Below are 72,089 nucleotides of genomic sequence, written 5' to 3'. Positions count from 1 at the left end.
TATTGTGCTAGTTTGAAGCAGAGTAGAATGTTTTGGCGAGAGGAACTAGATCATAGGCTGTGAAAGGAAAACAATGGTGATGTCTGCTTCCCTCAGAGTCTTGCTGAAGAAGAAAGGAAAACATTAGATAACACTCTCACCATTTTGTCTCACTCTGCCTTGGGCTGCTGGCTGAGAAACATCTTACTCCCTAACCTCACTTTCCATTTGGCCTAACCCACCTTTGCTTCATAACCTCTTGGCTCAACCTCTATTCTTCTTTAGGGCTGGGGTAAGGTTGAGAGGGGCAGGGGGAAGGTGCAGGGGTGGGTGAGAGCCCCTCCTGGGGACTCAGGTTTCTGGGAGGGGAGTTGTGTTTCTGTATTACCTTTTACCTTGTATATTTCTGTCTATAACTGTATATACTGTAAATATCTGCTTGTATATTGTGCTAGCTGTAAATAAATAGCTTCATTTATATTCCCAGAGCTGGCTGAGACTAGTCTGGGTGATTTCTAAAGTGTGGGGGGTGGGGAACACCCAAACCATCACAAGTGTAAAGGAGGAAGTTTATTTAGCTTCTTGATAGAGCTTCATGATTGTTCTCCTCCTTGTTCGCCACTCCCCCGCTTTTGAGATTGCCTTCCCTGACACTGTGACTGCTGCAGTGTAGCTTTATATGCTCTGTATTTACATTTAGCTATTTAATTGACTCTCTTTCCATTTCAAACTATGGGTTTGCTTTTCCTGATGCTCCTTCTTTGCTGGGAAGAGGTCACTGGGTGATAGACTAACTGCTATACTTCAACCCCAGATATGGGCTAAGTGTAGACAGGCAACTTGGTACAGATACCACCCAAATTCTCTATCATATTTGTTTGTATATTTTTCTTTAGATTACATATACTGAGACTTCAAAATGTTTTTTTATCTATACACTGTGCACAGCATAAATACTGATATGTAGGTGATTCAGCTGCTGATTTGGGCATTGGAAAAAAAAAATCTTTTCTACATTTAAGCTTGACAAAGGTACAGTGCAATTTATCCTGGCATTATGGTGCTCTCCATATGTACTTTGAAAAATAGATATCTTAAATTTATTTGAGCTTCTGTGTCTGAAGCTCAGCAGGTCACAACATCAGAGAGAGAGATCTCAATGGCTCAATGCAGTGAGATTTTGAGGACTCAGCTATGTTTTCAGATGCATTTATGATTGCATTTGACTAGATATTATAGGTCTCAGTAGGTTGTTCTTCTGAAGCATTTCTAGGCAGCAACAGACATAAAGCAAAAGGCACTTGAGACTGTTTATGTGCAACCCTACAGGTACTTTGAGAAGGATGGGTTGCTTTTTTGGTGCTTTATTTTTTTGTTTCTTTGTATTTTTGTTGTTGTTTTAACAGATGGTGTAATTTACCTCCTGTTGCTTTTAAGAGTTGTCTTCTTCATCCTGAGGCATTCTAGTGTACTCTTGTGCAAATCCTGATTGCCCAATAAAACTAGTTGTTGTTTTTTTCCCCTTCATGTCAATTGTTTCTGATTATGCTCTGACTTAGGATCATAGAATCAGTTAGGGTTGGAAAGGAACACAAGGATCAGCTAGTTCCAACCCCCCTGCCATGGGTAGGGACACCTTACCTTAGTTCAAGTCTGGCCAGAGCCTCATCCAGCCTGGCCTTAAACACTTCCAGGCATGGGGCCTCAACCACCTCCCTGGGCAACCCATTCCAGCCTCTCACCACTCTCACGCTGAACAACTTCCTCCTCACATCTGCTCTGAACCTACCCACCTCCAGCTTTGCTCCATTCCCCCTACTCCTGTCACTCCCTGATAGCCTAAAAAGTCCCTCCACAGCTTTTTTTTAGGCCCCCTTTATATACTGGAAGGTCACAATATCTTATCTTGACTTATCTTTCATTCCTATTGTGTGGTAATTTTTCAGAGGATTATTGGCCTAATAAGCTTGATAATGCCTTACATACACACCCTTGGATAGTAAAAAGTTCTTCCCTCTCTTTTATCATTCTGAAATTATATATTTTAAAAATATTTCTCCAAAACTACAAAAATAATTGGCAATATGGCAATACAAAAATAATATTGGTTATGATGAATTTGTTACATCATATTACCAGAGCCTTCTTTGGCAAAGATAATGCAAAATCAGCCCAAAACTTAGGCTAATCTTAAAAAATGACATTTATTACAGGTCTTTTATTCTATAAGACATGGGGTTTGTTCTCAGGAAAGCAGTTCAGTGACATCCCTGAAGAATAAAACCCTTTCCTCTAAAATCCCAAGATGTAGAGGTAGGGATAAGTCTTTAATTCCTTCATTTCACAGCTATGGTGCTACTCTGAAAAAGAACAGCACTCAGAAGTAACCATTGTGCTTATTATAGATGTGGACCAATGGGTGGCGATTTTATGCTGGAGACCATCAAAGCCAGTCAGAGACACCACCTGTTAAATTTTCATATTCATAGAATCTTAGACTCATAGAATCAACCAGGTTGGAAGAGACCTCCAAGATCATCCGGTCCAACCTAGCACCCAGCCTTACCCAGTCAACTAGACCATGGCACTGAGTGCCTCAGCCAGGCTTTCCTTGAACACCTCCAGGGATGGTGACTCCACCATCTCCCTGGGCAGCCCATTCCAATGGCAAATGTCTCACCATCACATCAGTGGTAGATTTCAAAGGATGATAGAAAGATAGTTAGGGAACCCCATGAGAAGAATGAGTTTTCTCAAGCAAATATCTTTCTTTATTCTTCAGAGTGATTACTGAAATGCTATTTCTGAAATGAAGAAACAAGGTCAGAAATAGCAGTACATAAACTATTTTACCATGTTTGATGGTTGCTGCTAGGCCTATTCTAAGAAAGAGATGAAGTTTGTTACGTGTTAGCAGATGCTAGCTTCCCATGATATCTCTCTTTCCTTTGTCTTCTACATTTCTGAGAGAGAAGTTGCACATAAGGAGGCTGACTCTGTGTGTCTTTGGGGATATTTGCCATAGGGTAGGGGTACCTAACTATTTAAACATGTCTGTATACACAGACACAGGCAGTTGTTAACTGGGTCTTCCCCCCAGACACAGCCCGGGAGCTACCAAACTTAATTTGTGTGATGCTGTGTCTAATCCAGAGCATTCCACTTCTACAAGTCTAGAAGATGTGCCATTATTTCCTGGTATTCTTCTAAGGTAATCCTGCTTTATGGATGGCAGTCAAAATCATAGAATCACATTCCAGTCACATGCCCCCCCATGTCTCTGTAATTGCCAGCAGGTCATAATCTCGTGACCTCACATGGATTTCTAACTCCTCCTGTTTATTCCCCGTGCTGCCTGCATTGGTGAATACACATTTCAGGGCTGGAGTCGAGTATGTAGTTTTCAGCCTTGAAGGGAGGTAGATCCTTTGGTTATCTAAAATGTCATCATCCTGCTGCTCAAGTGCTGGGCCATTACACCCAGGATTCTCACTACAAGGCCAGCCACATCCCCACCCCTGTCATAGCTAGTTTAAAGCCTTGTCAATGAGCCCAGCCAACTCATTCACAAAGAATCTTTTCCCCTTATGGGACAGATAAACTCCATCTGCCACCAATAGACTTGGTGCAGAAAAAACTTCCCCATGGTCAAAACCCCCCAAGTTCTGTTGGCAGCACCAACCTCTAAGCCATGTGTTAATCAGATGGAACTTTCTCCTTCCTCCAATACCTCTACCTGCCACTGAAAGGAGTGAGGAGAAGACCACTTGCACTCCCGAGCCCTCAAGTAACCTCCAGAATGCCCTGAAATATTTTAAATTTGCTTTTATATTCCTCTCCATTGCTTCATCACTCCCAGCCTGAAAAACTGGTACTGGGTAGTAGTCCAATGGCCACACCAGACTAGGAAGTCTCTTTACAAATGTCCCTAACCCGTGCCCCAGGTACGCAGCAGACTGCCCTGTGGGATGGATCTGGCCTGCAAATAGGGCCCTCAGTTTCTCTGAGAATTGAATCACAGTATCACAGTATCACAGTATCACAGTATCATCAGGGTTGGAAGAGACCTCACAGATCATCAAGTCCAACCCTTTACCACAGAGCCCAAGGCTAGACCATGGCACCAAGTGCCACGTCCAATCCTGCCTTGAACAGCCCCAGGGACGGCGACTCCACCACCTCCCCGGGCAGCCCATTCCAGTGCCCAATGACTCTCTCAGGGAAGAACTTTCTCCTCACCTCCAGCCTAAATCTCCCCTGGCGCAGCCTGAGGCTGTGTCCTCTCGTTCTGGTGCTGGCCACCTGAGAGAAGAGAGCAACCTCCTCCTGGCCACAACCACCCCTCAGGTAGTTGTAGACAGCAATAAGGTCCCCCCTGAGCCTCCTCTTCTCCAGGCTAACCAATCCCAGCTCCCTCAGCCTCTCCTCGTAGGGCTGTGCTCAAGGCCTCTCCCCAGCCTCGTCGCCCTTCTCTGGACACACTCAAGCATCTCAATGTCCCTCCTAAACTGGGGGGCCCAGAACTGAACACAGTACTCAAGGTGTGGTCTAACCAGTGCAGAGTACAGGGGCAGAATGACCTCCCTGCTCCTGCTGACCACACCATTCCTGATGCAGGCCAGGATGCCACTGGCTCTCTTGGCCACCTGGGCACACTGCTGGCTCATGTTCAGGTGGGTATCAATCAGCACCTCCAGATCCCTCTCTGTCTGGCTGCTCTCCAGCCACTCCGACCCCAGCCTGTATCTCTGCATGGGGTTGTTGTGGCCAAATTGCAGCACCCTGCACTTGGAGCTATTGAATGCCATCCCATTGGCCTCTGCCCATCTGTCCAGGTGGTCAAGGTCCTGCTGCAGAGCCCTTCTGCCCTCCAACCCAGTCACATCTGCCCCCAGCTTAGTGTCATCTGCAAACTTGCTGATGACTGACTCGATGCCCTCATCCAGATCATCTATGAAGATGTTAAAGAGGATGGGAATCCCCTATTATTATTACTTTTACTTCTTTCTTTTTTGGCACTAGTCCTGTGTCTCAGGACTGGCTGGCAAGTCCTGCAGAGCCCAGTGCATGGACACTCGTTTCCATCCCCATTCATCTGGCCCTCTGATTCAAGGGCACTGTACCTGTTATGTGTGGACAACTGGGAAGACTGGGGGTACTGAGAGGGAACTTTCCTGCCTCACTGGGGAGGTACCTGTCTCCAACCCTCCTCATCACTTCTAACAGGCTCCTGAATTTCTTCCACCCTGTTTTTTGGGTCTGCAGAGCCTGGTACTACATGTCCAATCCCTCTTTCCCTTAAGGTTACTGGCCTCAGTCTGGCAGGGAGGGAGCTACAGGGGGGTACCTGTTCCTTAATATCTTTTAATGAGTAATCCTGTTTCTCCATTGGGGCAGTCAGAACAGCAGATAGGACTTGTTTAGAGGCCATATATAAAATCTATAAGGTATGATATATAATCACCTAACTTCCAAGCTAGCACAATGGCTATTAAACAACTATGCACTTTCTTTACTTGAAGGTATCCACTCCAATACTCATGTCCCATTAAGCTGTCATTTTGTCTGCCATTACTGAAACAGTGACAAAACGTGTTGGTGAATCTGACCTTTCTTTCAAGAAGGTAAAGGAGTTAAATTAATCTAAGTTATGACTTTTTAATGTATGAAACTACAGAAAATAGAGTAAAATTCCTCTGGTTTCTAAACATCTGCTTAGGCTCCTTTTTTTTTTTTTAAATCTTTATGGTGAGAGATGTAAATGGAATTAGGGTCATGAGAACTTGTGATCATTAAAAACTATTCAGCAGGTTATACTCATAAATAGAGTTATTTATTGGTGTCCTTCATGATGAAAAGAAATTAGTGTTACTCATTCCACATGTTGTTTACTGACATTTGTGACTGAAATTGTAGCCTTCAATAACCTGCATTGGAAGCTGCTGTCACCCACGATGGAACACTCAGAACCTCCTCACTTCAGTATCACTATGGCTTTCCCATAGAGTATTCATTTTTATTTGCTCTTAATCCACCAAGGTTACTCCTAAACTAGTGGAGATATTTGTTCAGAAGTGTAGCTGTGGAGTGATGTACAACTCTTCTTAATATGTACCAAGCAGAACAAACACACAGCTTTGTTATGAAAGTTAGGCACTTAACTTCAAATGACAGAACAAGAAAGGGAGAAGCAGCTGAAGTTATTTCACATCATAGTACAAATATTGATAAAAGGAATAAATGTCAAACCAACTTAAATGCAGTTGAATCTAACTGATGCAACTCAATACTTGACAGAAGGGCAAGTCAAGGGCATACTGTATTCATTATTAGTACTTAAGGTCCGAGATCTGTTAAGTGGCTTCACTAGCTCCTCAAACAATAATAAATAAATAAATAAATGTGTAATATCAAAGTTCTCAGGAAGACCAAAGCAATCTAAAAATAATTTTGAAGTGTTCCAAATGTGTATCAGTTCAAACACTATAGATTATTTTAATGAAAAAACACTTATAAATTAAACTTTAATGAATAAAAATCACTTTAAAAAAAAAAATCTTTGCACTTCAAAGGCTTGCAAAATGCAACGTTGCCCTACTTGAGAAGGTTCTTTTAAAGCACATTCTATTAAGCATAGCACCCACCTGGGAAGCACTTGGAACAAAACTGAACTGATCTCAAAGCCTTTGAAAGGTATTTTTCTGAAGTTTAATACAGAACTTTTTACAAAACAAAATTAAACCTGAGTTACATAATTTTCCTTTCATACCCACAGGCCAATAACTTCTGTCAAATGTATGCTAAAGAAAATGCATGGTAGATTATGGACCTTATTACTAAATATTCCTTGAAAATAAAGATTCTGAATACGATATAGATCTCTTTTTTTTTTTTTTCTTCTTCTTGCTCCTCGTGTGTGAGGTAATCTCATATACAAAGGAACATGAGCCAGCAGTGTGCCCAGGTGGCCAAGAGAGCCAGTGGCATCCTGGCCTGCATCAGGAATGGTGTGGTCAGCAGGAGCAGGGAGGTCATTCTGCCCCTGTACTCTGCACTGGTTAGACCACACCTTGAGTACTGTGTTCAGTTCTGGGCCCCCCAGTTTAGGAGGGACATTGAGATGCTTGAGCGTGTCCAGAGAAGGGCGACGAGGCTGGGGAGAGGCCTTGAGCACAGCCCTACGAGGAGAGGCTGAGGGAGCTGGGATTGGTTAGCCTGGAGAAGAAGAGGCTCAGGGGTGACCTTATTGTTGTCTACAACTACCTGAAGGGAGGTTGTGGCCAGGGGGAGGTTGCTCTCTTCTCTCAGGTGGCCAGCACCAGAATGAGAGGACACAGCCTCAGGCTGCGCCAGGGGAAATTTAGGCTGGAGGTGAGGAGAAAGTTCTTCACTGAGAGAGACATTGGACACTGGAATGGGCTGCCCGGGGAGGTGGTGGAGTCGTCGTCCCTGGGGCAGTTCAAGGCAGGATTGGACGTGGCACTTGGTGCCATGGTCTAGCCTTGAGCTCTGTGGTAAAGGGTTGGACTTGATGATCTGTGAGGTCTCTTCCAACCTTGGTGATACTGTGATACTGTGATCGTGTGATACTGTGAACCCTGGTGTAGCTGGGAGAGAGGGAGTTCCATTTAAATGAGTGCTCTGAATTGCTCTGCAAACGTTTCTACTGGTGACCTTGGCAACAAAGGGTGATTTCAATCACTCGTTGTAAATGTCTATTTGTCTCTGATAATAAGAACTGCTCAGAATTAAACATTTTTTTTTTCATGTCTCAAATAGGGTAGATACATCCCTCACTGTACAGAGTCATCATTCACTGCACGTTAGACAGGCATGAGTGAAACAGCTATTGCCTGCCCTCTCCTGATTTTGCTCCCCCAGATGCATGGATGGGTTATCATGCAGAAACTTCTGAATGACCATTGTGCCCTCGCTTGGCATATCAGAAAGAGCAGGAGCTGACTTCTGTTTACTTAGTTTGACTAAGTAATAAGCTGTAGCAGTCTGGGAGCTTGCAGAGGATCAGTGTGAACAAGTCAGGGTGATACATGCTTTAGCAATCCCAGCTTCCGATGCTGCCTAATACAACGTTACAGGCTTGTAGTAGTGGACAATGCTGACTGTCCATGTGATGCCTCACACTTATGTGGATTAGCTCTGCATAAAATAGAGAGTTACCTGTTAAACTATTTTATTTTTTCACTCTTCTACTGTAAGCAGAGGCATTCTTGGACATCCTGCTGACAATGTGTTAATAGTGACAGATGAGCCACCTAAGATCACATCAAGATCAACTATTACCCGCTGCTGGTTATGCAGATTGGGAGTGATGAAGCAATGCGCAGGGCAACTACAATATAGCAGCCAAGAAGGCAAATAGCATCCTGGCTTGCTTTAAAATCTGTGGCCAACAGGAGAAGGGAGGTGATTGTCCCCTTGTACTCAGCCTTGGTGAGGCCACACCTCAATTATTTGGTTCAATTTTGGGCAGCGCAATACCAAAGAGATGTGGACGTGCTGGAGCAGGTCCAGAGGAGGGCAATGAAGCTGGTGAAGAGTCTCCAGAATAAATCTTATGAGGAGTGACTGAAGGAGCTGGGGCTGGTTAGTCTGCAAAAGAGAAGGCTGAGGGGAGATCTCATTGCTGGCTACAACTACCTTAAGGGCCATTGTGGAGAGTCTGTTGCTGGTCTCTTCTCACAGGTAATTGCAGACAGAACAAGGGGGAATGGCCTCAAGCTGAGACTGGATAGGTTTAGACTGCTTAGGAGTTGTTTGGATGTGGTGCTTAGGGATACAGTTTAAGGTGAATCTTGTAGAGTAGGGTTCTAGGTTGGACTTGATGATCCTGAGGGTCTTTACCAACCTGGATGTTTCTGTGATTCTGTGATTTAAGTAATCCTTCAAAGTAGATACAGCAGCCTTCACTGGAGTTACCCAGGATATCCTTGCACAAATTCTGTCGGTCATTTGAGTACCCTGTGGATCACTTGGAAAGTTGGTCTTTGTTCACTGAAGAAGAGAAAACCAGATCTTCTGTTAGGCTTGGAAAGCTAGCCCCTTCAAGCAGTTCTGGATCAAGAGGTGAACCAGAACATTCAGTCCTGCTTTATCTGTCAATCTACAGAACTGCACAAGTGGACAGACTATGCCCTTTAGAAAATCAAGTTATTTAAAGAGGGAAAGATACATCAAGCAAGAGACAAGCTGTACCACAAGCGGACTAGCTGTTACCCAGTGCTAATGAGAGGAGCTTTGCTACATCTTAAGAAATCCTGGCCTCTATATACCTCAGAGGGAAAGAAAAGAGGAGAAAGATTTGCTGTGGTCACGTTTTGAGGAGTACCATGTGATAGAAGTTCACTGTTCCTTTTCTGCTACATGATATTATTCTTATACATACTTTTTTGGTGTTAGAGTTAACCTTATTTTCTTTTGACATTATTTTAATTCTTCATATTTCATGCCTTCTTATTTGGGCATACTTGATTCCCCTCTTCTCTCTTCACTTATGTAAGTTCAGGTATCCCCTGTCAGTGAGACTTGCATCAGTACTAAGAACACATAAAGCTATCTGCTGAATAAATCTTAGTATAGCTTATCTTGACTTTACTGAGGGAACTGATTTAAAAATAGCAAGCATATACCACTGGAGTGGTAGAGCTTAAATAGCACTTGGCAGGAGGTAAATCTGTATGTCTGAGTTTGGTTTTACCAGCCCTCTTGGCCACTGTGATAATTACTAGGCACACATGGTTTAAGTTACTCAGAGAGAAGGATAATGGAGAAAAAGGGAAATTCATTGCTCAGTTGTCTTTTTTATCCCAGTTAAAAGCTGTCCATTATAGAAAAGAATGTGGAGAAGTAAGATGAGAAAAGTCAAATAGAGGCACACTTTCTTATCTTTTGAATTTTTTCCTTTCCTTTTTTCCCCCCTCTAAATACTATTCTCTTGTCCAAAAACTGAAATACTCCACAGTTTAGTGGAGAAGTAGATAGGTGGCCTGAGAGAACAGGTGAAGTTGAGGCTTCTCTGCTTCTCTGCTCCTGGTGAATAGAGAAAGGTAATTGGACAGCTGTCAAAAGCTGTGCCTCAGGATCTGCATTTCTAAGAGAGACAGAAAATGTGTGCTGTCAAAACAATGTTGAGCACAAGGGAAGAAGTGAATAAGAAGTTTTGAGTTGCCGTTCATCTTGTCTAACAGCAGCTACCTAAAAGCAGGTATCTAGTCTAACCAAATGCTTCCACAACTAACAGGGGGAGACAAGGGTACATGCCAAAGGCCAAGCCATCCTATTCAAGGGCATTAACACATGGTAATAAATTGTTGTCTGGAATTGCCTCTCTCTACTAACTGAAGAAAGAATCTAATGAAAGCATACAAAATATTCACTTCTTAGGTGGTTATTTTAAAGTAATATTAATGTCTTTTCTCAGTATTCCTTCATATTATTTAATTTCACTCTCTTAATTAGGCATTAATAGTAAATTGCTTAGTCTCTCAAAAAGTTCTAAATTAGCATTACAAACTTATATCTGTGTTATCATACTGATAAGGGTGACAATTCTGGGCAAAATAAATCTCAGACTATAAACGTAGAAGAATATCTATCTGGGAATGTTCAGTTGAATGGTTGTGGCCAGCAGGAGGTTGCTCTCTTCCCTCAGGTGGCCAGCACCAGAACGAGAGGACACAGCCTCAAGCTGTGCCAGGGGAGATTTAGGCTCAAGGTGAGGAGAAAGTTCTTCACTGAGAGAGTCATTGGACACTGGAATGGGCTGCCCGGGGAGGTGGTGGAGTCGCCGTCCCTGGAGCTGTTCAAGGCAGGATTGGACGTGGCACTTGGTGCCATGGTCTAGCCTTGAGCTCTGTGGTAAAGGGTTGGACTTGATGATCTGTGAGGTCTCTTCCAATCCTAATAATACTGTGATACTGTGATAAGTGTGGTTATCTCGATCCAGGAGCTGGGAAAGAGAAGCCATTCTTTTAAACATTCACATGAGTGAAATAAAGACACAAACGAGGTCATCTATCAAGATGAGACTATTTACTGAAGCAAGAGAGAATGGAGCAAACAAAAAGGAGAAAGAAAAGGGAGAGACTGGGAGAGAATGGAGAAAGAGAGCAGGAGAGGTAACTACCACCCCATGGTCCTTCTTTGGAGGTGGGGGAGGGGAGAGATGTTCCTGGGCTGCTGCCTCCAGCCTGAGACTTTCCCCCCCACTAAGATGGCATAGCTCAGGGTTTTTTACACTGTTCCCAGTTCACTCACTGTAGATCCATCTGGCCCACACCTTTGTCACATTCCAGGGGTGACTCCCAGGGCACCTTCCCACAGAATCATAGAAATAACCAGGTTGGAAAAGACCTCTAGGACCACCGAGTCCAACCTATCATCTAACTCTTCTAACTCTTCTAATTAACCAGACCATGGCACTAAGTGCCTCATCCAGCCTCCTCTTAAACACCTCCAGGGATAGTGACTCCATCAGCTCCCTGGGCAACCCGTTCCAATGCCAATCACTCTTACCGTGTGCCTGCAGGTGTCGGCACAGACTGGCCTCTGCCTCTCGTTGCAGTACACTGTCCACCACACCCCCAGGTGGGTTATTCAGGATGATCATGCCTTTGTTGAGAGACTTCTCAGTTCTTAATGTAATCATCACAAGGTGTTCAAGAGAGGATTCCTTCAGTGGTCATAAAAGCATTTCTTTTGACATGGTTTCAATTGCAATGCTTTGAAAAGTAGGGAAGCTCTGAAATGTGATAGCTGTGGTTATGAAAGGCAGAATTAAAGTAGAAAGTCTTTTAAATAAACATAACCTTCTGCAAAGTAGGGAAGATTCTTCTGACAAATTGCTCATCACTTTCAAGATACTCACAGAAGTGACCAAAAGATGTTTAGAAGGATGTTTAAAGGTTAACATCAGAATTGACCACTAAATTATCCAACCTGACCTTAATATACCAAATGTCCTGCAAGCATCTTTTTCCTAGCTGTTTTTTCATTAAAACATAACCTCCCAAAAAAAGGCACTTTCTGAAGATTCCAAGTCAAGTGATGACAAAGCCACTGCTTTAGTTTTTTCCATTTGTTAATCACTCTCAATCTTTAAAAAGCCAACACAATCTCTGTTTTCTCTGTCTATAGCATCAATATCTTATCTATTGGATCATTTTATGATTATCTTTTAAAATGCCAGTTTAAAGAGCCCATCCATATTCACTATTTCACCTATTCAGAGATATTCTATTTCCTATGATCAAGACATTTCTCTTTAATCACTTAAAAGGAACAAATTCTTTAACTTTTTCACTGCACAGAATAGTTCTCCACCTCATGAATCATTTTAACACTCTGTTCTTCCTTCTCTGCAGCCTCTGACATTTTTCTTTTTTCTCAGATGCACTTTCCCCCCAGCTTATCAGCTGAGAGCAGAATTTTTGATTCATCCTGTCAAGTGAATTAATCTCCTCAAGCACTTTCTGATGATAATTTATAAGCATTGCCGTGTGAACTGCAAGTCGCTAAAGCATGCATGAGCAATTAATGCCAATTTCATCTGAAATGTGTAAACATCATTAATTTGCTCTTTAAAAAGCAGGATACGTATTTAATACTTTTTCAGGGAGATATTTCTCTAAGCTTCTCAGCTCTCCATATATCCCTTCTATTAACTTTCCTATCTATATTCTATTGTGATGGTTTGGGAGTTAACCACCACCCCCTACTCTGATGAAATCACCCAGAGGAGACTCATCCAAGCTGGGAATTAGAATGAAGCTTAGCACAATATACAAGCAGGTATTTACAATATATACAGCTATAGACAGAAATAGACAAGTTAAAAAAGTAATACAGAAACACAACAGCCCTCCCAGAAACCAGAGTCCCCAGGAGGGGCTCCCAACCACCGTTCTACCTCCTTTCCACCCCTCTACCTTATCCCAGACCTTGCTTTATGTTCAATGTGAGTTTGAAGAATTGGCCAGGACAGTTAGGAGGCAGAGGGATTAGTTACTCAGACAGCAGGTTAGGGAGAGAAGTGCAGGCAGCCAGAGCAAGAGAGCAACTCTGTTATCTATATTTATGTTCTTATTTTTTATACATCTCAGCAAGCCTATGAGTGCAGTAGACATCACCATTGTTTCCTTTTCACAGCCTATAATCTAATTCCTCTCACCCAAATATCCCAGGTGAGCTCAAACTAGCACACCAAGTACAAGGAGGGCTGAGACAATCAGTTCTGCACCTTTTGAAAACTGAAGATTGTTCAGGACCCTTGGCTACATGGTTCCTTTTCTGCCTACCAGATTTGGTAGATATACCATATGCTTGAAATGCCAGTACTTCAAGCCATTTTAACTTGACTTCAGCAAACCTTTTGTTAGTGTATGATAAAGAAATCACAGAAGACTTAGACTTTGGTACCATTTCAGCTGTATAAACAGAAGTCTAGGCTAACAGTGGATTCCATGTGCGGACTGTTAAACTGAAAATGGGTGGAAAAGGAAAATAACAACAAAGATGAAAAAATAGCTTGAAGACAGAGAGTATTTCCTAACCAAAATACTAAAAAATGCTTTCAGTTTCAGCTGTATTTTGCAGGAGTCTTTGCCTCTGGCTTTTTCTCAGCTACAGGCAGTAGTTCACCAGAGGTGTAGATCTGGATCCTTATAGCTACAATATGTAAATGTATTAGCTTGGAACTTAATTGAAACTCACCCAGAACAAAGGCAAAAGTTATTATTATTCAGGGCTTTATAAAGGTGTGATAATCTCAATCTAATTTCCATTGCAGCTAAACCTATCTTTGCCTCACTTGGTATGTGCAAGGAGACCCAGTCCTAAGGAAATAAATAAACCATCATATTTATTTAAATGTATGTATTTATTTAAACATGTGTATGCTTGCTTATGTTGGTAGAAGCCATCAGTGTTATTGCCTGCTATGGTGTGCTAGTTTGAGCCTAGCTGGGATATTTTGGTGAGAGGAATTAGATTACAGGCTGTGAAGGGGAAACAATGGTGATTGTTACTTCACTCATAGGATTGCTGAGATGGATAAAAACATGAACACAAACATAGATAAAAGAGTTGCCCTCTGGCTCTGGCTGCATGCCCCTCTCTTTCTAACCTGCTGTCTGTTAACTAATCCATTTGCTTCCTAACTGTCCTGGGTGATTCTCCAAACTTGAATATAAGGCAAAGTCTGGGATAAGGCAGAGGGGTGGAAAAGAGGTGGGTGTTTGGGAGCCCCTCCTGGGGACTCAGGTTTCTGGGAGGGCTGTTGTGTTTCTGTATTACTTTTTAAACTTGTGTATTTCTGTCTACAGCTGTATCTATTGTAAATACCTGCTTGTATCTTGTGCTAATCTGTAAATATAAAGCTTCATTCTAATTCCCAGCTTGGCTGAGTCTAGTCTGGGTGATTTTACTTAACTGTGTGTGTGGATGGGTAACATCCAAACCATCACATATGGGATATGGACTGCCCAGGGAGGTGGTGGAGTCACCGTCCCTGGAGGTGTTCAAGAAAAGCCTGGCTGAGGCACTTAGTGCCATGGTCTAGTTGATTGGACAGGGCTGGGATAGGTTGTGCTGGATGTTCTTGGAGGTCTCTTCCAACCTGGTTGATTCTATGATTCTATGATTCTATTGTGACATGAGGATGTTTATCTTTGGATCAGGTAAGTATTTTCATTATATTATAAATAGCAAGAAAAGGCTTTACAGTAGATGCCCATCTATATTTCAGTCTCTGAATTCTGCCCCATTTCAGAAATGGTTCAGCCTTTTGAATTCTAGTTTATGAAGTCTGCTGCATTCCTTCAGTGAATTACAACCTTGTATTCATATGGTAGTTCTCTGTTATTGCAAATATTTCATTTTTCTATTGCAGATCATGAATCAAAATTTTGAAATAATAAGCTTAAGTATAGGTAATTTTAGTCCAAAATATAAGAAAGCTGTAAGTAGTGGCTAATATATACACATAAGTGTTGTGGGTTAAAGGTTAACTGATGGACCCTACAGTGGAACTCAATCCTGGTGGGTGTCACTCAACCCCAGGGGGGGCACTGGATCATGTCATTCCCTTCCCTTTCCTGCCTACCCTCTATTTAAGGGGCAGGAGCCACCACAGAGCTCTTTATTTTTTGCTTTCCTGCCTGGTGGGGAGGGAGCTTTCTGGCAACTGGGAGCTGTTTGCTGCATAGTCCAGCCTAATCCATTGCCATCCAGTCAATCTGGTTTTGTATAGAGATAGATCTATACCAAGGGGAAATTATGCTTGACTACACCTGATAGCATTCTATGATGCCATAACAGAATGGGTAGATCTGGGGAGAGCAGTGGATGTAGTCTACCTTGACCTTAGCAAGGCCTTTGACACTGTCTCCCATGACATCCTAGTGGGCACACTTAGGTAGTGTGGGATGGAAGAGCAGACAGTGAGGTGGATTAGGAACTGGTTACAAGACAGAGTTCAAAGAGTGGCAATCAATGGTGCTAAGTCCAGCTGGAGAGCAGTAACTAGTGGAGTCCCCCAGATATCAGTGCTGGGCCAGTGCTGTTCAATATCTTCATCAATGACATTGACAAGTGGACTGCCTTATGAGGAGAGGCTAGGGAACCTGGGGCTTTTTAGTCTGGAGAAGACTGAGAGGGGATTTGATAAATGTTTATAAATATCTGAGGGCTGGGTGTCAGGAGAGATGGGACAGGCTCTTCTCACTCGCTCCTTGTGATAGGACAAGGAGCAATGGATGTAAGCTGCAGCATAGGAGGTTCCACCTCAGCACAAGGGGAAACTTCTTTAAGAGTTATATATCACTGGAACAGGCTCCCCAGAGAGATTGTGGAGTCTCCTTCTCTGAAGACTTTCAAGGCCTGTCTGGATGTGTTCCTCTGTGACCTGAGCTAGATTGTGTGGTCCTGCTCTGGCGTGGGAGTTAGACTCGATGATCTCCTTGGGTCCCTTCCAACACCTGATATCCTGTGGTCCTGTGATCTGTATCCATCCCTTTCCCAATATCTCTGTTAATCCCTTGTCCCTAAAAACCTTTTCTTTTTTGTTAAAATGACTTTTCTTAACTTCCAATTCTATGCAAGTCTTTTTGTTTACTCCTTTACTTCCCCTGCCTATCAATTCCCTATAAGGGAAGGAGGAGGTGGAAGAGGGGAGGTAACCTACATTCTGTCCCATGGAGTTTTGGCCCTGAAAACTTAAACAGCAACAATAAGCATTTCTAATTGTGTAATGTGCATAAAAACTCTTAAAATATTTATTTCATAGTTCATAGATGTCATCAGTCTGTCATGGTCAGTATACAATAGAAACCACCCTAGCTTCACAGAGAGGGCTCTTTACTTCACCCCTTCAACTCTAATTTCATGCATTTTGTTTGTGAGTTATTTTTTCAGTCCTTTGAAACATCTGGTGTAAAAAGTTGTTTGAGAAAGTATCCTGGCTTTGCTAGAACTTTCATCTGTTCTGTTATGACTCATTTTATGCTCCACCTGCTCTGTCATACTGAATCACATTTAGAATCTCTTTGAAATGTTGCTTGGGAAAAAAAAAAAAAGGCATCTAAATGTTAATCAAAATGTGTATAATAAAGGTGCTTTCTTCACATAAAATAAAGTCAAACCTTCAAAAAACGTTGTCGTGCAAGTTCCGGATGCTCCACTATTAGAACTGAAGGTGATATTTTTCTCTATGGTTGACATATCCTACAGAGACTATGTGTTTTTCAAAATAGATGTAGCCAGTCTAAGTGGTGCATGGGGACATATGTCAGTGTTTTTATCCTGGAATAAGCAGAACCATAGAATCAACCATGTTGGAAGAGACATCCAAGATCATCCAGGCCAACCTAGCACCCAGCCCTACCCAGTCAACTACACCATGGCACTAAGAGCCTCAGCCAGGCTTTCTTGAGCACCTCCAGGGATGCTGACTCCACCATCTCCCTGGGCAGCCCATTCCAATGCCAATCACTCTCTCTGGCAACAACTTCCTCCTAACATCCAGCCTAGACTTCCCCTGGCGCAATTTGAGACTGTGTCCCCTTGCTCTGTTGCTGGTTGCCTGGGAGAAGAGACCAACCCCCACCTGGCTGCAGCCTCCCTTCAGGTAGTTGTAGACAGCAATGAGGTCCCCCCTGAGCCTCCTCTTCTCCAGGCTAAACACCCCCAGCTCCCTCAGCCTCTCCTCATAGGGTTTGTGTTTCAGGCCCTTCACCAGCTTTGTTGCCCTTCTCTGGACACATTCCAGTACCTCAACATCTCTCTTGAATTGAGGAGCCCAGAACTGGACACAGTACTCAAGTAGAAAATAGTTGTTAAAACCAGACAGATATTTTTTTAAAAGTTAGAATAAGACTTCTGTGTTTCACAGGATCACAGAATGTTAGAGGTTGGGAGAGACCTCCAGAGATCATCGACTGCAACGCCCCTGCCAAAGCAGGATCTCCTAGGGTAGTCTGCACATGAATGCATCCAGGCAGGTTTTGAAGGTCTCCAGAGAAGGAGACTGAACAATCTCTCTGGGCAGCCTGTTCCACTGCTCTGTCACCCTCACTGTAAAGAAGTGTCTCCTCATGTTGAGTTGAAGCCGTCTGTGTTCAATCATAGAATCATGGAATCATGGAATCAACCAGACTGGAAGAGACCTCCAAGATCATCCAGTCCAACCTATCACTCAGCCCTGGCCAATCAATTAGACCATGGCACTAAGTGCCTCATCCAATTTCTTTTTTAACACCTCCAGGGACAGTGACTCCATCACCTCCCTGGGGAGCCCATTCCAATGTCAAATCAAGTTTATATTCATTGTTCTTTGTCTTATTACTGCATACTACCAAAAAGAGATTAACCTCATTCACATGACAACCACCCCTCAGATATTTATAGATACTGATGAGATCTCCTTTCAGTCTTCTCTTCCCAGGACTAAACAGCCCCAGGTATCAGTCTCTCTCCATAAGGCAGATGCTCAGGTCCCCCAGTCATCCTTATTGCTCTCTGTTGGACTCTCTCCAGCAGGTCCCTGTCTCTCTTAAATTGGGAATTTCAATTTATTTCCATTTATTCTGAAGAATTACTAGCTCCTCAGGTTGTTCTAAGTCAATGAGTGTCTTGTCTTTTGAAAGTAGACTTCCACTGAGTTGGAATAAGTACATAGGAATTCAGCTCTAAACATTTTGAACTGGAAGGACATTCATTGTTGCATGGTCATATTGTGTCATACATAGGAATAAAATGTCAGATCTGTACATGTGTATTCATAGACATTTTTATCCAGGTTGACAGTATTTTTCATGTATCCTGTCTTCTTGGAAAATCTTTCTGGTACTATTAATGTAAGTGTCTGGTATTTAGTCTTGTCTCCTGCCATATAGAGCATCACTTGTCTACATTGTTCATGTTCTGAACAAAGAAAAGAAGGAAAGTAAAGAATCTAGACTGAAACTGAAACAACAGACACGGAGAAGCAAAGCTGAAGAATTCTTTATTGCTTATTATTGCCAAGTAACAAATCATCATTTTGATTTTTCACCCTCATTAGCTGGGCTAAATGGGAGTACTTTGTTGGCAATTTGGCAAGCAAGCATTTAATCTCACTTTTTCATGACCACTTTGCCCAGACCCAGGTGCTGCACCAAGCTGCATGAAGGATGAGATAAATAATGCAAGACACTTAAGCTAGGACTTTTCTATTAAACACATTGAAACGTTCTTTGATCTTGCTCTCTGTACAATGTAAGAGGCTGGCTAGGAGCAAGGCTAAAGACATTCCCCCTGAACAAAGAGGTTGTCATCTGTAATCATGAAATAAGTTAGAAAACATTCTACTAATTGGAAAGCTTTCATGTCTTCTAGTTTCCAAAATGCTACTGGTTATGTGAAGAGCAGAGTGAACTAGAGCAGTTACGGTATAAATGCTGGATAGAAGAAAACAAAGGTGATGCAAATTGTTTTGACTTCCTTAGCGACACATGAAATTCTCTTTGGTGAGGTGGTTGAACCTCCAAGATCATCCAGTCCAACCTATCACCCAGCCCTGTCCAATCAACTAGACCATGGCACTAAGTGCCTCAGACAGGCTTTGCTTGAACACCTCCAGGGACAGTGCCTCCACCACCTTCCTGGGCAGCCCATTCCAATGCCAATCACTCTCTCTGGCAAGAACTTCCTCCTAACATCCAGCCTATGCTTTCCCCAGCACAACTTGAGACTGTCCCCTTGTTCTGTTGCTGGTTGCCTGGGAGAAGAGACCAACCCCCACCTGGCTACAGCCTCCCTTCAGGTAGTTGTAGACAGCAATGAGGTCACCCCTTCTCTAGGCTAAACAACCCCAGCTCCCTCAGCCTCTCCTCATAGGATTTGTGCTCCAGGTCCCTCACCAGCTTCGTTGCCCTTCTCTGGACACATTCCAGTACCTCAACATCTCTCTTGAATTAAGGAGCCCAGAACTGGACACAGGACTCAAGGTGTGGCCTGACCAGTGCTGAGTACAGGGGAGGAATAACTTCTCTTGTCCTGCTGGCCACACTGCTCCTGCAACAGGCCAGCCACTCCAGTATCTCTCTACTAACAAATAACAATGTAAGCTTTGTGGTTGGTTGTGTTTGTCTGCCTGGGAAAGTAGAACGAGAAAGAGAGGGTAGAGAGGGTAGCTTTGAGCCCCTTCTGGGCAGCTTTCTTTGTCCTGAAGGAAGTTTGGATTTCTGTATTATTTCTAATTTGTATATAATTTTAAACACTTGTAAGTATATTGTGTATATATGCTTGTACATTTTGCTTTGCTGGGAATACAGCTTTGTCTTACTTCCAAGCTGTCTGAGCTAGTCTGGTAAATTTTAGTAGTGGGAAGGAAGGCTCCTAACCCACCACACCATCTCAGAAAACCTTCTCTTTGCAGAAATGAACATTGTAACAGAGGTGATATACCAGACCAAAAAAATAATAGTCTGTATTTGTCTCATTCTCATGCATCTTACACAGGTATCTTACATGCTGCCACTGTGAGACAAGAATTGATTACAAGGATGTTTGGTTGAATCAGTATGTATGTTCTCACATTGCATAGTTTTATAAGCCCTCTTAATCCTTTCTGACACTGCCTGTATGACAAATTTGTCTCTTGGTGACTCAGTGGTTTTGGAATGGAATTTGCATATAGTTATTCTCCTCACAAATTAGATTTAGAGCTGCATGGAAAGCAAAGGCGCTGTGAGGGATACAGCATTTCCAGGAAGAGGTCAATGCATCTCCTGATCTAGGAGAGAACATTTGTTTCCTTATCTCCTCACTCCCAATTCTCCTTAGTATTCTGATGTGTCTTTGCAATAGTTTGGAATGAATCTCTATCCCCCTGTTTATTTTGATCTTAGGAATACCATTAATTAACATTTCCTTGTTAGTTACTTCCCTTCTCTAAATTAAGGACAAACTTGTTGTTTTACTATTTCAGTAGGGCACTATGTCCTTTAAAGACAGCATTAAGAGACATCTCTTCTCCTATAGGCTGACTATGTTGAAATTAATGCTACTTTTTTTCAGAAGGACAGATGAATGAGAAAGCTTCTTGGGTCTTTGAGCCAAATTCTCTACAGTTTCCACAAAGGGAGATCATTTAGGCCAGAAGGAAACAAATTAAATGCCAGCAGCATCACTCAAAGTGCACATATCCAAAACTCTTCAGATCAGATTTACACCACCTAAGTTAGCATTGTAGTCATCTCAAGTTGCTGACAGTCAGCAGAGAGTAATGAGCAACTCCAAAGTTTGACTGAATCCACCAAAGATGTGGACTATTTCTGGCAATATCCTTTCCCCCTACTACTAATTATGATGGTGCCTGCTAGTGAAGTTCCTGTTTTATTAACTGCCAGGGCTCTTGGTACCATAATAGGCTTTAATGCCCCTGACCAGTCTTATGCTGTTCTCTCTTCCCCTGCCCACAGGCTCAGGTCTTAGAGCTATTTGTTGCCTGAGGTATGTTGTGATTGTGCCTATCTTCCATCCTGTGTCCTGCTGCCTTGATTTGCTGATTGATATTCCTGGACTTACCTTGTGGGTGACTGCATTGAGGACATGCCCTACCTCTGCAACTGCTTCATGGATGTACCTCAGATTTTACCATAGGTAACTTTGCCTCTAGTCACAGACCCACAGAATCACAGAAACAGCCAGGTAGGAAAAGACCCTCAGGAACACCAAGTCCAACCTATAACCCTACTTTACAAAGTTCACCCTAAACCATATCCCCACGCACCACGTCCAAATGACTTTTAAACACATCCAGGGCTGGCGACTCAACCACCTCCCTGGGCAGCCCATTCCAATGCCTGACTACTCTTTCTGTGATATAAAAGTCCTAATGTCCAGTCTTAACCTACCCAGTCACAGCTTGGTGCCATTCCCTCTTGCTTTATCCTTATTTATCTGTGAGAAGACATCAGTACCAATGTCTCCACAACGTCCTTTCAGGTAGCTGTAGACAGCACTAAGGTCTCCCCTCAGCCTCCTCTTCTTCACACTAAGCAGCCCCAGCTTCGTCAGTGGCTCCTCATCAGATTTATTTTCCAGACCCTTTGTAGCTTCCTTGCCCTCTTCTGCACTCACTCCAGCACCTCCACATTTCTCTTATAATGAGGTGTCCAAACCTGAACACAACACTCAAGGTGTGGCCTCACCAGAGCAGAATACAAAGGGACAATTACCTCCCTACTCTTGCTGGATACAGCATTTCTAATGCAAGCCAGAATGCCATTGGCTTTCTTTGCCATCTCTAGGCCCTGTTCCAGACTAGCTAAACTGGTGGCACTTGGGCATGACTGCCCACTTTGACTGTTTGGTACTGTGGACAGGCTCCCTGCTCAGATCCTGCGGTTCTCCACCGGGTACTGTGCAGCCTGCGTTGGGATCACTTCAGACACCAGCTCCACTCTTGCTGCTCCCTGAAACAAATTCATTGAGATGAGGCTGAACCTTGCCAATATTCTACATACAGATGAAAAATCCAGCCAAACCAAAGGTTTTATTACAGAGAGCAATTCTCTTGGTGTTTGTAATTGTAGTTCAATGCTTTTGACACTCAGCAGTTCAATACAACTCTGGATTTCAGGCAAACAGACTTTGGCCTGTTCAAGGTTCTACCTGGAGTAATCACACTTGATCTAGGATTCTTATTTATTTACCAATAATACACAGAGTTTTTAGATACAATAATTATTTTCATAAGCTTACTCTCTAGAAATAAATGATACCTTTTTTTTTTTCCAGTGCTTTTCCTGTTTATGGTCATCCAATTCTGATAATGTCTATGGAGAAGAATAAAGTATTATCTTGATGAAATCACAGATTACAGTGATAAGATGTCTTTAGTGTTTGAAGTTTGTTTAGAAAAAGATAGTAAAATGAAGAAAATAAAGATGTCAGTATAGTTGGTAGGGGTGAGAGTTAATTAATCTGGCTTTGAACATTAGAAAAGGGAAATTAAGAAATCTGTAAAGAAAGAAACTGTGTAAACTCACTTTAAAGCACAATAAAAAATAAAAATGGGAGTAAATTCTACCAAGACTTAAAACATGACAAGAAATATATTTAAACAGAAGTGAGGGAAACCAGAAAACATATTTGACCTGATGCTGCTGGGTCCCTGGCCATGGGAACAAAAATCCAGGTTGATGCAGATGCAGATCTGTCTTCAGTGAAGGAAGAGTTTGAGTGTCAACTACTACAAGAGCTTGATCCACACGAGTTTATGGGCCCTCTTGCCATCCACTCCAGGCTGCTAAGAGAGCTGGCTTATGCTGTTGGGAAGCTGCTCTCCATGATCTGCGAGAAGTCAGGGAAATCAAGAGACATCTCTGAAGACTGGAGGAAAGCTCATGTTGCCCCCACTGACAACAAAGATTCCAGAGAGAACCCAGGTGATTATAGATGCATTAACCTCACTGCAATCCCTGGGAAAGTTGTGGAACAATCTTCCTGAGGATTTGTCACAAGTCAGCTGAAGCATGTGACTGGGAAAAGCCAAAATGGATTCACCAATGGCAAACTGTGCTTGACAAACCTGATCACCTTCTATGACAAAGTAACTCATTTGGTTGATGCAGGATGAGCAGTTGACATTGTCTACCTGGACTTCTCTGAGGCTTATGGCACAATCCTTCACAACCTTCTCCTAAAGAAGCTGATGTGATATGGCCTAGATAGGTGGCCTGTGTGGTGGGTGGGGAACTGCCTGACAGGCTGACAATCAATAGTTCTTAGCTTGGCAGCCAATCACAAGTGGGTTCCTCCAGGGATCAATATTAGGCCATATCATCAAAAGTAATCTGGATGTTGGGATCAAGAGCACCCTGATTAAGTTTTCAGATGACACCAAAATGGTGGGGAGACTGATAATCCAGAAGGGAGAGCCACCCTCCAAGAAGACCTGGACAGGCTGAATGAGTGGCTTAGCAAGAACCTTGTGAAGTCTGATGAGAACAAAGTAGGATCTTGCATGTTGGAATACATAACCCAGAAGTGCAGCTCAGATTTGGACCCACCCAGATTGACAGCAACACTGTGGAAAGGGATGTGGGGGGTCTTGTGAATAACAATCTCAGCATGAGTGGACAGTGTGCTGCAGCACCAAAGAAAGCCAACAGGATGCTGTGATGCGTTTAAGCTATACTCTTAACTAGAAAGGTTGGACCAGACAATCCTTGATGTCCCTTTCAAACTGGCATTCTCATATTCTGTGATTCTCTGATTCTGTGAAAAGGCATAAGACTAAGGAAGAAACTTCTGTTTTTCTATTTCAAAGAATGTAATAACCCTTGCAGAGTATGCTACTGTTAACAACACAATGCATCTAGAATGTGTCGTTACTGGAGAGCTCAGTAACACCTTTGTATAAAGTTACTATATGAATAAACCCCTCTTTCTGTTCAAAAGAACTGACCACATCTTCCTCTCCATTTTCTCTTTCCCCCCTTTCTCTTCCCTCTTCTCCCTCCACTTCTGTATCCTTTGCCATTAGGACAGTTTTCTGCAGTTTTATATTTGTGGTTTATATTTATTGGTTATCGATATATAAAATAATTTTGGTGAATACTTGTGAATTTCAGTATTTTCTTAACAGAAAACAAACAAAAAAACCATTTCAGCTAGTGTCATTTCCCTTTTGTGTAACTAACCTTGTTATTGAAGCATTATAGAATCACTGAATCATCTCAGTTGGAAAAGACCACTAAGATCATCGAGTCCAACCATCAATCTAACATCATCATGGTCATTAAACCATGTCCCAAGGGTGGTCAGGGGAAAAAAAAAAAGAAGAAAAAAAGAAAAAAAAGAAAAAAAAATAAAAAGAAAAAAGAGAAAAGGAAAAAAAAATCCAAGAAATATTTAAAAATGTTGAATATATTTGCCCAGAGCATTTTCTTTTGCACACAGGGTACATTTGAATTAGTGTTTGCAACCTGTTTTTAATAGAGCTGTTTAAAAGTGTCAGAAAGAGTGTAATACAATAGCACTAAATCAAGACTACAGAGACTGCAAAGTCAGAACATAGGCAAGCAAATTCAGAGAATGGATGCCTGAATTATTAAAAAGAAGAAAAAATAAGAGGGAGGTTAATCTGTATCATAACCAGGTCACTGTGCTAATCATGATTTCAATCCCATGTAATGCTACCTCTTGCTTTATAGGGATGGTGATTGTCTCTGTTCATGCCATAGCTAGAACAATAATGCCTATCTAGAAATGTGATCAGCCTAGAAGTGATACTAATTACTTGCTGTCCACACAATTAAATAATTCAATGTAATTTCAGATACTCTAGTTTCCAGAATGGTTTGGTCAGATGTAAGACAATATTAAGTGCCCTGAAAAATCAGAAGAAAGGAAGGAAATGTTCCACTTTGGAGCAATACTGGCCAAAGATGCTTTAATTTTCCTCTTTCTTTGCTGTACTTTTACCAAAAAAAGCCCACTGCTGAATTGTCAAATGCACTACATTTGGTCTAAAAACAATGCTGGCATTTCTTAATAAAATCTCTCTGGTTTTTCACACATCTCACAAGCATGCACCAAATTAGACATGTGTACCGTTTCGCCCTGGCATGATTTGCAAGTCTTAAAAGAAAACCTGAAAGCTCTTGAGTGCTCAACTTACATGGTAGAATATAGCAGGGAATGCTTCTCAGTCTTAAGGTGCATATTTTATTTTCCTCTAAGTGATAATGAATGAAATGTTTTTGTAATTGCGAAAGTTTTTGATGGGAAAACTAACAAAAGCACTGCATTTATCTCACTGATGCCCATAGAGAGTGTGCTTACAGAAAGTACATTGATGAAAATGATGATTCTTCCAATTTAAAAATCACCTTTCTCCCCTTGCTCTTCAGAACTACCTAACTGATTATATAATGTACTAAATACGACTTTACTATCTTTCTGTGATAAGAGAGAAGATGACAGTTTGTGTATGGTGTAAGGATGATTATCTTTTATAATTACATTGGCTCCAACCTAAATCTAAGGCCTGGTTTCACCAGGCTAGTGATGTCTGCATTCAATGTGTTCCTAAAATATCCTTTTGAAGGCAGAAGAAATGTCATATTAACACTACTTGGTAATCTGAGCAATTATTTAGAAGAACACTACATTTCTGCAGAGCTATAGAGGTGACTATTTTATTGCTCTATGACTCGGTGAATGAATGATCTCACTACCTTTCTGTATTTCATATTATTGCCCTCTTACCTCAGATGAGAAAGGTGAGACATCAGTAATTTATCCAGGACACTGCAACAAAAACTGAGCAGAACTAGGATGACAATGTCCTCATCATACAATTTTCCTCATCCTCTGCTTTAAATATTAGGCTATGTTTTTTCTAGTTAGAAATATAATCTTAGGATGAATTTATGTGCATATCATGCCCAATGTATAACTCAACATCAAGTTGAACGTTTTTAAAATCATAAAATAGCCTGAGCTATGTGAATGACTGACTTCCCTACGGATTTTTCTTCCACTCTGATTTTGTTTCGTTTTGTTTTGAGGAGAGTGGGGGTGTGTTTGATTTTGGTTTTGGTTTGTTTTGTTGGTTGGTTGTTTTTCGTTTGTCACTGTATGTATTAGTTAGTGATGGACAAAATAACAGCAACAGAAGAATATGTGGGTACAGTATCATAGAATCATAGAATCAGCCAGGTTGGAAGAGACCTCCAAGATCATCCAGTCCAACCTAGCACCCAGCCCTAGCCAATCAACTAGACCATGGCACTAAGTGCCTCAGCCAGGCTTTTTGAACACCTCCAGGGACAGCGACTCCACCACCTCCCTGGGCAGCCCATTCCAATGCCAATCACTCTCTCTGGCAAGAACTTCCTCCTAACATCCAGCCTATACTTTCCCCGGCACAACTTGAGACTGTGTCCCCTTGTTCTCTTGCTGGTTGCCTGGGAGAAGAGACCAACCCCACCTGGCTACAACCTCCCTTCAGGTAGTTGAAGACGAAGCTGAAGTTCACCTCTCTCAAGGTGTCAAGTGTCAGGTCCAGAGCAGGCAGACTCCCACTGCTCTCTAGCTACACTGGGCTCTGTCACCAGGCTGAATTTGCCAGCAGCTCTTATCTTGTGCAGATCATCACATCAGGGTCACCACATGTCACTGTATATATTAGTTAGTGATGGACAGAATAACAGCAACAGAAGAATATATGGGTATAGTAGTTGAAGCTGAAGCTGTTTATTACTATAGCAGCAGTCATTTTATATGCCATGCTACAAATTGTGTTAACTCTACCAGTTGTGGAATACAGTGATTGGGTAAAATATTGTTTTTAACATTCTTACTGGATAATAGTGATGTGCTGACTATCTTGGCACAGACTACTTTCAGTTCTTTGCTCTAAATTTACTGTGCTTCTGTACAAATGTTACACAAGGCGACCGTACCAGTTTGCTACTTTGCTAACCTTAATCTTGCATCAAGGGTACATAGGAATGTGCCCTACCTGACTCCCTTCCTCGGTTCCTGCATTTTTTGCTTTGGTTTTTTTTGATAGGTCTGTTGGGGGAATTTTTTATGTGTATATGCACATAATGGTTGCCTGGGAGAAGAGATCAACCCCCACCTGGCTACAGCCTCCCTTCAGGTAGTTGTAGACAGCAATGAGGTCACCCCTGAGCCTCCTCTTCTCTAGGCTAAACAACCCCAGCTCCCTCAGCCTCTCCTCATAGGGTTTGTGTTCCAGGCCCCCCACCAGCTTTGTCACCCTTCTCTGGACACGTTCCAGCACCTCAACATCTCTCTTGAATTGAGGGGCCCAGAACTGGACACAGTACTCAAGGTGTGGCCTGACCAGTGCTGAGTACAGGGGAAGAATAACCTCCCTTGTCCTACTGGCCACACTGTTCCTGATGCAGGCCAGGATGCCATTGTTTCTCTTGGCCACCTGGGCACACTGCTGGCTCATTTTCAGCCTATTATCTATCAGTATCCCCAGGTCCCTCTCCTCTTGGCTGCTTTCCAGCCACTCAGTCCCCAGCCTGTAGTGCTGCTTGGGTTTGTTGTGGCCAAAGTGCAGAATCCTGCACTTGGCCTTGTTAAATCTCATCCCATTGACCTCTGCCCACCCATCCAGCCTGTCCAGGTCCCTCTGCAGGGCTCTCCTACCTTCCAACAGATCAACACCTGCTCCTAGCTTGGTGTCATCTGCAAACTTACTGATGCTGGACTCAATCCCCTCGTCCAGGTCATCAATAAAGATATTGAACAGGCCTGGGCCCAGCACTGATCCTTGGGGAACACCACTAGGGACAGCTGCCAACTGGATGTGGCACCATTCACCACCACTCTCTGGGCTCTGCCATCCAGCCAGTTCTTGATCCAGCACAGAGTGGATCTGTCAAAGCCATGAGCTGCCAGCTTGGCTAGGAGCTTGTTGTGGCAGACAGTGTCAAGGGCTTTGCTGAAGTCCAGGTAGACTACATCCACAGCCTTCCCAACATTCACGAGGCAGGTAACCTGATCATAAAAGGAGATCAGGTTGGTGATGCAGCTGGGTTTTTGCTTTTTTTTTTTTTTTTTTTTTTTTTTTAATAAATATATCCAATATTTGTGCTATGGCCTCAAAATAAAAAGGACAAGAGCACATAAGAAACTCCATTTTATCCTATTGTAGATACTAGATGGATTTAGAATGAAGGCTGCATGTTTCTGAATGTTGATGGCTTGGGTGGGATATGTTATTTTTATAAATCAAATTATATTTAATCAAAATAAATTTGTTTTGGTTTCAGGTAGCTGTGCTACACTCTATCACTGTAATGAGGTCACGGTTGAACATAATTAATTTTACATGGATATCCTATTTCCTTTTAAACTTCTGGGTGTATTAGTGAGTGAAAATAACATTGATGGATGATAGATGCAAACTTTCAAAATGGGCCATGCAGTAAAGTTCAGTTATAAATTGATCCTTTAAAGAGCAATTTAATGTTTAATTCTCAGACTAATAGCAAGACTTAACAAAAAAATCCCTGCCCAATAAAAAAAAAATCAACAAACCAAAAACCAAACCAGTCACCTTGAAAAACAGCCCCAGGGTGAAACCTCTAAAGGTAAAGAATTATTGGAATATCTGAAAAGTCTTGGTGCACTGATTAGAGGATACAGTTTGTCCTGTTTGAGATCAGTGTATTGGAAATAGAAGGCATTGGTGAATCCTAAGTCAGTATGTGCATGTCAGTTCAGTACCAACTTTATTAGAGTCAATAGGAAGGGTATCTCTTTTCTTTGGCCCTTCTTGCCTTACACAAGAGTAAGCAGACTACAATTCACTTCACAGTGTTTCTTTTTATATTCAAATATGGGGAGAAAATTTTGGATTAAATAACTTTGACTCAATTTAGAATCACAGAATCATAGAATCAAGCAGGTTGGAAGAGACCTCCAAGATCATCCAGTCCAACCTAGCACCCAAGCCCTATCCAGTCAACTAGACCATGGCACCGAGTGCCTCATCCAGTCTTTTCTTGAACACCTCCAGGGACGGTGCCTCCACCACCTCCCTGGGCAGTGCCATTCCAATGCCAATCACTCTCAATGAGTGGGCAACTTAAAGAAAAAGAACCTCTGAAACTTGGTTAGGTCTGCAAATAAATAGGCTACATCTTTCCCTTAGGTCAATTTGAGGAGTGGGTGGTACTGTAAGATCCTGTAAGAGTACAGAGGAGGTGTGCAAGATGAGTCTGAAGGGCAATCTGAAAAAAAGCCACACAGGTATCTGGAGTATTCATGCTAAATCAGAACTGAGTGTTGGCTGATAGTCTCTAGGGACCCCAGCCACTTCATTATTATAATAGGAGAATGTACTATCTGCAGCTCCACCACCACAACAGAAAGGAATTCTTCCAGAGTGTTATGAAGGTCTCATTTCTGTTGATGTATAGAAGTCTACTTGAAAACGCCTGGTGGTTTAGGATGACCGCTGGGAGGTTTGCCTAAAGTTTCCTTTCCTTAGCAGAGCCCAGTAGAGCTTGCAGAAAAGTCAACATTTATTTTCAGGAACTTCAGAAATTCTAGATGTGGGAAAAACAAAATGGTTTTGGAACACAACTTAGTGTCTTGTTGTAGAGGTTTGGGTATTAACTGCCCGAGGCAGGAATTATACAGGTAGAATTATTTTTATTCTCTTTAAAACCCCACCCCCAAACTATATACAGAACTAGTTTAGGTTTATTTACAGGCCATTTTGTAAGGTGGCATCAGTATGCTACTGTTTAAGTTATTTGTCCAACGCATCCTGTCAAATAAAATTACTGGGCTGCATCAGAAGTGTGGCCAGCAGGTGGAGGGAGGTGATTCTCCCCCTCTACTCTGCTCTGATGAGACCCCACCTGGAGTGCTGCATCCAGTTCTGGAGCCCCCATTACAAGAAGGATGTGGAGATGCTGGAGCATGTCCAGAGAAGGGCTACGAGGATGATCAGAGGGCTGGAGCAGCTCTCCTATGAGGACAGACTGAAAGAGTTGGGGCTGTTCAGTCTGGAGAAGAGGAAGCTCCGAGGTGACCTTATTGTGGCCTTCCAGGAACTGAAGGGGGGCTACAAAAAAGCTGGGGAGGGACTTTTCAGGCCATCAGAGTGTGACAGGTCTAGGGAGAATGGAGCAAAGCTGGAGGTGGGGAGACTGAGACTGGATATGAGGAGGAAGTTGTTCAGTATGAGAGTGGTGAGAGACTGGAACGGGTTGCCCAGGGAGGTGGTTGAGGCCCCATGTCTGGAGGTGTTTAAGGCCAGGCTGGCTGAGGCGGTGGCCAGGCTGATCTAGGCTAGAATGTCCCTGCCCATGGCAGGGGGGTTGGAACTAGATGATCCTTGTGGTCCCTTCCAACCCTGACTGATTCCAAGATTCTATGAAATTGGAAGACTCATGCTCAATATAAAAGACAATAGAAAACATAATTAACAAATAACAAAAATAATATGACTACTTAACTTTTTGATGTCTTCAGAGCAACTCTTATGGGGATGGACAATGCTTGGTAGTTTGTTTTTTGCATATTAACCTATAGTTCAAACTAAACACTTTTAAACTGCATTTACATCAGTGAGCAATGAGCCTACTAGTTTTCTGGAAGGACTGCAACAAAGACTGAAGTTGTGTCCTAAGTACATACAGTTGAAGGTAATGAATTGTTTTCATTGTGTATGAGCTTAGTGAAGAAATTTTTGAGGGGCTTAATACATTAGTTATATTATGTTGAACTTTCAGGATTGAATTATAGCCCCAAACATTTCTTCATCCTGCATTCTTGCTTCGATAATTGCTTTTGAGGACATTCACATATCTACAGTTTAAATATTATATATATATATATATATATATATACACACACACACATATATACATATATATGATATATATATATATACACACATATACATATATATGATAGATAGACAGATAGATAGATAGATAGATCATATATATATATAACCTTATATATGATGTTTCTGGAAATTAAATTTAAAGGGGAAAAAAAGAGTTTAGTGTTCTGGAGGAGGTTCAGGGGTGACCTCATTGCTGTCTACAACTACCTGAAGGGAGGCTGCAGCCAGGTGGGGGGTTGGCCTCTTCTCCCAGACAACCAGCAACAGAACAAGGGGACACAGTCTCAAATTGTGCTGGGGGAAGTGTAGGCTGGATGTTAGGAGGAGGTTCTTCCCAGAGAGAGTGATTGGCATTGGAATGGGCTGCCCAGGGAGGTGATGGAAGCACCGTCCCTGGAGGTGTTCAAGAAGAGACTGTCTGAGGCACTTAGTGCCATGGTCTAGTTGACTGGATAGGGCTGGGTGCTAGGTTGGACTGGATGATCTTGGAGGTCACTTCCAACCTGATTGATTCTATGATTCTATGATTCCTGTGTTTCCTTCAACTAAACTTAGTTTGGTAAACAGAGCACCAGTACAACTGTGTGGGCTTTGCTTTTCTCTTATGACTTATAAAATATAGTTAAAAACACCAGCCTCAAAACACACAGATAACTTCTAGATATATAAAGCATCCATTTGAATATATCTCAGCAGAAAATGCTGCATGTTAACACAGTGGTATATCAGAACCATTTTCTTCATACTGTTATGAAATATTAATTCTCTTTTTATAAAGATGAAGGTTCTTATCATGACACATTTTAAGAAAGTGGGCATGGAAGCATGTCTGCTGTTTGTGTATTGCCACAAGAAAAAAAAACCAACAAAACTCAAACCAAAACAAAGACCTATTTGCATTAAATGTATTCACTGGAATAATTATGTCACAGTATAATATTTTACTTTTGCTGATGAGATGCAAACATTTCTAAAAAGATCTTTTTGTCCTGAGTTAGCAAAAATGAGTACACCTAATGTAAATAACACTACAGTAAATCACCATGAAAGTAGAATGCTGTTATCATAATGTGGCAGACACTTCTATTTAAAGACTATTTCTCTGCACAACTTTGACCTGCTGAAAGTGAGAACCAGTTTTGAACTGTTTGTGCTTTGTGTCAAGAACTCCCGGTGCTCCGCAACAAGGTTTCATCCTTACTGGCTAAGAAAAGAGATATGGCTGAATAATACTATTAACTCTGCTGATTACATGGAGTAAATCCAATAGATTCAGAACAATATATTGTATATGAACACCTTGTTTCCCACATGAAGATATTGGATGGTGAAACTCAAATGCATGGAGCCTTGAAGCCTGTAACAAAATGTTGAAGAGACAGATTTGAAGTCATGGGAGCTCCAGGTACCTGCGCCAACGATAAGTTGTTTCTTCCCCAGCACACTGGCTATTCTGGTGCCATATGAGACACCAGTTTTACTCCATGAATTCTAATGCTTGTGGGAGTGCCTAGTACTGTGATGTGCAGCTTGCTTCATGGCCTAAATTTCTTTGACTGAAATACAAAGTGAAATCTTAATTACTTTGACTTATCTGTAAACCAAGTGAAGTAAACAACGTCGGTGCTTACCAAAGACCTGAATTGCCTGCAAAAGAAGATTCTGATCACAGCAGAGGGCACAGATGGCTCCACTAAGTCACTAAAATAAGATAGGATTTAGGCTTCAGAGCTTATCAGTTAGGTATGATAGCAGCTACGCTTTAGACTCGCAAGCCTTTTTTTGGCTCTGATGCTTGAGTTCAGATGCTTCTCTATGATCTATGTTTTATGTTACCATTATAGTCTGTCCAGCTCTACTCAGTGGAGCTGGGATGTTGATGTGTTACTACTGGTGGGATGTGCAGGCCTATCCATAGTTTTCTCATGCCATTTGAGGTGCCATTTTGTACTCTTGGCATCTAGAAAGGCATAAATCTTCCTGATGGCTCTGCTACAAAGTTAGAGATGCTCAGGGGCATTTTAGATAGCACTTGATAGGAATTTTTGAAGCAGCTAAATCTTGCTAAGGTATCACTAAAGTATCACAAGTAGCACTAAATGCTGACAAATAGGCAGAGGAATCAAGCTGTCATTCCTGTTCTGTATAAACAGGAAAGAGTTCTCACCTCATTGACTTGCTCTGAAGACCAATAGTTAATCAAAACTGTGAAGATGGAAAACAAGACAAAACAATTAGGACAGACGATTGAATGGACATTGCCAGGGCTCCTAGGAGTAGAGCATATCCAACTTGGTGTTTGAAATGCAAGTCCTCACAGTCTGAACACAGTTTAAATGATCCCATACAATGTACTTCAGTTAAATGCTTACTACTTACCAGCAGCATTAGCTGGCAACATGCAAACCTGCAATTTCAACACTTGAGCATATATTTGTTTTCACAGGCAGTGGAATCAATGACTGAGTGGCTCATAAATGTTTAAATATTTCCATCATAAATGATTCAATATTTCTTCATTCAGAATGATGTTTTCTTAGCACCTGTTTAAAAGTACTCTGTCATCAGAAATATTTAGGAGCTGAAAAAAAACCTCCTGGCCTTTAGAATGCATCTGCTGATGAAATTAGAATGAAAATATGGCAGAAATCACTGAAACAGCCTTATGCAGCATGTTATGAGAAGTATGCAATCTATCAATCTGTGGTGCTACGAATGAAAGTGTTTTTCTTGTCCATAATGTGAAAAACAAACTTTACAATTGTTTGTGAGCTGAAATTTTTGAATCCTTTCTTCTCAGAATGCAGATGGAAATGTTATCTTCTGTTCTGTTTGTTCAGTCTGGTAAAAAATGGAAAGAAGATAGTAACAGTGCCTGCACAGGTATTTTCACACATGCTTGACTCAAAACTGTAAATTAGGACATGTTGCTTATAATTTTAAACTCCGTAACTCTGAGCAACATTAGGAAGCTGTAATGTAGAAGCTCTCAAATAGTTTCCTCCTAACATTTCCTACAGTTAAAATAGAACATAAAACTAATTCCTGCAGCTACTACCTGAACTACTTTGCATATAAAAAGTATAGGACCCTAATCTATGGGAAGTGAGGGTGCTGAATATCTTCATTTCAACTTACAATCTCCTTTAAAACCAAATTATCTTGGTAAGGAAGATGAATGTGCCTAGCTCCTCAAGGCCCAGCTCTGAATAAGAGTAGTTCTTCATTTCAGCTGGCTCGTATTGCATAAGAGTTTTGCTGTGTTTTTCCCTGTAAGTTACATGAGTGAGAAGCAATGTACACAGAAACTAACGGTTGTGAAAAGCTGGTGACAAGTACAACACAGGGAAGGTAGCAGTCATCTTCCTGCATGGCTGTGATAGTACCTCTAAATCATTGGAAGAAACATTGCATATTCAGATGATGAATTCTTTGTGGCTGAGATGCTGTATGTCCCCCTTTACTCTGAACCACGAGAATTCTGCCATGCAGGCCACTGTGCCCTGAGTTCATTGCTTTGAAACAGGAGGTGAAACGCTAGTCATAGATTACCTATGTTTATAAGTATTTTAATGAACCCTCCCCTAAGTAACACCTGAGGGCAGGAAAACTTACAATGAAACCCCAATAAGCAATTGGAGGTTTGCCATTGCTTTCAGCGAGGCCATGTTTTGCTCTAATACTGTACCTCTCACTGGATGTCCTATTAATATAGTGGGAGCCTTTAACAATGTCCTCAGTGGACTCAGGCATAGTAGCATATTTGAACCTTGGTACTGAAAAGTGGACTTAAAAGGCCACAAGATTTATTGTGCTCTGAGTTCTGACATACAAAAAAAAAAAAAAAAAGGGCAATGTTCTCTAATTCTCCTTGCATAATTTCAGATCTTGACCTTTACAGATGTTCAGCCAGGAGTTAGGTTAACTTCGCATCAAACCAGCAATTTAAGAGAGTTCTTTTTAAAAGAACAGAATTAAACAGAAAGAGAAGACTGAGCTGATTTACTCCATCCAATGCCACTGGGCTCACTGCCCATTTCTTGTCTTTTATTTTTTAATTTGTTAATTCTAATGAAAAAGTGTTTGCACGGCAAGTTTAGGAGGCTTTGGCAATACAAAGCTTAGGACAATCTCATTTTTTATAGAAATGAACAAAGAGCACCCACTCAAAGATTGTTCAATGGATACTGTAAATGAATGAGGCATTCATTTTTGTGCCAGCTCAACTACCAGTGTCGACAAGATTTGCATATATTTTGGCAAGTACACTGCACAAGGTGGTAATAAAATAGGCCTTTTATATCTGGGTCTAATTTACTTCAGTTGTACTCATTAAAAATGTGTTTTCATGTGAAAGGGATTTCAGTAAAGGATATTTTGGAAACAGCAACATCACAGAAATGTTTACTAGATAGCCAGTATCAAGCATTTTTCCACTGAGAAAGAGCTTTTTTTTTTTTGGTGGGAAGACATTCCCAGGTTCTGTAAATTTAAGACCTCCGGTTTAGTTTTTGGTTTTGTTTTTTAAAGTAGCGTTAGGCTTAGTAATATTGCAGGCTTAATTGTCACACTTAGCACTTGCTGCTAAACCAGTAGGTTTGCACCGTTATGTTGTATGTAACACAAAACATGACATTTTTAAAACCACAGCTCACTCTGCACAGTTTGCTGTTTTCAGTGTCATTACCTACCCAAAGACTACTCACAGGATGGCAAAAATGTGCTCTTAGTCTATGAATTATTGTTCAGGGTAAAGTCTTTTGCATGGCTGAAGGTGTGATTTCAAAACAACATTCTTTAAATGCATAGAAAACGGTGAATTTAAATGCTTTGGTTTTAACAGGCTCACATCATTACATTCTATTATGCATTTGGGATGTGCTTGAACTAAACAAACAAACAAACAAGAACAGAGTATTTAAACTCAGTAAGCCTGAGGGCTTAATCAAACAGATTCAAACCCATGCACTTATCAAACCTGAATAAAAGTATCTGCCCAATGTTATAGGAACACACATTAAAGGATCAGGTTCATGGGTTTACTGCATTTCCTAAGTCCTAGGTTTGCTTCTGTTTAAATTGTCTTGAGAAGATGTTGGAAGGCTACTTCGAATAAGAGCACTGGGAAAAAAAAAAACTGTCTTTCAGTTACCTGCTTCCTTACTAATGAAAAAAAGTGCAGAGGATTTGGATTCCCCACCAGAGCAATACAAAGCATCTGTGATACCGAAGTAATTTTCAAAGAATTAATGTAATTTTTCTTCAGAGATAACGTGACAAATGTGTTTCAGGCATCCATACAATTTTTATATTTTAATAATATGAAAATAAATGGGGGGTGAAAAAGGTGATTAACCACACATCTCTGACAGGCTGAATTAATTTTTCATGAAACACAGCTAACAAATAGTGCATAAACAGGAAATACTCTAACCTGGAGAAAAAATAGCTAGCTTTTTATAGGTAGAATACCAAAATACAGGCATTATGTGAATACTTTTACTTACACTATGCAGAACCACTGTCTGTAAAAAGCTCAAACATTTCAATAGGCTCAAGGTGAAGTAATGTGCCAGTCACAGAGGGAAAAATGAAAAACTGCCTCAGAAATTGCATTCCTTACTTTTAAAACAGGTTAGCAGCTGCTGCCCCACTTACATCAGCTGAAATACAACCGGCTTTGCTAGTAATTTCACAAAGTACATAATAAAGTCTTATTTCTGATTTTGAAGTGTATTAATTTGAGGAAGTATTATGACATATCAAACAAGACAGCCATCACGCAGGCATTTGTGAAATACACATTTCTTGTAACTAAAATAACATCTACCTTTATGGTTAAAATTTGAGGAAAGAGACAAAGAATAAGTTATTATGAAAATATATAGCTTTAATTTGCAGACATATAAACACTTTTGGTACATTACAGACATATGATGCCAGAAATCAAAATAATCAGTTTTAAGCATAACACTAATTTATCTTTTTCACACAGATAAAACTGATATAGTCAACATACAAAATATAGTTCTCAGCTCTTAAAATGAAGTGAGAGTGATACATCACCAATTAACCTGCTGTTTTGTTGCAGAGGATGCAGCAAAGAATAAATTATCAATAAAATATGCCACCAGTCTTACAAGTTAGATTTTGGATCTAATCCAAAATCAAAGCCAGGAATGGTTGCCAGGAATGTTTGCCAAAAGTCAGAAACAAGATCTTTCACGTGAAATACCAATCCAGAAAGGAGCAACAGTCAGAATAAACTAAGTCCTACAATTCCTTAGAACATGAAGTGATTTTTGTTTTCATCTGGCAGATCGGATTCAGAAGTATCACATGGTAAGAACTATTACACAACCAGAATACTACTGACAGACTGCTGAAAGTACAAAAAATTATCACCGCTTCTGTGATAACTAAGGATTTAGCCATTCCCTTGCTTCCTTGCACCTGGTATGTTTATGAGGATGGGTATGGGTTTCTGTCATTATTTGCTGTAGGAAACATTAAATATATTTTTTCCATAAAAATGATCAGCAGATTGCTGGAGCAATGCTAATGTGGGTGAAATCAGGAGTAAATGAAAGATGATATGTCACAGCAGTTCAGATTCTCATTACAATATCTTGCATTCTTGCTCAACAGGAATTGCACTTCTTGTTAATGCCTCTTCTATCCTACTGTATAAGCTTTACTTGTGAGGTAATAAACATTCTATTTTTCTTTTTTTTTTTTTAAATTATTATTACTAGTGCATTTTAATGTTTTTATTTTTTTAATTATACATACATCGGGACAGACATTTTCTTCTTTCCTTTTTTTTTGTGTGTGTGTGTAAATGTCTGCTTGCCAATGTGTGTTTTATATTAAAACCAATATATTTAAAATATACTCTCTTTATCACATGGACAGTACCTCGAACAGTTCCCTGCTCAGGAGCTTTTGATGCCCTCTTGTGGTTAAAAACACATTTAAAACTCGAGTTTTAAGAATCGTCTTACCTTCCCCTTATGATCACTGGTCTTACTGATTTATGAAAGCTGTAAATGATGTCCACATTTTTATAGTCAGGGTGCTAGCTGTTAGTTACTAAGGTTTCATAAAAAAGCTGTACATTGAATTGGAATTTAAAAAACTGTAAACAGCTATTTACACTTACAATATTATTAAGTTATAAATTATTGGCCCATCATTGCAACCGCTGTCAATGCAACCCAAGGCCAGGTGTTTTGGAGTTGTCCAAGGTTTTTCAGGTGCTGGATTTACGCATAGAGAAATGTCAAATGTTAGAAATCTCCACTGGTTTCTTTTCCAACATGTGCAGGTTAATTCTTCCATTTAATGGGATTTGTACTTCCAAGTTTTCATCAGCTCTGTGATGCTTTTTCCCTTTTCTCAGACAGATGTAAATGCCCATCCCTGTCACTAATGCAATTGAACCCAAGCTTATTACTGAGAGAGCTATCAAGGTAGGCATGCAGGATGCTGGCTCTATTTTTTTATGTGTGGGCTCTATAGATATTTGTGGCTGCTTTTCTTCTATACTGATATCAGGCTCCCTTCTTAACAAACTTTCAATGTAGCTCTCATTGCTAACAGTGTCATTGACAAAAAGGTTCACCATGACAGTGGAATGGAGAGGTTCTGGATAGCCGTGATCACTGACTTTTACCAGCAGCCGATAGAGGCCATAATCATTTTGCATCAGCGACTCTTCCAAGGTGATATTACCAGTTTTAGGGTCGATGCTAAATGACTCTGGTCGAGGGCCTCTTCTTCCTATTATGCTGTAAGCTATGACTGCATTCATGCCAGTGTCCTTATCAACAGCGTAGACCTCAGTGATGGGAGAGCCAGGAAGGGTGGATGGAAGGACCAACAAATAAGACATATTAGACTGAGGAAACAAGACTAAGGGGGGGTTGTCATTTATGTCCAGAAGAAGAATAGTTATTTTTGCTGTTGAAGACAAAGCAGGATCACCACCATCAACTGCTTCAATCCACAGAACATAGGAACTTTGCTGCTCCCTGTCCAGGGAGACTTTTGCTCTTAAAACTCCTTTACCAGTATCTATGACAAAAATATCACTTCCATTCAGAACTGAAAGGGCAACCCATCCATTCTGTCCTGCATCAGCATCTGTGACGCTTATAACTCCAATTTCACCAAAACCTGGGAAGTTTTCTGGCACAAAAAAGCTGAAATCCTTATTGATAAATCTTGGGCTATTATCATTTTTATCCAACACAGTGATGGTGACAGTTGCTATTGATTCTCTTGGAGGGAACCCAGAATCTACTGCTTTGACGGTATATCTGTATTTCTCTTTTTCTTCTCGGTCCAATTGGGTGGAAACTGTAAGAACTCCTGTGGTTTTATCTAAAGCAAAATAGGAAGGGGCATCTGGACCTAAGAAATAGGACACCCGTCCCCTTTCTCCACTGTCAGCATCAGTAGCATGCAGTTTGGTGAGGAAAGCATTGGGAACATTGTTCTCCTCGATGGATAACTCTATCAGCTGTTGAGAGAAAACTGGTGAGTTGTCGTTGTCATCCAGAATCTGTACTTTGATTATTTTGTTGACATGAAACCCTTCGGAGTTCCACGCAACTACGGAGATCTCATATAGCTGCTGTGTCTCATAGTCCAAAGGCTTTGTGGTCTCTAAAAGGTATTCATTATTGTATGGCTTGTATGGTGAAAGTCTGAAAGGCCCATCACCATCCAAATAGCAGTTCACTTTGTATTTTTCATCAGGGTCTTTGATGGTAAAAAATGCTATTGGTGTGTTGATGGGCTCCAGTTCCTTTAAGTACACCACCCCTTCCACTTCATTAGCTATGAAACGAGGGACAACTTCAGGTGGTCTCATCATGACTTTGATGATGGTCACTAGCACTGTGATCACAGCTGGGATACAACCTGGACCATTGCCCAGTATGATCAGCCTGTGGTGCCTTGGAGTGTCCCCATCAATTTTACTGGAGAGTGTGATGGCTCCTGTGTTTTCATCCAGATGGAACAATTCTCTGGATGGCTGGGAGACCTTCTGGCTGTAGGAGTAGGTGATCTGAGCATTGGATCCGAGGTCCAAGTCTACCGCACAGACAGTGGCCACTTGTGATCCTAGACTGGAATTTCCGTAAAGGGTGATATTGAGCTGAGAGTCGTTGAACTGGGGGCAGTTGTCATTGATGTCACTGATGCCAATAGTGAGGGTTGCACTGCCCATGAGTGGAGGAGTTCCTCCATCCTCAGCAACAATGACTGTGACATACTCCTCCTGTGTCTCTCTGTCCAGAGATCCCATAACAATCAGGTAGGGAGTCCTTTCTCCACTCTCATTCTCCTCCACATCCAGGGTGAAGACACCATAGTTCTCTCGTAGACGGTAGGTCTGAACACTGTTGGTTCCCACATCAGGGTCAAGGGCAGGGTGCTCAATAGCCAGGCGGGTGTTCACAGGTGAATTCTCAGGCACCGAGAGGCAGATGTGGGGCACAGGGAAGTGGGGTGCATTGTCGTTGACATCCCGGATAGCAATTTTTACCTTCACCAGGCGGAAATACTCCTGTGGTAGCACCAGCACATCCAGCAGCAGCAGGCATGACTCAGATGAGGGTGAGGAAGAGGAGACTGCAGCTTCTGCCCCGATGATGGTGGCCTCACTGCTCTCTACGCACAGAGCTTCCCGGTCAATCTCCACAGCCGAGGTGTGCAGATCCCCAGAGTGATTGTCCAGCTGCACATACTGTCCCCCCAAGCCACGGGAGGCCAGAGTGAAGGAAAGAGGGGGCTGGGTGGCTGCAGGGTGTTGCCCAAAAGCTGCTGGCAACCGCAGGTCACGGGCCAAGCTGCCGATGAGCACTCCAGCAGGCAGCCCCTCGTTGAGGCTGTAGAAGAGCTCGGTGGCACGGCTGTAACTGGCAAAGCAGTTGAATGGTCCAAGGAAGAGCAGAAAAAGGAGCAAGTGCTGAGGAGAGAAAGGATAGGGGTGTGGGAAAAGGGGTGGTGTCGAGGGGGAGGGGGCAGAAAGCAGGCCCCTTCCACCCACTGCCTCCTCCACGGCTACTTTGAGAAGGCAGTGCAGCATTTGCAATATGAAGCCACCCTACCTTGTCTTCCGTCTTTCTCCCCCACCTCTGTACAAGCGGCTGCTGCCAGCGCATCGCCATCTGTACCCTCCCGGCTACACCAGCTGCATTCCCCACAGCAAACACGAGCTGCCTAGGGCGGCCCTAGGCCTCTCTGCCTCCCCTCTCACAGAAGCACTTCTGCCCCCCTCCTGCATCTCTTTAAGCTCGCCTCTTCTCACCAGCAGCACATACCCTCCCAACCGCAAGCACAGCCACAAACATTTGCTGGCCCCCTTCCCTTTCCACAGCAGCAGTAAGAAGCGTGTCTGTCGCTCCCTCCACCCCCCGCCCGTCCCAAAGCTGGCTCTTCCTGCACGCTCATGAGCCCTGGGTGCAGCCAGGATCCACTCAGGTTCGGCGGAGCCGCGCTCCGGCGCCCGCGCCTCGCACCTCCGCACTCCGGCCACCGCAGCCCGCACTGGTCCCTGCCCCAGCGCCCGCGGAGCTGGTGGCCCCAAACCCGCCAGCGGCGGCTCCAGCCCCGCCAACCAGGAACTCGCGGCTCCTCAAGACGCCCCGCCAGGGTTCCACTTTGGCAGCCATCTGAAAATTACTGAGCAGAGGAGCCGCGGAGAGGCTGCACGGGAGAAGTTGCCCGCGTTGGCAAGCGGGTCCCCGGCCCCTCGCGTACGGAAAAGGGCTTCCCGAAATTAACGTCAGGCACCCTCTTCACGGGGGACTTTTCCTCGTTTTCCCCTTTTTAACCACTCATTTCCCTCCTTCGCAGCTCTTTACTACATACAACCCGCGTCGGCAGCAACCGCAAACTTTTCACAGCTGCTGTGATGGGTGCAGATTAGAATCAAGAGAAAAACAAACACCAAACATAGACATATGGGTATATATACACCTATATATATAGGTATATGCGGTTTGGGTTGTTCGGTTATTTTTCTGCCAATTTCGCTGCTGCGTGCGAAATCAGGCTCGGGAGCCAGTACGCGGCGTTCCCCTCCCTCCTTCCAGCCCTCACCTGCAGATTGCCACGGGCGGTGGTGCTGCCGCGACCGCCCGGAGGCCCCATGCCCGGCCGCCGCTGCCGCCGCCGGCTGCGCCCGAGCAGCCCGCCCGCTCCGCCGCCCGCCCGCCGCCTCTCCTCCCCGCGGCTGCCCATTCCCTCGGCGCCACAGCCGTCGCCGCCGCGCTGAGCTGGGCTGGGCTGAGCTGCGCGCACCGCCCAGGACACTCCCCCTCCGCGCAGGAGGGCACTGGCGCTGCCCCTGCCGCTACCGGTGTCACTGCTGCCGCTGTGGGCAGGGTAGGAATGGGAAGCGGGCGCCTCGGCCAGTACTCACAGCCACGGCATGGAGCGCAGCTGGGGCTGCGGCAGCGCCGCGGGCAAGCGGTAAGGCAGGAGTTCAGGCAGACGGGCAGGAGTGCGGGCGGGCAGGCAGAATAGCGGGCCGTGGGTGAGCACGGCGACGGAGTGTGGGTATGCGTATTTATGCGTGCAAGGGAAGTACTAGGACCGGGGGAAGAATGCAAACGGGGAAAAAACCCACAAACCAACACAAAACCAAACAAACGACTCCCCCAACCCCACAAGCCCAAGAACAAGAACAAACAAACAAGCCCAAACGCCACTCCCGGTCCCCCCCAAAATTCCCTCGTTTTCCTTTTGTGGAAAACTGTCGTGGTGTGTCAGCGGGCAAAGCGAGGATTAAAAGCTGCCTCTGTTTAAGGAGCGTTGCCGAGCTGCGATGAGCAGTTTGCACGAAATACAAGTAGGTTTTGAGGAGTTTTCAAGTGCTTAAAGGGTTGGTGGAAGGTGCACATCCTGCCAAATTAGAGCAGCAACTGCAGTTTCCTGCTGGCGAAGAAGCCGAAGAACCCTTGCGGCAGAAAATGGTGTGCTCTCTAGTCTCGAGTCACTGTTGGCTAAGAGACTGTAAGACTACCGTAGAATTAGGCATGAAAGTACCACCACTTGGGAGACTTTAGATAGTACAAGGCCAATTACACATTTCCTTATCATCTTGGGCTTTCCAAAGGATAGTTAACTTACTCTGTGCTCCTTACATTGGCTTTCTGCAAGATCTCAAATGAAATTTGAAATGTTTCTCTTAAACTGTTCAATGAACTGAATCCAGGCTACTGCTGTGACTTCAGTTATTGGACTCCGGTAGGCAGTTGCATTTGTCATGCACAGTGGAGCTGCTCTTTACAAACAAAGTTTGTACAGGAGATGGAACCGTCTAAATCATATGGTCTAGAGGCCACCTTGAATATCTCCGTGCTCCATGGTAAGCACAGTGTGCAGTCATGTGATCTCAGCATAGGTACTAAAAACTTAGAGGACAGCAAAAAAGTTGCCTTTGGTCAAAAAACACTCTTCCTTCTACAGTTGCTTGAGACAACCTCCATGTCCAAAACAAAATGAAGAAAGAAAGAAAGAAAGAAAGAAAGAAAGAAAGAAAGAAAGAAAGAAAGAAAGAAAGAAAGAAAGAAAGAAAGAAAGAAAGAAAGAAAGAAAGAAAGAAAGAAAGATACAAAGAAAGAAAGAAAGACAATTCCAATGCAAAACCAACCTTATGCCCAAGTCTTCTGTTAATATTGTATCTTTCAAGAGTGAGTGAAAAATACAGAACATAGTGGGATATTCTTGGGTGCTGTGAGGCTGAGACAAGTGACACAAGCTGAACAGAATAGAATTAGCATTTAAAATAGAATAGAAAGGAATTGAATAGGACAGAACAGAATAGAATAGAATGGAACGGAACAGAACAGAATAGAAACAAATACATCCAAGATTGATTTCCTCGGAAATCATATGATAAACAAATCATATTAATTCCTTTGTGACATATCCTCCATCTCTGACGTATAAATAGTGCAATACTGTTTGTCTGAATTAGAGCTTTACCCCATTCTTCCTGAAGGCAGTGTCAATGGAATCAGGCTGTTTTATTTAGAGGATTTCTTTGACACATACTATGATTTTAATATCCATCTTTCCCCCCAAATGACATTAGCACAGTAATCATATGTGACTTAAACAGTAGAGCATTAGGGTGCTATCAAAAAGCACAGCTATATTTATTATTCATTAATCTCTAGAGTTTTGAAACCACTCAGTATGTACTGCTCTTATAAATTGTTCATATCTTTGCCATTCAATTCTAGCACAAATAGAGTTGGCAATACAGTATATACAGTTCAGAGGAAACATGTATAATTTAAGAGAGAAATCAAACTAGCCAAGTCCTTTGCTAAATTTTTATGCATGTACACTGTTCTGCAGATTGCTCGGTGTGAAAGGCGATTCTGTTTAAGTTAGTTTAGCTGGACATGACAGATGCTTTTACTTGACTCACATCTGCTCTAATTTTACTCATTTCAACAGAGAAATATTGACTCATTTGGATTTCAGTCAGATTTTGACAGTGATTTGTATGGAGCTTGAATTTCATAGACTGATTATAGTCTTAGATTTAGTGACTCGGTAGTCTCCTTGCAAATGAATCTGAAGTTCCTATAAAATTTCATGTTTCACACTTTTTTTCCCCCTTGATATATGTTTATCTCCCTTTCCTCTTATGCTCTTGAAATTACGGGTCTATTACTATACCAGCCTTCTTAAACATCACAGTCGCTGTATTTCCCAGAGGCTTGCAGCAGGGTGGGCAATGGCTCTCCTATTACAGTATTCATGTTTTCATTACACCTGATGCATTGCATTTGATTAACCCACAGATGTAGAAGTTGAATTAAAAGTTTTCTAGAGCAGCTGGTACCTCTATATTTTATTTTCTTAGCCATCAGCAACATCTAATAATTCACAAAGACTCCTTAAAGACTGATCTAACCAATAATTCTCCTGTTTAGGGGGAAGTACTGCACATGTCCGTGCAATATGAAAGAGGTGGGAAAGAGGAAGCAGTGCAGAGAAGATACAAGATTGACACATTCATTGATCCTCGAGTTTTTTTAAGGGAGTGCCCCTTGCAAAATCCCAGGAAATAAATGATCTGATTTCATTGTATTTCTGTATTCAGTTATGTTTTCTGGAGATGTTAGTAGTTTATGAACCCAGACCCATTCAGTTGCACCTACCTAAACATATATTTTTAATTCTCATTTTACCACAGGAGATTTTATTTTTGCTGAGCATATCCATATGCTGGTTCTTCATCCAATAGTCTGGTTGCAGTTAAGTGAATGAGAAGGAACAACTGGGAGCATTTCTGTGGGATTCCTGATTGCTTCGGGTAAACAAAAGGCTGATATCAAATGACAAGCTATCCTAGAGGTGTCATAGTTACTTATAAATACATTAGAAGAAGTATATTATTTCTGTGGCAAAATAAAGTATTTATCTGACTTTATTAAGATGGACATAGCAAATATTGATAGTCAATTGAAATGCCTTGAGTTTGTGGGCAGTGTTCCAGTGGCAGATGGAAGCATTTCCAGATGAATTATTCAAGACTACCACTTCTGAAAGGGAATCTCAAACAGTATTTTTTGGCATGGCTGCCAACTCTGACCAACTTTTTAAGAGGTGGGGATGCAGGTGCATGTTGACCCCTTAACCTAGCAAAAAGCTATCTGTTATACCCTGCGTTTCTACTGAGGAGACTTCTACTGTGGAGGTTGTACTGTGAAATTCCTCATCAGTGTGATTCTACCGATTTCAGCTGACAAACTTTGTGTACTTTAGTCAGTGTGACCCTTTGAGGCAGATGCTTTTCAATGGGGAAACAGTCAAAGTGAGCGAAATCATTGATGTTAGTATTGATTCCTCGTCACAGTAAAACTGAGAAAGGCACAAGACTAACAGACTGCCACTCTTTGAAGAGTTTAAACTGCAAGAGATACAAGGCAAGTAAAAGAGATTCTGTTAACTGCAAACTTTTTATTGCTTTGCTTCTCAATGAGGAAAATACCTTACATCATGGGCTTCTTGTGCAGGATAGTAGATTATGGTGTGAAAGACTCTATAAATATTATATAGTGACCTTGCCCGCAGAAGCACCAAGCATCTGGTTGCTCACATTTGTACTGAAAGCTGTGATCATTTCATGTCAGTGTAGATCAGACCTAGCATGATCATCCTGTTCTCAGCACAGAGTGGGACCAGTCTTGGCACTCCTTTCCCCGGTGACACTGAAAGACAGTCAAATAATCTGGGTCTGGTTTGAACAAAGCAACAGTGTAACTGGAAAATGGATGACTCTGGAGTTGATAATCAGATCTCTAGTCACTCTTTCAACGGGTTGTTTCTTGCAAGCTGAACCTGCAAGCTTCTGCTCAGCAGCCTTTCATGAATAAACCCCTGCTGCCATCATAACAACTTCTCAAGGAAGTAGCTGGTTTCTAAACTTAAGAAATACCTCAGAAGACCAAACTATGTTTTATAAGAAAGCTGACAAAGGAGAATGAGATTTTCCTGTCTAGTTAGCTTAGCATCTGTTGGGGACTGCTGTGTGTAAGTGCCACAAATCTGAACCATTAAGCACTGACAGAGAAAAGAAACTTGGAAAAAAGCTTCCTGCAGCCTCTGAACTAACTGCATTTGATACATTTGACTAACATCTTCCTCACATTCTTTTAAGGTTTCATAAAAAACAGGAGCTTTGGTTATGATGTTTTGTGTATGTCTCTGTATGCTTTGTGCATGTTTCTTTTTACCTGGAAAATCTTCCAAAATATTCCAGCAGTAAATACACAGTGACTGTCTTAAATATCTTTCTAGTCTGATCACAACTTTATTTTCAAGTGACAAAGTAATTTAAAGTTTATCGCCTAAGACTAATTTTCTAGAGGTAACTAGGCAGAATTTAACTCAGTCTGTATTACAGCACATCTTATTTTGCTGGTATTTTTATGCCATGTGGTAACATTTACTTTCACTGACTTCATACAACTTTTGTTTCATGCAAGCCAAAGCACAGGCTGGGTTACAGTATTAATATGATGTTGCTAAAATTATTAATACCATAACTCTTCCATTCCAGTCCTTATCACATTCCTTCAGGGACAGCATTCCAGCTTCTGCCAGCTTGCTTTTTAAATAATGCCTGCAAGTTACAAGAGTGCTATGAATATGTAGATATTTTTTAATTGACTTCTCATTGACATTAAGCCATGGCTTTTGAGCTGAAACTGCAACATCTTGATGCTAAGAAATCACATCAGTGAGGAGCACACCGCTCCCAGCAATGGAGCACAATTCCTTGTAGAAGCCCTGTGATATGCCAAGTAGCTATCAGAATTGGAGTCCTGTGCCTCTTAGGCTTCACGTGGCTACTGTGTCAGGTAGTTCTGTGCCAGCTTGCCACAGCCTGCCATCCCATTTCATTTTCTGAGGTGGACATGGTTAGAGTGTATATAATATGGTAATACAGACCATTTTCCCTGTGATTGCTGCATCTTTGATTGTATTGCAGCTTCTCCTCTCTTACTTCCCCTGGCACAGACAGTTGTATATATTTTACCTTGCCAGTTAAACTGCCTCACTTTGTTCTGCAAGTACATACAATGTATTGTAGTTTCACCTGAGGTCTTTGGCCATGCAGGACAAGCATTTGCTTCCTTGACAATAAATTATTTTGCATTTTCCAGGAACCAGATTCTGTCATCTTCCCTCTCTGCATTCAGGTAAAAATTCTTAATGAAGTTGTTAGCTCTAATTCCCTAGTATTAGCTTATTCCTTGCTCATCAAAATTCTTAAAGAACCCAAAAAGCTTTTTACTGAAATTAGAATAATTACTATCTGACCTGGGATTTGGGCCAAATTGCTTCTTTTATTTAGAAAAATGAATCGACCAACTCTCGATGGTATTTAGTGCACTTCTATATCTGTGATGAAATGAAAATAGTGAAACCAAACAACTGGATTCATAGTCAACTTTCTTTACATAATAGGAAAAAAAATATTTGCTATATGCAGCAGAAATCTTGAAGCTGATAGTGGCTTTATTGTTCAGTTGTCACTCTCATCTCCCTACTGAGATAAGAGGCAGTTTTCCCTGCAGAGGCTCTGGATTCACTCAGTAGAGCTGAACAAACAGTGGCAACCGAACCTACTCTGAGATTCATCCAAACAGAGATTTTCTGGAGTTTGTAAAAATACTTGGTCACATCAAAATTATGCCTCTGCCTTCTTCAACTCCCATATGTAGCAGATAAAAAGAAATACTCGTTCGAAAGGGTTGGATTTGCCTGCTCTAATTTTTGTGTCTGAAAATAGGCATCCAGTTTAGGCTGCTTTTGTCTTTTCTTTCCTGAGATTTCCAAGGTATGTAAGTGAAAGAGATAGGTATCTGAAACAAATGAGATGAATTGCTTTCTGAATTGCTTTCTGAATGGCTCTTTCTCTCTCCCAAATAAAAATCTGTGCTAGAGCAGATCAGATACAGATGTTTAAATTTTATCTGCCTAAAGGTAGGTTACAGAGAGAATGCTGAATGTGCAGCCACAATAGTTATGTTGCAGGTGTGAATGTAAAACATGGTCTTAGAATGTTGTGATTTCTATTCTTAGAGATTTGTGACATATTTTGAGACTACTGTTGAATCCAAGCTCTCTAAATATTGGACACCGGTATCACATTTCTCACATATTAGCAATCAACCCTAATGTTACTTCACATTCATTGCAGAAAATAATTACATGTGACAGGGGGGAAAAATGATCTCTCCATAACATAGTTTCAGAAAGTCAAAATTAATTCTATGTATTATTTTGTATGAACTATTAACTTAATGCGTGGTCTAGTTGATTGGATAGGGTGGGTGATAGGTTGGACTGGATGATCTTGGAGGTCTCTTCCAACCTGGTTGATTCTATGATTCTATGATTTATTCACCAGACACCATTTTTTCTTCATATATATATATATATATATATAATTTAACTCAGATAAGTGAAGAAAATAGCTTAACCTGTGTTGTGGAGGGGAAAATTAATTGATACGAGAAGATATTTTTTCCAAAATTGATATTGTATATTAATTTTGCTATTCAGAACTCTCACCACCCCCAGCCACTAATTTTAATAATATTTTGGTTCTTACACGGTCATGGAAACATTCTATGGGTAATATCTAGATCTAGTAATAACCAGCAAAATATATAAACATTAATTGAACTGGAAGAGAAGGTTCCTGGGGTCAAGTGCCGCTTGTGGTCAGTAAGCCTCTTGCCCAGTAGATGGGCTCAAGGTCATTCTGCCCGTGGCAGAGGGCAGTGAAGACATTACAAAGAGGCATTTGGGCATTTTCTCACAAATTATTATTACCCAACTTGCGGGGGCTAGCCACAGTCCAGACAGTGCCCAAACACTTTCAGGGGGCCCTGTCTTGTTGGACATTGAGACTTGAATCTTCCCAGGCTTATAGAATCATAGAATCAACCAGGTAGGAAGACACCTCCAAGATCATCCAGTCCAACCTAGCACCCAGCCCTAGCCAGTCAACCAGACCATGGCACTAAGTGCCTCATCCAGTCTTTTCTTGAACACCTCCAGGGACGGTGACTCCACTACCACCCTGGGCAGCCCATTCCAATGCTAATCACTCTCTCCGGGAAGAACTTCCTCCTAACATCCAGCCTAGACTTCCCCCAGCACAACTTGAGGCTATGTCCCCTTGTTCTGTTGCTGGTTGCCTGGGAGAAGAGACCAACCCTCACCTGGCTACAACCTCCCTTCAGATAATTGTAGACAGCAATGAGGTCCCCCCTGAGCCTCCTCTTCTCCAGGGTAAACAGCCCCAGCTCCCCTCAGCCTCTCCTCATAGGGTTTGTGTTCCAGGCCCCTCACCAGCTTCGTCGCACTTCTCTGGACATGTTCCAGTATCTCAACATCTCTCTTGAATTGAGGGGCCCAGAACTGGACACAGTACTCAAGGTGTGGCCTTGTGGCTCTTCTGGGGAAAGAGGCAAACAATCTCTGACCTTGTCTCCAGTCTCTTCTAAGCAGGACTTTCCGGTGTAGAGGCAGATGTGGTGCAGTCTCAGCATGATGTCACGCTGACCACACAGGCTGATCGCGTGCAGGCACCCAGGGTCTGGGTAAGCTTGCAACAGTGGAGCTTACAAGTAAACAAAAAGGCAGTAGGCAATTGCAGCAGGCAACAGCAGAGCACAGCAGAGAAGCAGGGAAGCAATGCACATTGTTCACCTGCGTATCTCCTTTTATCAATGTGGGCTGAGATCAATTGCCCTTTGGACACAAGAATAGCCAATCAGAATGGCAGTTAGCCAAACCTGACCATATTAGCAAAGCCACAGGCTCACTTTTACCCAAATCTGGGAAAAGCACAGGCCTTGCACTAGGCAGGCACAAGCTAAGTGTGTGTACCTTACCACAGGACCCTGGGCAGGTCAGACTCAGTGGCTCCAGGTTCTTTTGTGTCCGTTTCCCACTCTTGCCTCTCTGTTGGAGCAGAAAATCATGCCTAGGCAAGACAGGACATGTATAAGCCTATTTTGAGCCTATCAGGCCTACCACAACAACCTGTAAAAAGATAACACCTTAATTTGACAAATTTGGTATGTTTTTTAAGCGTCACTGAGAAGTCAAGTTTAGAGTTTAATTTCTCCCCTCTTCTTAGTGCTGCACATCTCTAAGGCTCCACATAATAACCATTTAATTCAAGAAATCAGAAACTCAGCATTGTGTTTAATAAAAGTCAAAAGGCATTTCCTACAGCATAGAATAAAATTGCCTAGCATTTTACGTCTTCACATAGTGAATTTCTTCAGGGAAAAAACAATTTTCTTTTTTTCTTTTCCTTTAAAAAATGGAAATGCATAATTCATGGAAAAATGAGCAACCTCTACACAAGGTCAAAACCTTTTCCTCCTTATTTAGGGTAATGTGGGACTATGAATAAAGTAGCAATTAGTGTAAACAGCTATTTCAAACTTTATTTTGGTAATGTACCATCTAATGTGACATTGTTAACAGCATAGCCAAGATGTTTGTTAGTGTTTTTCTATTCCTTAGGGGTGCAAAAAGCAAAATGTGAATTGTCTAGTCAATGAACAAGAGTATAGAACTACTCTCTGGAATAGCTTTTACATGGTAGATCATCCTTCTGGTACATCTCTTCAAAAATTGATACATGCATAAATAGTACCTCTATGTATAGAATATGTATTGTAAGTAAATTGACTGAGAAGATTTTGCAGCAGAGAGAAAAGTAGAAATTCAAGGAACCATAAAATAACAGAAACTGAATACAGTCTCGTTTGAATTGTGTACGTGATGTTACAAGGGCAGCAAAAAATAACACATCCCTGTTGTATTTTCTGGGTATGACTCAAGGCAGTTTTCCACATATGGTCATTGACATTAAAATACTTTTCTTGAATGAACCTTTCATTTGCTAAAAAGTAATTTGTTTAAGCTTTGAAAAAGTTAATTGCTTGGAAGATATGCATATTAAGGGAATTATCACAGTATCACCAAGGTTGGAAGAGACCTCATAGATCATCAAGTCCAACCCTTTACCACAGAGCTCAAGGCTAGACCATGGCACCAAGTGCCACGTCCAATCCTGCCTTGAACAGCTCCAGGAACGGCAACTCCACCACCTCCCCGGGCAGCCCATTCCAGTGTCCAATGACTCTCTCAGTGAAGAACTTTCTCCTTATGGAAAAGAAACTTTTTTTTTTCTATCCAATATTAACTCATATTTCATTCTGATTAGTCTGAAACTTTGATGATTACAACTACTCTTTTTTTTTACATGGTAGAATGTCCTCAAAAATCTACTTCATGGTAGATCTCATTAAAAAAATGTTATATTCAGAAATAGTACCTTTATGTATAGAATATATATTGCATGTAAGTTGACTATAGTAACTGGACAAAAATAAAAAGATCAGCCTCTGAAAGAAATGTTTGTTATTGTGTTAACTACAAATCACAGAGTCATAGAATCTGTCAGGGTTGGAAGGGACGACAAAGATCATCTAGTTCTAACCCCTCTGCCATGGGCAGGAACACCCTGTCGTAGATTAGGCTGGCCACAGCCTCATCCAGCCTGGCCTTAAACACCTCCCTGGGCAACCCATTCCAGGCTCTCACCACTCTCGTGGTGAAGAACTTCCTCCTCATGTCCAGTCTGAATCTACCCATCTACAGCTTTGCTCCATTCCCCCTAGTCCTGTCACTCCCTGAGAGCCTAAAAAGTCCCTTCCCAGCTTTTTTTCAGATACTGCAAGGCTACAATAAGGTCACCTTGAAGCTTCCTCTTCTCCAGACTGAACAGCCCCAACTCTTTCAGTCTGTCCTCATAGCAGAGGTGCTGCAGCCCTCTGGTCATCCTCATGGCCCTTCTCTGGACACGCTCCAGCATCTCCACAGCCCTCTTGTAATAGGGGCTCCAGAACTGGATGCAGTACTCCAGGTGGGGTCTCATCAGAGCAGAGTAGAGGGGGAGAATCCCCTCCCTCCACCTGCTGGCCACACTTCTCCTGATGCAGCCCAGGATCTGGTTGGCTTTCTGGGCTGCAAGTGCACACTGTTGGCTCATGTTGAGTTCTCGTCCACCAGCACCCCCAAGTCCCTCTCCTCAGGTCTGCTCTCCCAGCCCAGCCTGTATTTGTGCTTGGGATTGCCTTGATCCAGATGCAGGACCTTGCCCTTGGTCTTGTTGAACCTCACGAGGTTGGCTTGTGTCTACCGATCCAGCCTGTCCAGGTCCCTCTGGATGGCATCCCTTCCCTCTAAATCTTCATCCCTCCTCCAAATCTTCTTGATACTGAAACCATGTTTTGGATTGATAAAGATCCTCAAATATAAATAAGTGGTGCAGTAGGTATGCCATAGGTATGCCCAGCAGAGGTGTTGCTAATTATTAATAACTTTCCTCCTTAAGTTTGAGTTGCTGTACTTGACCTACTGAAGCAAGAACATCTATCTCTCGTCTTTCAGCTTTACACAACCTGATACTAGCTTTTGTAAACATAAACAATTATTTCTATATATCACAGTGTAATGAATATTGATTTTTATTTTTTCTTCAAAGACATAAAATTAACTTTGATTTTCTGCATGATTGTTTATTGATTTGTGTTTAGCTACTTGATATTTGATCCATTGCCTTCTGGTTTTATAATTACACCTTTACTGTCATCAAAAGCATAACTAGATTAAAAGCTGAAGCGTGATACAGACTGATACCTTCTAGTTTTATAATTACACCTTTATTGTCATCCAAAGCATAACCAGATTAAAAGCTGAAGTCTGATATAGACTGATACTTTGAGAGCGAGTGCATGTCTTGGAAAAAGGGAATATTAAAACAAATGAGAAATGTACTGTTGAGTGTGGTTATTTCCAGTTCAGGTTAGTTATTACTAAGAGTCAATGGAAATAATAATAGTTACAGGTCACCAAACTTTGTGACATCAATGGCTTTGCCCTCTTCAAAGGCTGTATTTAGAATTTATAAAAAGAGTTCAAGTCAATGAGGGTTTTTTTTTCAGTAATTTGTACCCATAGCTAGCTGCAAAGTTGGGGTAATTAACAAAAAGAAAGCTAAATAATGATGTCTTTTGTTGTTTTCAGACAGAGAAAATTGCACAGCATTAAGAGCTATCACAAACCTACAATGGATATTTGTTGTTCCTTGTGCTGGGTTAACAGAGTCCACTATCACAAGCCTCCACTCACATAGATAGGAGGAAAAGTAACACACAAAAAACCTTCTGGGTTGAGATAAAGAAAAGTTCGATGTGATACACAATTACCTTAGCCTACTCGCAGAAAAAGCGGAGCAAAATGCAGAAATAGCAGCAGAAGCCAGTGACTTAACTCGCAGCCCATCCTGGAGAAAAGAACAGCACCTCAAACCCAGAAACTGAAAGCAACAACTGGAACAGGAAGCCTTTGATGCTGAAGTCTGAACTTCAAGCTCCATACTGTTTTGCTCCAGCCAGCACTTTGGTTTTGAAGCAGGCAATGAACAGCAGGATGCTATTGATACCAGCAGATTCAACTCAACTCACAGCTTTCCTGTACAGCACTTGAGAAGAAGTTCATGCCATAGAGTGGAATTCAAAACAGCTTGTTGGTTGGTCAGAGAGCCATTTAAAATTATCATAGTCACTGTGTGTAAACTTCACCTGAGAGAAATATCATGCAGTTTTACCCACCAGGTACATTATTTGATTTGCTTAAAGCTATGGATTGCCCTGACTGTCCACTGGACAGCACTGACTGAACAAACAGGCCTCAGATTTCCCTGAGGGATCCAGGAAGAGAAAATACCTTGCTTTCAGAACTCAGGCAATGGCAGATGAGCTGCCACTCCATGTTTTTTAAATGGTCTGATCTTAGAGGGCTTTGCCTTTCAGGAGTTCCTTTTGAGACAGCTGTTGAAACTGAGAGAACATGTTGCATTGTTGGAAGCTGACGAGGATGCCTGAAGAGGAGTGCTTAGGAGTTGGCAAGGTCTTAAACATTATTTTTCAGTTGGGTTTTGCTGGTTCCACATTATACATGGAACTTAGGTGATTCTTAATGTACTTCTTGGGTTGGATTCCATTCTGAGTTTTCTACCTTTCTACCAGTAATGCTTGTATTCCTCATGGCAGGCATATGGCCACTGTGTTTCTTGATCAATACCTAAGTATCTCGCGTGGCTATGTATTTATCTCAAAGTCAGATCTTACTGGGTTCCCAGGAGGACCCAGCAAGTGACCTAGATGATGCACCCCCTAATCATGCATACAGCTAAATTTTTGACACAATGTCTTGGTTCTGCTTTGGACTGCTGGAAGTAAAATGATAAATCTGATGCTGCTTGGACTAATTAATAGAGTATGTGCTCACAGGTAGTCCATGATGGGTTATGGGACATGTATTGCTCCCTGGTCTTGCTATGTTTGTCAGTATAGATGGAGGCAGTCAGTTCACTGTGAGGATGTGGAAGGTGGAATGGTTCCAACTTGACTTATGACACTGTACGTGCTATTCAAGAGACCACTGTATATAGAAATGGAAATTTTCTATGTTGGGAAACAGGCAGAAAAACCTTCCTTCATTAGAAGTAAGAAGAGGTCAGTTAACTTCCCTTGCTACAGACAACTAAGAATACAGGCATCTTTGCACTGTTCTACAAAGTGACTGTGGCTTGAGAACATTTTCAGAAGAATTCTTGAGAAAGAATGGATTTTTTCATCAGGTGAACCAAATCTTTCACTGCAGTGTCAAGTTACCTGATCTGAAATGAGCCAGATTAGTAACTTGCTATAGTATTGAGTTGCCTGAAGCTGACAAACTTCAGTAGTATGTCATCCATAAAGAAAATTATCAGTGATAAATAAACATTATAGCTGGCACAGGAGTCAGAGAGAGAGAGAGGCACAAAACAGTATTTTTATACTGATAACTTCTAACCTTTAATACCTCTACTTATACAAACTCCAAAACCAAAATGATAAATCCAAACCCTGCAAAACCTTCAGTCTTCCCAAGCTGTTATCTTGTTTTCTGAAGAGATAGCATCTTCCCTTGGCTTCCCAGTGCTTTGGTTAATCTTTGGTGATTTAAATATAACTTCATTGTGTTTGCAAATAGTATTTGTTAGGGAGAAAGTTAAAGTAACTCTTTTCCAGGGATAATAGGAAAAACCCAAGAACAAAGCAATTTCAGAAAAAACAAGATTATTTTTGATCACAGCATGTGATGGCAGAAGAGGCAGAGCAGACAGCAGAAATAGGCTGACTAGAGGATATGCCATATTGTCACATGCATAATTCATTTTCCAGATAATGTAAAGCCTTACATATAGTGTTCCTTGAAGATAAATATGAAGATAAGTAGCATACTTAGATAATTTACTCATGCTGCACACCAGAAGGAGAAGAGAAAACATTGCACAAAGGAAAAGGCTCTGGTGGATAAACTTGTACTACCTGTATACATTGATAAACATTTGATATAAATTCGAGTTATATGCAGGAGAATACTATGACCATCACAGGAAGAGTGTGACTTCTCATAACACTGATGTGCTTATTTATATACGCTAAGACGAAAGTGGCTTTGGAGATTACTATTCAGAAATGGTTCAACTGCTAGCACTTGGCTCAGAAATGGTTTGACTGCTAGCACTTGGCTCAAACAGCTTGGAGCAGTGCATCTGTCCATCTTAAAACACAGTAAGCTAAAGTGGTCATAAATGTGATCATACCTGGTTTCAGCCACGAATAAAATAACCGTGCTTTTTACATTCCCTGTGTGTCTGTAGGGCTCTCCAAGTATTTTGCTATAAAAACTTAGAGAAATAGATCACATAGCTCCTCCATTGCTTTGCAGTTCTGCTTTCTTACAGTATTTGTGAAGTGGGTATAATGCAGCTAAAAGGCTGCTTGATAGGTTAAAGATAACTGTGTTTTTAAAATCTTTATAAAGACAACGCTGCGTAGAGTCTCAGCTTCTTTTGTGTCCACTTCTGGGCCCCTCAATTCAAGAAGGATGTTGAGGTGCTGGAACATGTCCAGAGAAAGGCAACAAAGCTGGTGAGGGGCCTGGAGCACAAATCCTATGAGGAGAGGCTGAGGGAGCTGGGGGTGTTTAGCCTGGAAAAGAGGAGGCTGAGGGGTGACCTCATTGCTGTCTACAACTACCTGAAGGGAGGGTGTAGGCAGGTGAGGTTTGGTCTCTTCTGCCAGGCAACCAGCAACAGAACAAGGGGACACAGTCTTAAGTTGTGCCGGGGGAAGTATAAGGCTGGATGTTAGGAGGAAGTTGTTGGCAGAGAGAGTGATTGGCATTGGAATGGGCTGCCCAGGGAGGTGATGGAGTCACTGTCCCTGGAGGTGTTGAAGCAAAGCCTGGCTGAGGCACTTAGTGCCATGGTCTAGTTGACTGAATAGGCTGGGTGCTAGGCTGGACTGGATGATCTTGGAGGTCTCTTCCTACCTGGTTGATTCTATGATTTGTATCATTTTTACATAGTTTAAAGTACTGAAATCAAATTTGCCCACCTGTAGGTGAACACACAAACAATTTCTTAAGAGTCTCTCTTACAATTTGAACTAGGCTAAGGGATAAACCTGTCAAATATAAAATCAGTTATATGTGATACTTTACATGTTTAAAGATACAGAAGCAGGATTTTATACTTTGCTTGATATCAAAATCCAGTCCCCTCAGACAAGGGAGAAGATGATGATCTCATTCCAGTTTACTACAATGATAGGTTATAGCAGGGTTATATTTGATTCAGAATAGTCTTGTATTTCCTCTTTTTATGTCAAGTATCTAGTCATATTTCTATACAGAAAATGAAATCCACACCTTTCTCTTTTTACATTCCTAGCTTGGTTTTATAATGCTTTAGGGTTTTTTGTTACTTTGTTTGGGCTTTTTTATGTTTGTTTTGTTGGCATTTTTGTTTGATTTTGTTTGTTTAGTTTGGTTTGGGGTTTTTTGTGTTTAGTTTTGGTGGGTTTTTTTGGTGTGTTTTAATTTTTTGGGGGGTGTTTTCATTGTTTTGGTTGGTTTTTTTGTTTGTTTTGTTTTGTTGAATTTTTAATTTTGGTTGTTTTGGTTTTGGTTCAGTTTTTTGTTTGTTTGTTTTGTTGTTTGTTTTATTTTGTTTATTTTTTTATTTTGGTTTGATTTGGGTTGGATTTTTTGTTTGTTTTGTTTTGAATGATCCAGAAATGCAATGCATAATATTTTCCTTATAAATCTTCAGTATAATGCCTCGGATGTATACTGCTGGGTGATCCCAGCCTGTGGCAGGATTATACGGCTTTTTCTTCCTGTGGTATTGGCTATTTTGATGATTACAGTGATAAACACCCTTATTGAACTGTTTTTCTGGCAAGCTGTGAATTGAATGTTTGCATGAACTGTACAGAAATATAAAGCTATTTTTTCTTTTTTTTTTCTTTTCCTGAGCACACTCTGCATATACTCACTGATACCAAGTTGTATCATAGGTATAGATAGATACAGGGTGCAAATACTCTGCTTCAGTAAGACAAACTGATGTCATGCTTATTTTTCAGGGCTGGGTGTATGTATGACATGTAATAATAATATAGAGATAAAACTTAGTGTTATTTTTGCTGCCAGCGCTGGTGTTGCTATTTAGCCTTCTCTTCTCTTCTCTTCTCTTCTCTTCTCTTCTCTTCTCTTCTCTTCTCTTCTCTTCTCTTCTCTTCTCTTCTCTTCTCTTCTCTTCTCTTCTCTTCTCTTCTCTTCTCTTCTCTTCTCTTCTCTTCTCTTCTCTTCTCTTCTCTTCTCTTCTCTTCTCTTCTTTCTTCTTTCTTTCTCTCTCCCTTTTCTCCCTTTTTCTTTCTCTCCCTTTTTCTTTCCTTCTCCCTTCCTTCCTTCCTTCCTTCCTTCCTTCCTTCCTTCCTTCCTTCCTTCCTTCCTTCCTTCCTTCCTTCCTTCCTTCCTTCCTTCCTTCCTTCCTTCCTTCCTTCCTTCCTCCCTTCCTATCTTTCTCCTTCCTTCCTTCCCTTCCTTCCTTCCTTCCTTCCTTCCTTCCTTCCTTCCTTCCTTCCTTCCTTCCTTCCTTCCTTCCTTCCTTCCTTCCTTCCTTCCTTCCTTCCTTCCTCTGTTACTTTTAATTCCATTTAGTTTTGGTTTCTTTTGTCCTCTGTTTTATTTTCCTCTTTTTTCTTTGTTGGTTGTTTGCTGTTCGTTTCTTTGTCTGTATTTTTCTTCTCTTTTTCACAACATCACCTTTTAGTTTAACAGCTTCTAAGATGAATGCTTTTTCATTCTCCAATTCCTAAAGTTTCTTTTATCTATTCATCCTAGTTTGGGTTGTTTTCCTGCCCTGAATAGTTTTATGAATGAATGCTTACTGAGAGTTATTATTTGTTCATGTCAAAATCAGTTTAATTAAACCAGTGGCAAAACATCTTACTATTTGTGCATATTTTGGGGATAAGCTATCAGCTTGTGCTTTTTGTCTACTTTGATACTATTATTTGTTACCTATAATTTTTTTATATCACATTTACTATTATTTGTTAACTATGATTTTTTTATATCACATTTGTTCTGTGAACTATTTGGGGGAGGGGGAGGAATTTTCTCTGTGCATTCACAGCATCAACATGATGTCTCTGCAGACATTTTGAAAACGTTGTCTTCCATGCCAGATGCTATTTGCAAAGTCATGTTTGATACTGAATAGTGTAACATGTAATTTAGTGGCTCATGCAGGACTGAAGGCACTTTTGACTGCATCACTGCACATCAAATGCCAGTACATTGGATACTTCTTGGTGATCATATGCACTCTAATGAGCCAACTGGACAAAGATTCATGATTTAGAAAACAAATGCCAGGTATATGTGTGGATAAAATTGTATTGTTTCTATAGATACTATTAAAGGGAATGTTTTCTCTTAATTGATTCAGTACATAATACCTGGTGCTGTGCTGAGAGTTTTGTACTGGTCTACATTTAACATTTTCCAATCTCTTGCTTGCAGATCTCAGTCTTTGTCTTGCTTTCACAGTGGTTTAATAATAACTGCCTTTGGCTTTTGTCATTCAGTGACAAGAGGCTTGTCCTTTCCGTTTCAATGTACTGTGATGTAGACTGTCTCTTGAAGTTCACATTAAATAGCTTTTGAGCACAGGCAATCAAATGCAGCTCCCTCTTTTGCCCTGAAAAACCCACGATTTGTAGGCTGAGAACTTTTCTCAGTCAAATCCTGAATTTCAACCAGTCTACATGATTTTCCATTTACTTTAAATAATGTATTTTCCTTATTCTATGATTTTAGTGTCTCCTTTTCCAACTCAAAATCACAACTCTGATGATACAGTTTTGGATCTCAGCTCACTGCTGAATGTTATGGTATGCTTTGAAAGATAAGTCTCATACATTTGACTACTTGGTGGGTTCCACAGCTTGAGCTCTGAACTCTAGGCATCACAAGTAGCCAACAGACTTTTTTGGTTACTGCTTCTGTTATCCATTGGGAAGTGCTGGGAAAATATTTAAACTTCTCCCTAGCAAAATCTCATATTTAAATATCTACTTAAAAAGCACTAATGTTTTTACACACTCACAACAGCCATTGCCACTCTTATTTGGTGTCCTTTTTGTCCTTTCTGAACATGTCAGAGGTGTAACCTGTTTATTTCAAAGATGGTTTCTTCTCTCTCCATCTACTTTTACAGTCTAGTAATGAGACAGAAATTTGACAACGATGGATCTCATTCCACCTTTTCACTGCTTTTCTGCTTCACACAGTTGAGATAGTGGCTTAAAATGTTGTTTGATATCAGCATCTTAACGATATTTTCTGTTTCTCCTTTTTAAACTGACCCTCAGTGGACAGCATTGTGAGGAAAAGAGAGGAAAATGATTTAAAAAAAGGGGGAAAATATTCTGAAATTGGAAAAAAAGGGAGATAGAAAAGGTAATTAAATGAACTTTCTGTCTGCTCAGCTTAGTGCCTAGGCCACAAGATTGTAGATTGTTTTCTGTCTGATACCATGTTGGAAGCTGAGGCATAGGAAGTTTCATGTAAACATCAGGAGGATTTTTTTCCCTGTGAGGATGACAGAGGACTGGAACAGGCTGCCCAGGGGAGTTGTAGAGTCTCACTTTCTGGAGATATTCTAAACCCGTCTGGAAGCGTTCCTGTGTGATATGGTATAGGTGATTCTGCTTTAGCAGGGGGGTTGGGCTAGATGATCTTTCAAGGCCCATTTCCAGCCCCTGACATTCTATGATTCCGTGAGTCTGTGTTCACTTCATTAGACCATAAAATGTTCAGCCTTACTCTGAATACCTATTGCCTTCTGGTTATAGTAGTACCCAAATTACTAGCAACAAGTGGAAAAAAATAATGTATGTATTCTCTATTGCATGCAGGAACTCAAACCAGTGATCCTTGGATACCAGAATGTTTTTCTTCTGTTTTTCCTCTGTAGGTACTGATCTTGTGGAACACCAGACCTTGCGCACTAGCAACGGAGAGTTAGTCACTCCTAGCTTGCAAATTCCAACAGAGCCTAGATATGAGACTTCAATCAGCAGATGCGTGTTGATTGCTTTGAAACAGCCTTTGTGGTCATTTGAGACCTTGTCATTGACCTGCTCTGCTTTAAAAGATAAGTACATATTGGAGGGAACTGAATAAAGGAGGAAGATGAGATTCCACAGCTTGGATATGGATGACTTATGTGGCAGTTGAATCTCCTTGCAATCATAGCCTTTTCTCTGATTTCTTTGTAGGAATCTCCTGTGATTTTCTGTAGCCATAATCATATTTTCCCTTAAGGTTGTGGGATGCAGTCAAGTGAGCATATTTTCACTTAGGATTTACTTACATAGTTTCAAAAGCAAATATTTCTTGGGTTTTTTCCTTGATTTATAAGCCTGCCCTCTGTTGTTTTTCCATGGAAATTAGTATCATACCTAAACAAAATGTAGGGGGTTCTTAAAATCATAGAATCAGTCAGGGTTGGAAGGGACCACAAGGGTCAGCTAGTTCCAACCCCGTGCCATGGGCAGGGACACCCTACCCTAGATCATGCTGGCCAGAGCCTCATCCAGCCTGGCCTTAAACACCTCCAGACAAGGGGCCTCAACCGCCTCCCTGGGCAACCCAATTCCAGGCTCTCACCACTCTCATGCTGAACAACTTCCTCCTTATGTCCAGCCTGAACCTACCCACCTCCATCTTTTCTCCATTCCCCCAGTCCTGTCAGTCCCTGATATCCTAAAAAGTCCCTCCCTCAGCTTTTTTGTAGCCCCCCGCTTCAGTTATACAAATGAAAGATAAAGGTAAGATGTGAAGTACCTGTAAGCTACCAGGAAAGTGATTCTTTAATGCGCAGCTGCTTCTGCTATTGCTATATAGTATGTTTCACAACTTACAGTAAGACCATAGATAATTCATGTGCAAATCAGTGTAAAAATATGTAAAAACTAATCTGTCAGACTTTGATCCCAGAGTGATTTACATTTTCCTTGGTATGACTGATTGCTTCTTGTTCTGTTCACTGACAGCCTACACTTCTGAATCTTCATTCTCAACAGAAATCTTTCTCACTTCACATATTTTCCATCTATTTTTGTCCTTCTCACTGCCCCAGAATTCCTTTTTTTTTTTGCTCCCTTTGATTTCCTGAGTGAATATTTGCTACATTTAACGCTTCAAGTTGGAAAGAAAAAAGTAACATGAAGGCTTGAAAAGCATGTGTATTTACAACAGAATTGGCTGCAAAATGCAGTAAGTTAAATGTTTCAAGACAATGAAAGTAACACACTACAAATAGCAATCATATCGTTGGGCAATGGAAAAAATGAGATGCACTTGTTAAGGAGGGGTCTGAATCTGGGTTAGGGGTGAACTGTAATGAGGCCGATGTAAAGAATTATTAAATAGTTTATTAATTATCCAAGGAAAATTTCCCCAAACTTACTTACAATTAACACAGGCAGATTCTGTGATGCGGTTGGTAGAACCATTTTGCAGCATCTATCTGTACAGTCAGGTTAAATGACCTAGGAAAAGGTCTTAGTAAACGTTAGTAACTGGAGAGCCTTGCAGCACAAACTGCCCCTGAAAGGTTCAGCATAAACTGTCACAAGCTTGAGCAAAGAGAGTTAGGTTACTCACTGGTTAAGAGTCTCAATGTTTGCGCTTCAAAAGCATAAACGGGAAAATTATGTAGAGCCAGAGGCAGGTGGAGGACTTCAGGTGGCAATGGCGCGATGTGGCTGTGCTGCTTGTTCAGCCCAGATCGAGCAGGTCGTCTGAGAAGGCCCACGGACACGAGAGAGGCCTCCCGTGGCTCTCAGGAAGCCATCGGGGGGTCAGCAGCCACCTGGGCAAAGCAGGGGCCAGGTCTGCGGGCTGGGACAGTCCGATTGGGCGCTGCATAGAGCAAGGAGCCGGCCCTCGGGCTGGCGCGGCGAGACAAGCGGCGGGCAGCAAGTCCCGGTGTTGAACTCGTTGCGAGGTCATTACTAGGTCGTTACCTATACTGGGGCTCGATCAGGCAGGGTCAGGACTGCCGGTCGTAGGCAAGTCCCCAGTTAGGCGCTATGCGAAGTGTGGTGGCACACAGAGGCAGGTCAGGCAAACAGCGAACGAAACGAAAGCAGCAGCAGCAAACAAGCAGTTTGCCAGGGTGTGAAGCATTCTGACGAGCACCTTTGACCAACAGCAACAGACGAAACCACTCCTAGAACCAATCCTGAGTCATTTCTCCAGAAAAGGAAGCTGTGCAGGCCTAGCATCCTGGCCTGTGTTTATCACAGACAAAGCAAGCTGCAAAACAAGGCCAATTATGGAGTCTGTGAGAGACTGAGAGGCGCCAAAGCTTTTGTCTGCTTTCCTGCTTCTTCCACCCAGGAAGAAGCAGCAGGAAGGGTGGGGGCGGGTGGCAAGGTGAGTATTGTGGCAGGTGTTTAGGGCATGTGATGGATGTATGCTCTAGGCATAATTTGGACCTTCCACCACAGCACGTTTCCAAACTCGTGATGGAGTGGCTACAAGTTGTAGGTGTTTTCCAGAAAGGATCATCTGGAGCTGTCCATGATTTCCCATGTTGCAAGATTCTTCAGCTGTAGATTACATCTGGACATGGCAAAGACCACACTGATTTTGAACCTCTTTTCTGCCCCCAGCACTTCCTCTGTGCTGTATAATTATGAACAGGTTACGTGACCTCTCAGTGGCTAGGCTTTCTTTGCTGTGCTTTGAAATTAGATGCACACTTTGAGGCAAATAAGGTGGGAATCAGTCGCCCTAGCCTTAGATCATTCACAATGTCTTTTGTCTGCTATTGCTGTATCCTGTTTTATATCTTCCCCACCGGTATCTTAGCCCAAAATACCTAGGTTTAAGTACTTGATTACTACCCCTGTTGCCTCATACTGAACATTATGTTGCCATTAAGAGTCTCAGTAGTTCCCAAACACACATATGGGTAAAATATTCTGCTCCCATACATACCTATGAGTGAGGCAAGCATTTCTCTATCCTCTTGCCAAGGTATGAGTATGGCTAGTGCTATGGTTACTCCAGACATAGTAAAACAAAGGAATACAATCTGAGCTGAACATCCACCATGCCATTATTAGTTATAAAAGCACAACCATATCTTTCCCCGTACTGTGCTAGTTTGAAGCAGGCTAGAATGTTTTGGTGAGAGAAAGTAGATAATTGGCTGTGAAAGGAAAGCATTGGTTATGTCTTCTTCCCTCACAGTCTCGCTGAGAGCTATGGGAACAAGAAAGTAAACATTAGATAACACTTTTCGCCATCTTCTCTCTCTGCTTCTGACTTCAGACTGAGCTACATCTCCCTAACCTCACTGCCACTAACCTTGCTCCTTAACCTCTTGGCTGCACCTCTATTCTTCCTGAGAACTGGGATAAGGTTGAGAGGGGCAGGGGGAAGGTGCAGGGGTGATTGAGAGCCCCTCCTGGGGACTCAGGTTTCTGGGAGGGGAGTTGTGCTTCTGTATTACTTTTACTTTGTATATTTCTGTATATAACTGTATATATTGTAAATAGCTGCTTGTATATTGTGCTAGCTGTAAATAAATAGCTTCATTTATATTCCCAGAGTCTGACTGAATTAGCTGGGGTTCTTTCTAAAGTGTGGGGGGTCGGGTAACAGCCAAACCACCACACGTACTTAGTGCTAGCTGTTTTGTGACTTAGCTGCCTCTGTCTCTTCTGCTTTCTGTCCTGCTCAGTGATCAAGGGAGTGTTAATCTGTGTGCAAGTAGACTTCTGCTAGTAGAGTCATGATGAATTCTCCCTTTCTCTGTTCCCTGTAGCACATCCTTGATGAAGTGATTGCAATACACATCTCAATGGTTGAAAGTGTAATAAACATTAAAGATGCAATCATTTGCAGAGGTGAAGAAACAGGTGTTGACTTGTTATGAAATGAGACAAATTCTGTGGGGATCAAAACGTCCATTTTCTGGTCTTTATCATCTTAAATAAAATGACATATTTTGTTTTGTCCTTGATTTCACTGAGGAACATGCAGACAGTAACTGAATGAGTTTGGAGGGCTATGTCACATGTAGCTTCCATCTGAAAGGTTATCTGAACACAACAGAGAAAATCTGTTTGAGGTCCACTGCACAGACCTTGAAAACCTTATTGCTGTCTACAACTACCTGAGGGGTGGTTGTGGCCAGGAGGAGGTTGCTCTCTTCTCTCAGGTGGCCAGCACCAGAACAAGAGGACACAGCCTCAAGATACGCCAGGGGAAATTTAGGCTGGAGGTGAGGAGAAAGTTCTTCACTGAGAGAGTCATTGGACACTGGAATGGGCTGCCCAGGGAGGTGGTGGAGTCGCCGTCCCTGGGGCTGTTCAAGGCACGATTGGACGTGGCGCTTGGTGCCATGGTCTAGCCTTGAGCTCTGTGGTAAAGGGTTGGACTTGATGATCTGTGAGGTCTCTTCCAACCCTGATGATACTCTGATACTGTGAAAACACAAGTAGCTCCCAGAATCAATCATGATGATGATGGCGATCATCATCATCATTGCCATGTGCAGTTCTGTAGTCCCTTTTACCTGAGACCTCAAATAATTTTACAACTACAATTAAACATGTCCAGCTCCCTGTACAGTGGGATGAATTTTACTGGTTCCATACATTTTTCTTTTAAAATGGTGAGCATCGCTTTTGGAATGGTAAAGCACTTTGATATTTCAAGAAAAACATAAATAGAGAATTTAGGTATAAAGGGTAATGAATCAATATTTTCAAACTGCAGAGAATAGGTATTTGCTGCTCAGGAACAGAATTTAAGACTAGATTGTTAATTATGTTTTCAAAATGTTCATTAATATGGGAATTGCAGAAGAGAAAATTAAATTTGTTTGAAGAGTGTATTCTTATCCTCTTACACTCCTTATTCTCCTAGAAATATCACTAATCAGTCAGTCAAAATTCAAGATATTTGAATAGCTTGAAAATATGGCCCTTTGGAACCTCACACTAATTGCAATTCAATTCAACCTGGGCTTCTAATTACTTAAGTTACTTTTGGAAATTGGATCTCTAAGTCATTAATGCCCAGATGCTTACTATTATAAAGGCTCTCTACTCCCTCTGCAATGTCAGTTAAGAGCCTAGATGTATTTCAGGCCGTTAAGTAGGTTTTGGCCAATGTCACCTTGGATATACTAGTGGTACAGTTTGGTAACTGGACAGTTTGGCAATACATTACTCTGAAAGAGAAAATTTATTCCATATTACTGCACTGTGTGGAAGTGTACTCCACATCAAAATGTATCCCTAAGATATTTTTAAGCAGAGTAGTGAAAGATGCAGTCTACATGATATTTTTTTTTCCATTTTTGAAAGCACCTAGGCCTGCTTCAGACCTCTGTGTTGTGTAGGAAACTGTTATGTCTTCCAGATACAGAAAAATGTTAGATGAAGAATGCTAGTGTATTTGATCATACATGCAAAGAGTTAATTGGAGCCATCTGTTTCTTCAGGACAGAGTTGTGAATCAGCTAGTAGGAATCTTTTTTTTTCTTGTTGGGTTTCCTAAAGCAACTTTTAATATGATATCAGGCACAGGAAGGGATATTTCATATTTGCATCAGATGTTTTGCAACATTCAAACTCTAATACAGTTGCAGCAGACATGGCAAAGAAAGGAGCAGAGAACATATGGGATTTGTCTTGCAAGTGGTTTAGAAGACATGCATGATTCTACATGGCATTCAGCATCATTGTTTTATGAAAAGGTGGTTAATTCTGCATGACTCCCAACATTACAGCTCTATGCACCAATGTGAAGAGAGAGAAATCTTTGTTTCTAAAAATAAAGAGACATATTGCTGTTGCATTTAAATACATTCACATTGTGTACAGTACAAGAGGAATTTGGAATGGTTGATTATGTTTAATCATTTATGTATATTTTCATATTCTTGCACTCAGAATTTTGGTGCCTACCAGTCCTGGCTTGTTTGTATAAAGCTTATTCTTACTAATATTTTTTTTAACTAATTGGAGGTTGCTTTCTATTAAAATAGAAGGTATATATGCTCTGGAATTATTGTAAAGTTTCCTGAAATAAATGCTTTCTTCCTCCTCATGTGTGTGATAGTTTGGGTGTGTGTGTCCCCCACCCGACAGAAATCACCCAGACTAGATTCAGCTGAGCTTTATATTTACAGCTTTATATTAAAAGCTTTATATTACAGCTTTATATTAAAGCTGAAGCTTTATATTTACAGCTTAACACGATATGCAAGTAGGTATTTACAATAGATACAGCTATAGACAGAAATAGACAAGTTAAAAAGTAATACAGAAACACAACAGCCCTTCCAGAAACCAGAGTCTCCAGGAGGGGCTCCCAACCACCCTTCCACCTCCTTCCCACTCCTCTACCTTATCCCAGATTTTGTCTTATGTTCAAGGTGAGTTTGGAGAATTGGCCAGGGGGATTGGAAAGCAGAAGGATTAGTCACACAGACAGCAAGTTAGGAAGAGAAGAGCCAGAGAGCAACTCTGTTACCTATGGTTGTATTCTTGTTTTTATACATCTCAGCAAGCCTATGAGTGAAGTAGCCATCACCATTGTTTCTTTTTCACAGCCTATAATCTATTTCTTCTCACCAAAATATTGCAGCTATCTTCAAACTAGCACAATGTGAAAGGAGAAATCCGGTTATTTTATTTGTATGTAGCAGGCTATATATGTCAGTATCTGAGAAATGGAATAATTAAATTGCATATTCTAAGCTACCTGAAGGGAGGCTGTAAGCAGGTGGGGTTAGGTCGCTTCTCCCAGGCAACCAGCAACAGAACAAGTTGTGCTGGGGGAGATCTAGGCTGGATGTTAGGAGGAAGTTCTTCCCAGAGACAGTGATTTGCCATTGGAATGGGCTACCCAGGGAGGTGTTCAAGAAAAGCCTGTTTGAGGCACTTGGTGCCATGGTCTAGTTGACTGGATAGGGCTGGCTGCTAGGTTGGACTGGATGATCTTAGAGGTCTCTTCCAACCTGGTTAATTCTGTGGTTCTAAGTGGAATACAGCAATGTTAAATGGAGCTACTGCCCAAAGACAAGAGTTCTGCAGCTGTCTTCAAAGCTCGTGTTGCTCACGTGGACCTGAATCCAAAGCTTTACTGTACTGTCTATGGAAGAACTGAAATGATCTATAAGACAGCAACAGCAGGAGGTATTAATGGCAGTTTCCATATGGGACATCGCAAAAGAAGATGATTGGCACTTCAGGATCTCATGTGTTTGCGTCAAAACCAAGCTAATCAGTCTTTATAACCTGTAATTTCATTCTTCCAGACAGAAGAATTTGCTCAATTTTCATAATGACTTTTTTTTTTTTAGAATAAACAAACCTAACTGTTACTCAAAATCTATTTTTTCATTTCTGTTATATATAAAGAAGAACCAGCAATAGAACAAGGGGACATAGTCTCAAGTTGTGCCAGGGTAGGTATAGGCTGGATATTAGGAAGAAGTTCTTCCCAGAGAGAGTGATTTCCCATTGGAATGGGCTGCCCAGGGAGGTGGTGGAGGCACCGTCCCTGGGGGTCTTCAAGAAAAGACTGGATGAGGCACTTAGTGCCATGGTCTAGTTGACTGGTTAGGGCTGGGTGCTAGGTTGGACTGGATGATCTTGGAGGTCTCTTCCAACCTGGTTGATTCTATGATTCTATGATTCTACGTGCAACTGCTGATTCCCTGGAGTTAAAGAATTAATAACTAACGAATGAGAATCAAAAGGAACTCTTTCTATTGGTTTCACAGGCTTAAGGCAATCACAAAAAGCCTACAAAGCTCTCTGATCTTGTTTACACCAAAACAAATAAAAATCAGTGGCAAAGACAACTTTTTGTTAGTGACACCAAACATCCCATCTGTTTTTCACTCTTCCAGCAAACCAAACTTGGAGTTGATTTGTGAAGAGGAAAAAAAAAATAGAAAAAGGAAATGTTTATTTTTTCATTTATTTCATGTGAAATAAGTTCCATTCAAGCATGTTAGTTTTATTAGCTCCATGTTCCCCTGAGAATAGAGAATATATACCATAGTGTTATATGAGAATCTAACTGTAATTTTCTTGTATTTGAGTCCTTTATTTCTACAGATGAAGAAGGAACAAAAATGTGTTTCTTTTAAGAAGTATGCAATATAAAATTCTGTTCTGACTAGCAGGCGTGATTCTGGCATATCTCTTTTTTTGCCAGTAATGTAATGGAAAGGAAACTGGGACATGTCTAGGGAATGGGATGGGACAGGTCCTTTCTAGGTTCAGGGCTTTTGTGTGCTAGCAGATTTCCCAAGAACAGCACACCGAAAAGGGCCTAAGGGCCTGTCAGAGACTGAGATAAATAATATGATTCTGAGAAGTGCTAAGTGAGCATTCTGTTTGTAGTCGCTGTCCAGAAGATCCCCTCTTGCATGAGCTCAGACCCCCAGGAGCTCCCCAATATGCAACAACTGGACAAGAAACCAGCCATGGAATGCAGAGTGAGCCTGTGCATGCTAACATGAGATCCCCTGCCTGACTGCTCAGCTTGCATGGACTGAAAGGCCACCACTCTGGACCACCACAGCTGGAACTGAGCTCCTGTCACCTAACAGACATAGGAAGTGAAGGTTTCCTGTTGTGATAGGTGATGCTGATTCTGAGCCAACCACAGTCTAGCAGCTCCTAATTTAGCAGCAGCAACAACCATTTTGGAGAAACTAGCCGGACAAGGGGGGCTCAATTCTGGAAAACCTCTACCACACCCAGCATGGCCAACACAACAGGACAGAAGGCCTGGCTAAGCAAATCACTCCTGGAAAATGCTAAGTGATTCTCAGAAAAATATGCATATTCCATGAGGCAGCCAGGGAAAAGAAGAGAAGCTCCAACCTGCGGACGGAGCGCTCCCCACCCACTCTCTTCAAACAGGCTTTCAGGACACCGAATGACTCCAAGGTGACCTTTCTTCTCTCTGTGTGGGAGTATTTCTTTCTTTTCTTTCTCTTTCCTCCCATATCTCTCTTTCCCATTCCCTCTTCTCATCCCTCCCTATCCTCATGTGTGTGTGCAATAAAAGTAGATCTTCTGTTTGACACTGTTTGTGCCTTAATTCTGTGCCTGGGAATCTGAACCCACCATATCCAGGACTTCCCTGGACTGAGACAAGGCCTCATGGCTCCAATTCCCAGATACCCCAAACAATTACATTGAATAGACACTGTCTGAAGGAGCCCCCCACATTAAAGACTTTCTTCCAAACAAACAACAAATCTTGCAATGTGCAGCTTACATATACAAGTGACTAGCAGAGCTGCATTTAGTCTTGAGATGTGACTATCCTTCACTTTGTTTTTCCATCTTTGTTTCTCTTGAGCTGTATTGTGGTAGGCAGAGATATTTCCTGTCAGCATTGTTTATAATTTTGTGGGGTATATTATTAGGCTAAGCACATGTTTCTGTTTATTTCTCTGTCTTTTTTTTGGGGGGGGGGGAGGTAAATGAACTAAAATGAGCTGAAAATGTTTTCTATTGTAAACTTCACTTAAATGGAAAGATGACATTGGGCTGATAACACTTTTTTTTTTTGTTTGTGATGTTAGTTGAAAAAAAAGAACCCAAATCACCTGTTTATTTATTGTCAAGAAGCCAGATAAATATATGGTTGTTTTTGTTCTAAAGCAACATTTAATTTGACAAAAGAATGCTAGAAATATAGTTAATTTTAACTAAGAGATCAACACTTTCTCTCAATACCTGCAGATAGTTTTAAAACCTGGACTCGACTTTTCCAAGTTAGTTACCTAAGATATGTTTAGAATCATAGAATCATAGAATCAACCAGGTTGGAAGAGACCTCCAAGATCATCCAGTCCAACCTATCACCCAGCCCTATCCAATCAACTAGACCATGGCACTAAGTGTCTCATCCAGGCTTTTCTTGAAGACTCTGAGGGACGGTGCCTCCACCACCTCCCTGGGCAGCCCATTCCAATGCCAATCACTCTCTCTGTGAAGAACTTCTTCCTAATATCCAGCCTATACCTACCCTGGCACAACTTGAGACTGTGTCCCCTTGTTCTATTGCTGGTTACCTGGGAGAAGAGGCCACCCCCCACCTGGCTACAATGCCCCTTCAGGTAGTTGTAGACAGTAATAAGATCACCCCTGAGCCTCCTCTTCTCCAGGCTGAACAGGCCCAGCTCCCTCAACCTCTCCTCATAGGATTTGTGCTCCAGGCCCTTCACCAGCTTTGTTGCCCTTCTCTGGACATGTTCCAGCACCTCAACATCTTTCTTGAATTGAGGGGCCCAGAACTGGACACAGTACTCAAGGTGTGGCCTGACCAGTGCTGAGTACAGGGGAAGAATAACCTCCCTTGTCCTACTGGCCACACTGTTCCTGATGCAGGCCAGGATGCCATTGGCTCTCTTGGCCACTTGGGCACACTGCTGGCTCATCTTCAGCTTACTATCTATCAGTACCCCCAGGTCCCTTTCCTCCTGGCTGCTCTCCAGCCACTCAGTCCCCAGCCTGTAGTGCTGCTTGGGGTTGTTGTGGCCAAAGTGCAGAACCCTGCACTTGGCCTTGTTAAATCTCATCCCATTGGCCTCTGCCCACCCATCCAGCCTGTCCAGGTCCCTCTGCAGGGCTCTCCTACCTTCCAACAGATCCACACCTGCTCCCAACTTGGTGTTACATAGATCTCCAGATCTTGCTCTTTAGCTGCAGCTCACTTCCCATAGCCAAACAGCAAATTATTCTTTACACTCGAGAGAGTGCATTTAGGTGAGTTGATGGTCTGCCTGAATGTTGCTTTTTAACTTGATTAGGCTGGGTGAATAGCTGAAGGCTGATAAAATGCTCTCGTTTCATTCCTGCTGTTGACTCCTCGTCTTTGCATCTCCTTTACGCTCACTGTGCATGATGTTCCATTTATTCCTGTTTGTACTTGAGTAGTCTCCTCTTTCCCACTTTCAATTTAAGGCACAAAAACAATAGATTCAAACATCAGTCACCACAAAGAGAACATCAGGCAACAGATAATTGCTTCTTGAAAAAAAAAACAGATGAAGAGCATGATTTCAGAAAGGTTTAGGATTAAATTGTGA

At 41.8% G+C, this 72,089-nt stretch overlaps 2 protein-coding genes across 3 annotated transcripts; one reads left to right on the top strand and one right to left on the bottom strand.

The window, feature by feature from the left end:
• Nucleotides 1-36,124: 36,124 nt before the first annotated feature.
• PCDH20 (protocadherin 20) lies at nucleotides 36,125-42,093 on the bottom strand. Its single transcript, XM_064174293.1, has 2 exons — nucleotides 42,008-42,093; nucleotides 36,125-40,871 (listed from the first exon to the last, which is right to left on the bottom strand). Exons 1-2 carry the CDS (start codon nucleotides 42,056-42,058, stop codon nucleotides 38,175-38,177), a joined length of 2,748 nt encoding a protein of 915 aa, XP_064030363.1. The 5' UTR covers nucleotides 42,059-42,093; the 3' UTR covers nucleotides 36,125-38,174.
• Nucleotides 42,094-42,182: 89 nt separating this feature from the next.
• Nucleotides 42,183-53,639, top strand: LOC135191740 (uncharacterized). 2 transcript variants are annotated; one of them, XM_064174308.1, is made up of 4 exons: nucleotides 42,183-42,379; nucleotides 43,379-43,589; nucleotides 47,599-47,634; nucleotides 53,558-53,639. In XM_064174308.1, the coding sequence occupies exons 1-4, from the start codon at nucleotides 42,339-42,341 to the stop codon at nucleotides 53,579-53,581; spliced, it is 312 nt and encodes a 103-aa protein (XP_064030378.1). In that variant the 5' UTR covers nucleotides 42,183-42,338; the 3' UTR covers nucleotides 53,582-53,639. The 2 variants fall into 2 exon arrangements, 1 of the variants encoding a protein (XP_064030378.1); XR_010308866.1 differs by lacking the exons at nucleotides 43,379-43,589; nucleotides 47,599-47,634; nucleotides 53,558-53,639 and adding an exon at nucleotides 44,860-45,016.
• Nucleotides 53,640-72,089: the final 18,450 nt, after the last annotated feature.

Source organism: Pogoniulus pusillus, chromosome 3, assembly GCF_015220805.1.
Source record: "Pogoniulus pusillus isolate bPogPus1 chromosome 3, bPogPus1.pri, whole genome shotgun sequence".
Lineage (NCBI taxonomy): Eukaryota > Metazoa > Chordata > Aves > Piciformes > Lybiidae > Pogoniulus > Pogoniulus pusillus.
The sequence above is the reverse complement of the archived record's forward strand: the minus strand, read 5'-3'. Positions and strand labels throughout refer to the sequence as shown.

Coding starts and splice junctions, on each gene's coding strand:
- LOC135191740 (XM_064174308.1), top strand. CDS start 42,339: ATGGAGCGCAGCTGGGGCTGCGGCAGCGCCGCGGGCAAGCG. Junction 42,380..43,378: donor GGCAGCGCCGCGGGCAAGCG/GTAAGGCAGGAG, acceptor TTCCTTCTACAG/TTGCTTGAGACAACCTCCAT. Junction 43,590..47,598: donor CCAAGTCTTCTGTTAATATT/GTATCTTTCAAG, acceptor TGCATTTTCCAG/GAACCAGATTCTGTCATCTT.
- PCDH20 (XM_064174293.1), bottom strand. CDS start 42,058: ATGGGGCCTCCGGGCGGTCGCGGCAGCACCACCGCCCGTGGCAATCTG. Junction 40,872..42,007: donor CCGCCCGTGGCAATCTGCAG/GTGAGGGCTGGA, acceptor TTCTCTCCTCAG/CACTTGCTCCTTTTTCTGCT.